The 71,413-nt window shown below is 45.6% G+C and overlaps 1 protein-coding gene across 4 annotated transcripts; it reads right to left on the minus strand.

The window, feature by feature from the left end:
• Positions 1-3,335: 3,335 nt before the first annotated feature.
• Positions 3,336-22,598, minus strand: FAM174B (family with sequence similarity 174 member B). 4 transcript variants are annotated; one of them, XR_004780005.2, is made up of 4 exons: positions 22,202-22,598; positions 13,838-13,969; positions 4,646-4,751; positions 3,336-4,071 (listed from the first exon to the last, which is right to left on the minus strand). XR_004780005.2 is itself a non-coding variant. In XM_035554761.2 (3 exons), the coding sequence occupies exons 1-3, from the start codon at positions 22,504-22,506 to the stop codon at positions 4,697-4,699; spliced, it is 492 nt and encodes a 163-aa protein (XP_035410654.1). In that variant the 5' UTR covers positions 22,507-22,598; the 3' UTR covers positions 3,336-4,696. The 4 variants fall into 4 exon arrangements, 3 of the variants coding, with proteins under 3 accessions (XP_035410654.1, XP_035410655.1, XP_035410656.1); XM_035554761.2 differs by having other exon boundaries at positions 3,336-4,751; XM_035554762.2 differs by lacking the exon at positions 4,646-4,751 and having other exon boundaries at positions 22,202-22,597.
• Between the last annotated feature and the right edge of the window lie 48,815 nt (positions 22,599-71,413).

Genomic DNA, 71,413 nt, shown 5'->3' on the forward strand with positions numbered 1-71,413 from the left:
CTGGGTGATTTCAGACGCTGTCCAGAAGGCACTGCTGAGACAACTGCTGACAACCAAACAGAAATGAAGTGGGGAAATGTCAAATGTTCTTGACCTGAGCTAAACCTTTATGAATTGAGGGCAGGAGAAGAGAAAAGTGTCTGTAAAGAGCTTCTTTTCAGCTAAATATATTTGTACCAGGGCAGAGGTAGTCTGGAAACTGATGGCAGCAGGGGAGGGGAGCAGCTTGAGGGTGAAGGCTTTAGAAGTGATGCCTCAAGGAACTGAGGACGATTTGAAGCATTTCATTTATCTCAGCTTATCAGCAGCACTGTGATTATTCTGGGCTGGCATCAGGGCTGATGAGGAACAGCTACATCAATCCCAGGCCCCCTCGTATCTCTTCTAACAGACTCAGGGCAGCAAAAATACACATTACCTGGTGAGAAACGCAGCCCTGAAATTCCCAGCTGAAGACGTAATGTGAGCAGGGCCAGGGAGTCTGGAGGAGAGAGTCCCACTTCTGCCCTCTTATAGCCCACAGCGAGTTGCTCTCCCATCTGTATGTAAATGGAAATGCTGCCCCAGTTGTTTTACTGGTTTTCAGATGTGGTGGTGGAGTCCCCAGAGATGCTCTGTGCTGCCTAATGCAGGTCAGAGAAGACGGACGGACTGGCTCATTTGGCTTCTGGAATTTATAAAGGAGGAAATGGTGCTGAGCAGGTACCTGCTGAACTGTTGCTAGGCCAGAATAACAATATGTACCTTGCGTTGAATTATTTAGGAAGAGCCGGTGTAAGAAACCCAGAGGAGTCAGGATGAGCTTTAAGTAGATGATATGCATTACCCTTCATATAACAGCTTTAAAATGAATCGTACTGGCCGGACTGCTGCAGTAGGTTATCTAATCTTTATCCCTCTTCATCTTTCAAATCCACAGTCCCTCTTCTGCAGGCTGCAGAGCTCAAACCCCAGCCAGGGAAACCTTGTTCTTGCTTCACATGCACACCCACGGGTTCCCTCCATCACGGGGAAGGATGGAGTAAGTGGAAGTGAATACTCAGGGCAGCCTTTGAAGGCTGAGAGCTGTTCCAGACTAGAGGTTAAGCATGCTGGTAGAAGCTAGGGAGCAAAGGCTCCTGCTCCAGGGCTGGGAGACTGGGTGTTTGCTTTGTGAGCTGCCCATGCACCACCTCCAGCACCCTTGCCCAAGCCCCAGGACCTGCCTTCTCACAGCCAAAGCACATTTACCCCCAGGGTTGGCTGGAGGGTCTCTGCATCAAAGGCTGTGGGCACCCAGCAAGCAGGGGAACAGGTGAACACTATGGCTTATGCGAAAGGAGCAGGAGGGGAGCGAAAAGCCTCAAAACCAACTTTATGCCTCATAAGACATCAAGAAATACATCTGGATTTTTAAGGCTGTTTGCTTTTTAGCTATAAAAGCAATGGTCACTCCTTCCATACTGTTTTCTTAATTGGAAGAGTTGTTTTTCATGAGATGGAAGTGCTTCTTTGAATTAAACTCAGCTCATTGAACATGCCCTGAGCAAACAGTCGCTAGAAAAGCAACCCAAGTAGGAACTTGGTTGGTTGAGCTCAGAGGAGCGAATGTCTGCTGGAAACCAGAGCTAGTTTCTGGTCTCTTAGAAATTGGTAATTGCCAGCTGATAGGGAGATGAACTGTCTTCAGCGATGTTTTTGTGCAGCCTAGTTACAGACTACTTGGTCTTAAGCAATTAGAGCTATTCCTGTTTCCTTCTCTAATAGAGCTCATTGTCAGGCATAATTCAGCTCATCTCAGAGCTAAGCTAATGCCTCTTTGATAGCACTTGCCAAACATCACTGACAATTTTGTAGTTATCGGTATCAAGGCATCCAAAGATCACTGCCACTAACAGACACGAGAGAGGCAACCCCTCCCTTTTCCAGAGTTAAAGTGTGTATTTGACAGATTTGTTCAGTTAACCTCACACTGCTCTTACTAGCAACCCCTGTCTGTGCAGCAACAGCTTGTATGAAGGTGGCAACAGCCATGTACGTGAGAGGGAAGGTCATGTTATACCCTGGCCCATGCAGACTCTTGTAGAAATCAAAGAAATAACTCTGCAATATGATCCATTTAAAAAAAAGTATCTGAGGACTTGTCTGAGATAATCTTTTTTGTGCAAGGAATTAAGTTATAGCTCCCAGTTTCCCCTGCCTCAGAATTCAGAGGGGGTTAAAATCAGTCCTCCCTCTCTTCCCAGAGCCCCTGCTGCAATCGTCTTCATCAAGCTCCAGCTTTTCAGCTCTTATCTAATAAATTATACCAGAATTTTGGTCATTTGCTCATCTTCCACTTGAGTTCTCATCAGAAAGGCAAGCACACACAGACTGCAGCTGCTGCTTTTCAGTCTGTGGTATCTTCACTGCTGCAGCCTCCTAAGGAAGGGCTCTGGTCCTATCCAGCCACAGCTGGGTTAGGTTGGTGCTATCTTGGTGGGTCTTGAACTTCCTACAAAGACCAGCTTTGCACAGCAGCTGGCTGAGGCCCAATTGCATTTTGAGATATTCGATTTAGCTTTGCTTTGGCAGGATGTAACTGAAAAGGCACTGGCTGGACAGCAGCTGCCCTTTGCTGAAAAAACGCTGCCTTACTCTGACTCGTCAAACGAGACACGAAGACACCACGGCAAGAGCAATCACGTGGAACAGGGGAGAGGAGAGAGGCAGAGCTGACTGATGCAAGGGGCACTGGATCAGTCTGTCCTTCCTCATGTCACATAAAAATAGGGCAGGAGAAAAATGGTCTTCAGAGGACTTGGGCATAGTGCTATGAGTGTAACAACCCCCCCGTGCCTCACTTTGCCCTAATCGTTCCCTAGCTCTTCAGCTTACCATGCCCTAAGAGCCCCGAGCAGGACTGTTTCAGAGCCTGGGAGCTTGGGCACATGATGGAGCTGGAGGAACTCTGCTCACCGCTGCCCTGCGGTCTGGCCACCCCGGGGAAGGGACACTCGGTTCGCTCTGCCTGGCTCGTGGTCTGGGACAGCAGGGCTGCAGTTTGTGGGCTCAACAGTACTTAATGTGGCTGTAACTGGCAGTACAGATAGGCTTCCTAGTGCAGAGGTTTTGTCTTTTGAATTTGTGTGTCAGCGTAGCTTATTGATGGGGACTTTGCAGGACCGAACACAGTTCTCTTCCATGCTGCCAAAACCAGTTTCTCTTGTCATGGCCTGGTTCGGGCTCACTGGACAAAGGGACTCTCAGCTCTTTGCAATGAGGCATCATGCAAGGCACTCTTAAAATCACCAAACTCCATCAAACAGCAAGCCCTTTCCCGTTCCCTCTCTACAAGCAACACACAGCACAAGGAGGGCTTTCAAGAACATGTTTAATGATGGCAGTTTCTACTGAAACATGAGATGTCCATTCAAACTTGTCCGACCATTTTTTCTTAAAAAAAAAAAAAGGAGGAAAAAAAAGCTTTGGTCACAATGACAAATTATCCTATACATATTTTAAAACAAAGTTCAAGCAATTACACAAACAAAACACATGGTCCTGATAACTCCTCACACAAAACCTGCAGCAGCAGAAACTCATCTAACAAAAGAAATAAAACCTTAACAACTATAACATGCCACCCTGCAGAGATTATACCATGTACAGTGATTTAGAGGGAACAGTTTGGAACAAAACATTCAAATGCATTAGCTCTTGTGTGTTCATTAGACTTCCACAAGTCATTTTGGGCTTATGATAAGCATTGACCTGTGTACAAGTTAGTGTGCTGAACAAGTGCTTGCAGTCATCTCTACACCATCAAGGGGGGAAAAAAAAAAAGCACAAAGCTACATGTGCACTTCTGCCTTAATTCTGCAGGCAAGCACGGCACGCTAACTTCTGGCTTCTCAAATGTAACCTCCACTGCCAGGGCTGTTGGAGTAAAGAAGCTGCGATTCTGCGCAGGGCTTTTCTCCACAGCACAGCATGCACAAAGAGGAAAGCTTCTAATTTGCTTGCTCTGTTTGCCTCTGCTACTAGTCAGTGGATTTTGTAAGCGAGCGAGCTGCAGGCGGACATCTATAATAACGGTTCTCTTTTCATTTTCTGTAACAAAAAAAATGCCTTTAAAAATGCACTTGAACAAAGAAAGCTTGGCTAAGCAACACAAAATAGCAGCAAATACTAAGACATTACAATCACAATCAGATTAAATCTGCAGTGTAAAATACACAAACGTTAAGGTAAAACATTCATGTAGTGGTTAATGGCTATTTCTTCTCTGAACTCCTAGACCTATCTGAACAAAACAGTCCAAATTATTAAAATTATGTTTTAAACTAATTCCTACCATTAAAAAAATATTCATTATATATACTATTAGATGAGTCACATCAAGTGCTCTTAAAATCTTAACTAAATATAACTATAGAATATTTAACTAGACACTTTAAATCACATACAGCAACTTTTGTAGAGGTAAACATTGCCTCACATTTGCAACAGCAATTGAGTATCAAACAAAGCATTCAGGTTATGTTCATGACCATGAGCAACTGGTGAGGTTTTACTTCCACCAGGCAGCTGCTGCTTCCTCCCAAGCACTCGATAGCTTATGGCACAGGGGTTGGGACCCCCGAGGAGCCAGCTGGGCAGCTCCATCCTCCAACAGCTTACGTACTTGATCCCCATCCACCAGTGAGACTCGGCCACGTTACAGAATCAGGGATTTTCAGCCACAAGCAAGCAGAGCAGATGTTCTTTGCCCGTGTAACTCAGCAGGTAACCTGAAGTTGGTGGAAAATCTAATTTTAAAACTTGCTTACCCTTGGAAAGAAGTACCCTTCTATGCGTCTTTGCCTCTCAGTTCTCTCCTACATAACTTGGTCTTGCCTGTCACGCAAAGAGGCTTTATTCCCTCTCCCCCCATCTCTTCTGGAATGCCTGGTGCTCAGCTGAATGCCTTTGGCAGAAGTGTGGGCATGAACATGTTGCTGTGGTGTCTGCTCAGACAGCACAGCCACCTCACTCCATCACCTGCAAATGCAAACAGGAGCTTCTAACCCAGCCTCCCTCTCAGCATCGCCACTTCTTTGACTTCAAAAGGACTGTCTTCAGATCAGTTCCTGATCTTCAAAGTACTTCGGTCCTGAAGGAATGCAGTATTTCCTACAGAATCATCCAGCCTAAATCTGAAACCTGTTTTACCAAGGTGGGGAAAAGATCCCCAGCTTTCATCTCAACCTGCAGCATCGTTCAACCTACTGGTCCCTGCAACTTCTACCAGCCAGGAGACAACCTGCTCGGCCCCAACATCAGTTCTTCCACTCTCACCGTAATAGTTGACATGTTAAATATTGCTTAGAAACAGTAATGTGGAATGACTCAAATTCATTCCATGAATGAAAATAACAAAGCATTTTTACATTGTCTTGATGACTAACATTAACACAACAGTCTGCTGTGGGATTTTTCCATCCTGGCTGAGAGAGCTGTTTGCAAAGCCTTTGCTGAGTCACAGTTAGGGAAAGCAAGTGACGTTTTGGGAGCTGCTCTGAGGAAAGCACAAGGTTGCTGGGGAAAAAAAAAAATCCCTTCACCTCCTTTTACTGACTGCAGGGCCCAAGGGAACCATGCAGAACTAGCGTAGGTTGTGGTATCATGACGAAGCAATTTAGTGTTCTCAGCAATACTCAGATTGCAAAAAGGGGAAAAAAAAAAAAAGCAACTCACTGCAGTCTCCCTGAAGGGTTGTAACTGTAGGAGGTCAAGCAAACAGTGGGACAATCCTAAAACAGTTAGAAAATGCACAGTCCCGACAAAAAGTTTCAGCCAGCTTCAAACCCAAAGTAAAAAGGTGTTAAGGGGGGCAGCAAATGGAGAGTAAACATGCCAAAGAGGAGTCTGAGCTGCATCTGTGGTTACTTTAAGGGAAAACCGCAAAGTAAAGAAACTAAACCAGTTAGGTCTGCCCTTTCTAATGACAGCCTGGAAAGTATACATGCTTGCGGTTTCCTAAACCCAATCCATCCAGATGCAGCCATCTAATTCTCGTAATGCCATCCCACAGCTCTGACCTCTGCAGCATGAAGCATAGCAGGGAGTAATGGTTAAAAATGCATCCTTGAGCTTAATGGGATTTGTCAAGCAGGTGGTAGGGGAAAACTTCCAGTTTGATACAGATTAAGATCACTTACACAAAGCTTCCATGAAGAGTAAGTAGTGTTCTTTCTGCAATCTAATCATTTCACACAAGGACTTACTTTGCTTAGAAAAAAAGTAATATAGATGATGGGTAGACAAGTTACGGTAAGCACAGGACACAGAGCAGTACAAAACGCCTTTAGTCCCTGTGGAAGGGCAGAAAATTACAAAAATATATCTTCTTTAATCCAAGACTGTTGTGGTTTAGGGCATGCCTGATTCTTCCTATTTCCATGTGGTCTCATTTATTGGAGTTGGTCTGGTCAGAGCTCCTTGGGACAATGAGAATGTCATTATGAAAGCTTAGTGCAATAGTTTTTTTTTTGTTTTTTTTTTTAAAAAATCAGTAGCAAGTCAAGAAAATGTTCTGCATAAGTCAACCTTTCACCCCCTTCCCCCAAAAATCCTACACTAAACATGGTGTGGTATTTCACCATGGCTTACTCACATTTTTGTCACCTCAAGCCATAAGACATTTCTGTAAGGCCCAGAAAAAAATATATCCTTCCTAATTTTTAAACACATGACCTGTTTTACAGCGACCAAAGTTTAACAGTGACTGAAGTACTGAACTGGGGTTTTAGAACATAAGTCCTTGGGGCAGCTTGATTCAATCTTCCTTTTCTTTCTTCTGCAAAATTTATTTAGACCATAATGAGCTGCAAGTCAGTACACGGGGCTGCACCTTGTCATGCCTTAGTGACACAGCAGTCCTCTTAAGCAAGAGACAGATGAGTTTGCAAGGAGGAACTCCAGTCATTCCGACACAGTAGCTGAGAAACCAGGAAACCAAATGGCAATGTTTTGGTCAGAAGATCCATAGCCTGCTGTACGAACAGCACCTCGAGGAGGTGAGGCTTGGTTTGGTTTTAACGCTGCAGAGATGAAAGCCTCCCCTTTCACAGTTATGGCTTCAGCAGGTCCCTCGAGAGCAGAATGACATCTGGCAGGGCACCAGTGCTCCACACAACTGCTCTACCTGGAAAGCAGGAAGAATTAGTACGGTTGCAGAAGACTGGCAATTAAATAGCTGACAGACAGAGATGAGAACTGATGTGCACAGTGGGGAAAAAAAACAAAGTCACAAAGGCAGTGTTATTTGCTCCGATTGCTATCAGTTCCCTCCAGCAGCTGATTTCCATGGTGACACTGGACACAGAGATGAGGTTATTGCTATGCCAGGAGAAGCTAGACCAAGCAAAGAAAAAAGTAGTTAAATCAGACAAAGCCCAGACGCTGAGAGGTCCTGTGGCCAGCCACTGTACAGGCTAGAGAAGGGAGTGTGCACACAGGAGGGGGGCACTGCAGGGACATCGCATCTCAGATGCCACAACAATTCAGCCCCTTACTAAGCAAGGCATGTGGACTGTCTTCCTTGCAATGGCTTCTCTTCCTGACACACTATTGCTTTGATTGCTTCAGAGTTAAAAAAAAAAAAAAAAAAAAAGTCTTAATAGGAACTTCTTATACACTTGTGAATGTGGCAAACATCCTTGCGTCGGACCGCACTGCCTGTGTATAGTGTGAACTAGCCACCAGGACGTGGTGTGCTCTGTAACAACCGGTATGGCAGAATGAAGAAAGAAACTGCCCTTCAAAAAACGACACAAACTACTTTTTGACCACGTCTTTTCTCCCCTGCTGCAGATCCCTCGGAAATCATAAACAGCAACACCAAAGCTTTGGCAATTTGCTGTATTTATAGCGAGCGGCTGACTGAGTTAGTGATTTGCACCCCCTTCAGATGAGGATAAATGATACCCCTCCATTTATACACAACCTGTCACTGCTGGCGGCTGGGAGAAAAAAAAATTAAGCTGCTACAAACCCCAGCACAATTCACCTAGCATCATCCAGAAAGGCCTGCGGCTTCCACTTGCCAAAAATCCATTACGGCTGCTCCCTCGGGAGTATACACCTTGCTTTAACAAGCAGACAATGCCCTGCTCCATTCAGAGCTGCACATGCAGTTAGGATCTGGAAAGCACGTATTCAAAGAGAAGACGCCAATATTGTAACTCGTATTTCACAGAGTCTCCCAAAAGACTCCTGCACATGAAAGGCTGAGCCCTGCAACTGTGATGAAGATGTAGTCACAGGGTTCAGTGCTATCGGTGCCTGAAAAGGGGGGAATCCAAAATGCATTGCACCAGCCCTTAGATGTGGTACTACTTTACAATGTTCTGCAAGCTCTCAAAAGCCCTTTATTCCAATGATGGCTGAGTAAATGCTATTGTCCTCTTCCCTCTGCCTGCCACCACTCCTTCCCCATAAATCTCTTGGCTTTTAAGAGGTCTTTGGAAGATACATTCCTAAAATGCTTCTGTGTTTTGCTGGTGGTGCTGCTGCTGGAAGGCAACATGACAATCCATATGGAAAACAAGCTGAGGAATTTCACTTAGCTGACAGGAAGGACAGAGGCCTCAATCCGCCCCAAGAAAAACTTGTGGCTTTCTTTCAGTTCTTATTTAGGAGTCTGACATCTGGGTTGGGAAAATTCCAGCTCTGGTATTTAAATTCCGAGCTCTTCCTCAACTCACGTGGCGCAGCTCACCCTGGACTCAATGCTCTGCCGGGACAGTTGTGAAATTGGCCCAACGAGCGTAGTGAGAGCAGAATGCACTGCCCCAACCAGCCGTGCTTCAGCAGGGACAGGAGACACCGGGAGCCCAGATAACTGAAGTGCTTTCAAAGCCTCTCATGTACAAGGCACCACAGAATTTATTCAGGGCTTGTTTTTCATTTTCTATTGAAGCTGACAAGAAATCCCCCAATGAGCTACAGTAGAGTTAATAAGCTTAATAACCTAACAATTGTAGTCACCTTTTCAGAAACTGCTTATTTCTGCAACTGTTTTAATTTCTTTTTCTCGTATTACGTGGACTCTGCTTATATTGTGATGGGGGATGGATGCTAGCACCAGTTTGCTGGGGGTGTTTGCCTTCACTTCACTTCCTGAGTACCATGCGGTGCCAGCTATCTGATCAATCACTGGTTTAGCACCAGCAGGTAGCAGACCATGAAACCTGTGCAACCTTCTTTCAGGAAGGTGAGGGAGAAGTGCTAAAGTAGAAAACGGGAGAGGGGAGTTTTAAAATCAAGATCTATTGGTGGGATGACAGCGAGCACACTTGGAGGATGGGATTTAGCTTTCCATCTAACTCATTTTCCAAGATGCACAGCAAGTGTAATCCCATCATAAAACATGAAAAACTACCCGACAGCTGGAGAGTGGTGGCTAGTTCACATTGTCCAAAATCAATCAGACAGGGATATTGTCCAAAATCAGTCGGACAGGGATACCTTTTGTCCTTCAGCACAGACTGAATTGGTGATCGAGAAACAAACAATCCGTATTCAATTTGCTTTCTTAGTATAGCTCTATAATAACTTTAGAATAATTCCTCAACTTTTTATCCTAATGCCTCTTCCGAAACCAGAGCAAATACGTAGAAAACCAACCTCCATATTGAGAAACTATTCCCATGAAGCTTTTCAAGGAGGTGTTAATATCAAAGTGATTTGGCACCTTTGCTCTGTGACAATCTCTGATTTACACTTTCAGCCTCTTGTCACACAGAAATTGTGCTCTCGGGATTAGAAAAGCCATTGACAGAACCGTTTCCCTGCGACTGCAGTGAGATTGCAAAAGGGGCATCTAACCCGGCACACGCAAGCTCCTCTGTTCGTCAGAGACAGGCAGAGGGTGTCTTTTGCATCCCCAGAAAGGACTGTGTTTGGTTAAGATCTTGAAGTGACTCGTTAGCCAGCTTTATGGAGGGAAGTGGTTATTCCTCGTTGCTCCACAAACCGAGGGGGGTGGGATCTAGTAGGAGCCCAAAACCTTAAAGTCTCCTGAATTAAATGTGACAACCCCCATCCAGCAGCCCACTTTACACTGCCTGCTGTTCTCTGATGCCTCACGTAAGGCTGGAAACAAATACATGCAAGGAAACAAAATTAACTGCACGAGAACAATTGGAGAGGTATATGTGCGGCTTCTCCCCTGGTGCTGCTAGACGCCAACTGCCTTTTAATTAGTGCTGTTTGCATCGTGTGGGGGAGATGGCACAGAATCTTAATTACTCCCCCAAACACAAATGCTAGCATCAGTGCAGACCTTTCAACAAGGCGGGGGACCCCAGAAAAACCAGCCCGGCGTCCACCCACGTAATCCTCAGCAAAGACTGGTGCTACAAACTCAAAGACTCTCTCCGAGCTGTGTATCAGTCAGAGCACTGTGCTAATACTGGGGTAACATACGTAGTATTTGTACAGAAGGCACCTAATGGCATGGTACTCTGAGGTCAGCTCTTCAGATTGCCAGCTCTTTCAGATATATTATTTTTCTTGCCCTGCTGGTGGCAATCCTGTGGATCTGAAAGCACGTAGCTGTCTTACAGCCCACGTGAGTAACACTTAAGCTGAATAATGCTCGTAGTGTCACAGCCAATGTGGCCCTACTGCATCAGGTTTTGGCAAATTCATTCCCTTTCCACTGAACTCTCAAGTTTTCTCAGAAGTGTGTATTTCAAAAATACTTTTGGTGCTTTCTTAGTGGAAAGCACTGTGCAAAGACAATTGCAAGTCACAGCTTTCTGGAGAATGGATGCTTTTTCCCATAGTTTCACAGCCTTAAATCAACAATGAACAGCTCAAAAAGACTACAGCTAATTTCATATGATATTCTGGAGCCAGGGAGACTGAAAATTATAGGTCTCAGTCTACAGAAAGTTGGCTTCTGCTGTAGGTATGACAGCACGTATGTTACAGGATTGAATGAAGCGTACTCCAGCCAATAGGCTTCTCTCTCACTACCAGTGTGTCACAAAGAAATAATTAAAAAAAAAATCAGAATGACAACTCCTGGTCAGCCACGGCACTGCACCAGTGGATCCTTACCTTAGCACAGGGCTGCATGAGGTCTGGCCTCTCTGAAAGCAACCCCAGTAACAGTACAGTCACCGAAGCACTGTATATGAAGCAGCACCTTGCCAAAATCCCCATGCCAAGAGTTAGTAACACAGACAGGGGCCAGAAGTCTGTCGTACCGCAGACGAAGTGAGCACTGCTGCTAGGAGGCTGATCGAATAAACCCAAACAGCCGCTGACACTGACTGCTGGCAGGGAGGCACCTTCATCTGAATACAAAACTGAACACAAAAAAAAAAAGACACCACGGTATTTTCTAGCCTGTGGGTACCTTCCAGGAGGCACTTGTCACTCCTCTGTCCCCTTCACAACTGCTTCCAGGTTGCTGCAGCTCATTACACGCCGCTTTAGTTTAGCTAACAAGCTGAAACAGCAGTATCATCCTATTCCTTATGCATCAGCCCTAGTGACACCTCTGCAAGCTCACCTGATGCGTCTGCATTTTTTTTCTTTGAGATAATAGAGAGGAAGCAGTTTTCCTGATGCAGCAATTAGCAAAGGCTCCCTTAAAACTGTAGGCTCTTGCTGAACATCCAAAACAGCCCTATCACTCTAGTCGTGTGGCTGCCTGCATGCATTTACAACTCGTATTAACAACAGAGAAATAAAGATACCTCTCCTTACGCTGTCTTGCTGGAATCCGCCTCCAGCTGCAAAAAACAACGGAAGCCTTAGGTGGCACAGGGTAGCTATTTTTCTTCGAGGGGGTGAGGGGATCCCACTTTCTACTATGTCTTCTGTTAATTCACCAACATACTGAGGGCACATGCGAGATGCTTGCTTCCCATCTCAACACAAGTGCCTACGAAGAACCTCTTGACTGGTTTACTGGGGATGTCAGTGGTCAAACTCAGCAATTCAAATTTGCAAAGAAGAGCCTTTACTGGTGACAGGAGCCATTTAGTGATGCACCCTCTGAGAGGCACAGAGGGAGCAGGTAGCTTGGTACCTTTTACGGCAAACATATCCTCAAAGAAGCTTTCCCATGCTCAGTTCTGCAAAGGGGATGTCTGTAAAATAATATTCCCCTCTACACTGAGGTAGCTCTGTTTGAGCTAAGAACTCTACGCCTATTACAGCAAGGACTTCAGAAAACGTGGAATTTAATAGCTGTCGTACGGTGGTGGAAAGGAGGAACTCCCACAGATGAAGAGAGGACAGGCTGGCTAAAAATCAAAACCCCCTATTGTTTCTGAACAGAGCATCACATGAGGTGAAGAGCCATTTGTACAGCTAAGGAACCCACGAAGACTGAATAGCTTTTTGGGAGAGCATCAGCACAGCACGTGCTCCAGGGGAGCAGGCAGATAATATGACTTCAGCTCTCATGAGTCAGACGGTTTCCAGCAAGCTCTCCTTTGTTCATCCACTATTTTACTATTGGACATCTTATCCTGAAGCAGTGCCATGACTGATAGCCTTCTGTTCTCTGTCTTTGGAAATCCCTCTGATCTCGCTACCAGAAGTTCATAGAGAAAGTACTGAGTTATTTCCACTTAGCTAAGAGAAAGAGGGGCTGGAGAAACAGGCTGGTAAAGTAGGTCATGGTGAGACAGATCTATTCAGGTTTAACGAAGCCCAGGCCCAACAAGCTGCCTTGAAATGGCACAACCTGAAATTATTAGTGTAAATACAGGACAGCTACAGAGAATGGCAACAGGTAGGCAAGGACTGACAGGCGCCTTCTAATTCAGGAATTAATTATTTACACATAATGGCACAACTCACACCCTTCTTTGTTTCACAGCTTCCAACTTTTTTATAGAAATAATGCAGTTATTTTGAAGATGACCAGCAGAGCATGTGCCAGTATGTGTTTTAGATGCTGGCATGTAAGGGTTTAGAACACATTATGTCGTTCCCCCTTTCCAAAGTTGAGATGGGCAACATGAGTAAAGCCTGTAAACTCTTCAGTTAGGACTTGTCAAGATCTGCATTTTTATAATTAGAAGAGCTTATTTCAGCCAAAGAGAGACAGATTTTTAGAGTAGGCCATATTTGGATGAGAATGCAACTCGAGTGCTGTAGATGGTTTGATGCAAATAAAAGTAAGAGGTGCAGATACCCTCGTGCCATAAATCAACATGCAGCATCTCCATGTGCTGAATGGTTGCTATAAATCTCCGGCCCAGAATAGGCACCCAAAAGTTTGGGTTGTCACACCACTTCTGTCTTAAAAGAGCAAACACATTTAGTGAAAGTTCGTTACTAAGGGATAACAGCTAATATTAGCGAGGGCCTATAATCCTTTCTTTGTTACAGAACACGACAGCACATCCAAACCCAGAGGTCAGTGCAGATTTACCACTACTTCCCTCTCCAGCTCACTGCAATGGCAGCACCTGGCAAAGCAGCCCCTGACACAGAGTTCTCCGTCTAGAGCATGTGTAGGCACTGAGGAATGATTGCCAACAACTGCCTGAGAGGGGAAGTTCAGTCTGTTAAACCCTGTTAGCTATCTGGGGCACGTGTATCCTATTGTGCTGCTCCGCAAAGCAGAGGGCACGGTGAGCCTAGGGGGAGTGATATGGTTATTATAAGAGCAGGAGAGTACAGAGCAGATGTGTGCTGAGAAACCAGGCACAGGAGCTGTAAAGGAGAGTGATGAGGCTTGGGCAAAGTGAAAGGGAGACCGTGACTGCCTCATCTCTGTCAAGTAGGCCCAGCAGAGAAGAAAGCTGTCTTTCCTAATAAGAGCTCAGTGAGCAAGCCTAACTGGACAGGCTCGCAGCAGTACCTGTATTTCACATCAAAGACTGTTGAGTCTTCGTCCTCATCGTCTTCTTCGTTCAGAGGAGCCATTTCTACCCGCTCAGCTGGAGTGGTGATAATGTCATACTTCCTGGTCTTCTTAATCCTCTTGCCAGACCTGAAACACAAAGACGGGGAGGGAAGGATCATGTTTATACTGTATTCCTTAAAGAAGCTAAAGCTGTCCCCTACAGACGCGACCCACTGACAACGAATCACTGGCCTGTTTAAGACCTCCCCAGACACGAAGGCTGTGGAACCAGCCTGCGTCCCCTCCCGCTGCCTTTCCAGGGCCCCAATTTGTGCCTGTCAGCGTACAGAACAGTTTCTTGTCAAGTGCAATCCAGATCAACGTCAGTCTTTTAGCTGCTGACAATTCAGAGATCCTTTGGCATCCAGGGCCAGCACAGAGCAGCAGCCCACCACGTCCTCCTGCTGCCATGCTCAGGAAGCGAGAGACGGGCTTAATCAGCAGCCAATGGTTTAGTGAGCACGTTTAAATGAGAATGCTCAGGTTAAACCCTACTGAGATGAGGGAATGTTCTAGGCAGGATTATAAGGAGCAAAGGGGTGGTGATATCTGGGTACAGACAGCCTGCTCTTTTCCTTTCTTGGTATCAAGCCAAGCTCAAGGCTCCCACAGCAAAAACCTTTAGCCTTGTCTGAGAAGTTTCGTGCTCAGTGCTGTGCAAGCGCTATGAAAAATAATCAGCTATGATCTGAAGCTAACTGTACCTATCACCTCGCCTCCTGTACACAACAGCCTTGCGTTCCTTTGGAAATGGAGATACTCAAGTGCCTGCATGTCTCAGGGTTTTGTGAGATCTATTTTCTAATACTTGCTTTAAATTAACAAACACTCGGTGCGTGCCTTTTCCACTAATTCTCCGCCTCTGACTTGAATTGTGCGAGTCCTTTCTACTTCACCTCCTCCTTTAATGCATATTAGGAGGGTCACACTGCTTACGCAGGAATCCAGTTTCATGATTATACGTTAAAGAAGGTGTTGATGTGTACAGCTAGCCTTTGGGGAGGAAAGAGGATGTTTTTGGTTCACAAGCTGCAGAATTCCCCTTTAACCTTTCATAAAACAGAACTGGCAACTGCCAAGCATGGAAAGGGAGCTGTTGCAGGTACAAGCAAGCAACCCCTAATTTCTGGTAATCACAACTACCGCTCAGAGCAGACAGCACGTCATGAGTGCACTTTCACTGTCAAAAAGTCTTGCCCTGGCATGTCACGCGAGGCACGTTGGATTCAGCGCTGCCACTTCTGCACCAAGAACAGATGCCTTGTAACGAGTTAGCAGCAAGAACCAAGATGTAGGAATTACAAAGAGACTGGAACTCAAGACCTGTGTTTGCACCTGGTCCTACATCCACCAGAGCTGACCACAATGTCCTCTTCTGGGCTTATGGTAAAGGAGGTTTAAATCTGTGAATGCCAAGAGCTCTGATATGAGTCTCACTGCCTCTGATTTTGGCTGCCAGTCCAAGGCTGAACAAACTGGTCCCAGCCCTTCGGAAGGAGCAGTTTGCATTTTCTCCCTGTTCTGAAGATGATAGTTGCTTTAAAAGCATGAAGACAGACGTCCCCTGTCACCTAATCTTTACAACAATCTGTGCTGCTGTATCACATAGAGCACAGGGTGGTTTGTGCCATTACTGCTGTTGTTGAAACAAGCAATTTTATATCCAATACAGAAGGACTCTTAACCTAAACACTTGAAAATCCTTTTGAAAACACTTGTCTGTACTATTCTGCTTCTCAGCCAAGACCTAGCAGCAAAATGATGCAAGAAGGTCTCCATCTTACAGGTAATGCGTTGCTTTTACAAGAAACATTTACTCATGCTGCGAAGCATAAACATACGCTAAAACCAACCGGTGTCTACCTGTCAGAACAAACAAAGCACAGTTCTAGCGTTTTGCCTTGTATCTATGGTCTGCAGTGGGTTTCCATAGGTTCCCCTATTTAAGAGCCTACCTGCATCAGGCCGAGAGACATCCTCCCTCATTCCCTTCATTAATAAAAACAACTTTATTCTACAGAGTTCGTCTTACAACCTTTATACTGCAGTGTTTGAGGCGATTACTGCAGAATTGCTATCTTTAGAAATGGCAAGCTAGAGCCCTTCAGCCTCCAGCAATTAATTAGTCTATTTGGGCTACATTTTAAAGAGGACCTGGAGCAGAACTCGCTGCACAGTGATCTATTTATCCCCCACAGCCCTCACTTAACCGTAGCACTCACTTAGAAAAGGCAAGGAGCTTGTTTGGCTGTTTTTTGGCTAAGCTGCTACAATTGCTTCCTTGCGATAGGCAGGGCAAAAGGGTTTTTCCTTGCCTTTTCTTCCTCCATTAGCCCTACACCATTTTACCTAGCTAATTTATCATTAATCTGCACTTTTTAGCGGTCAGTTTTCTCTCACTTGCTCACTCGAACGACTCCCCTAGGCTTCATAAATCCTCGAATCATTACCCAAGCTTACTTTAAAGGAAGGCCTCGGGAGCCTCCCCGTCCGCACGCAAAATAAGCCTGTCTGCCACGAACCCGTCGCGCGTTAAAGCTGCCGACCCTCCGCAGGAGCCCTTTAATCATCGGCGACGGCAAGGCAAGAGGACCAGCACTTCGTCCAGCGGCTGGGAGCAGACGGTGGCTTTATTTGCAGCAGACAGCAGGGTCGGCAGAGCGCAGGAACCCCGGCATACAAATGGCTGGTGAACCGCCAGACCTCTCGGGCAGGAGCAGGCCGCGTTAGGCCTCGCGGGTATCGCGAGGATCTACGTCCCGGCCACGTCTGTTTGGTGGGGTCAGGGTTTTTTTAGGCAAACAAGAAGTGCTGGAAGCCGTGGTCAGAGGATGCCCCTTGCATAATGACCAGCTGAAACGCCCTGACTGATTTAGCTTGGGTAGGAACGACAGTGGGTGCTGCAGCACGAAAGCTGTCTTCCACTTAAAAATGGGGGGAGAAGTTAGCTGTAGCCAGCAATGTCAGCCTTTTACCTCAGGTAAGATACTGCTCCCACCAAGACCAACAGACCGCAGACTTACTGAGCACAAAGCTTAACGGGGAGGGAATGACAGGTAACTGGTCGGACTCGAGGCGGGGGCCTGCTTCCAGGTGTCCCCAAGCTGCTGTCCCTGTGCATTCGCACTGCCCCTGGGCCTGACCGCCTCCGGCACTGCGCACCATGCCAGCATCTGCCCTGTAAGAGCTGTATTCCCTCTCCGTGCAGCGAGGGGAAGGCTGGCAGGCAAGGATGGGCTGGGGCAGAACGCTGACTTTGTGCCTCTATTTTGTCTTGGGGCTGTTTTGGTCAAGCACCAGTCACATGCAGACCTCCAGCCTCCTTTCCGAGGCATCATGTGCTAGGGTAAGCGCCCAAGCCAATTCACTAGTTCGTTGTGTTATTTACGCCTCTGGTCTATTTTAGTCGACGACCCCGATTTTCAAAGATAATGCTTTTCTTGACACAGAGAGAGGTCTCTGTGCTCTTCATCTGGCCTTACGCTTCCTGCCAACAGCTGCAGAGGTACGGGACTGTTCCTGGGGAAAACACAGCTATCCCTTCTTATAAGATGTTTATTGGAAGTCTAATTAAGCCAGCTCCAACCTTCCTCCTAGAATTGCAGCAATGCTGTATTGGGAATGGAATTGGGGACAGTTTATTTGCTGTAAATGGGCTCCCTTAGCAGTTTAAAAAATATATATATATATATATATGTATGGAAATACAAACCTGGGGAAACTCCAGGCTTATTACTGGCTGATGAATGAGATCGGTGGTATTTCATTACTTTGATCTGTCTGGGTACCTCTGCTCTCTGGGTGGTGCTGCACTTATTGAAGTTAAACCACGAAGGTAAGTCCTCACATGCCTTCAGGATACACGTTTTTGCTGTAGCAAACTGAAGACAATTTTTTCTAGCAAAGTCCTTGAGATGGAATATACGTGGCCGCAAAAGCAGAGGAACCCACTTGCTTAACTGCATGGCCCATAAGAGGAATCAGATAGCTGCTGGGAATAACTTCAGGAACATCTAAATGAGATATTGTTGTGGTTCGATGAAGCACCGATGCCTGAAAGTGCTTAAAATACAGCCACTCCCATCAGCTGGTCAGTGCTCGTGTCCGTGTGCACTTGCAAACACTACAGTACAGCCTGCTGAGATATGCTCGAGAACTAGCCTTGTTTTACAGGACAGAGCTACAGAAACTGTACGATCCACCTAAACTCTTTAAGCCAGTGAATCCTCGAACAAGAAACAGAACTCATTCTGTTGCAACTGCACACATCAGAGCTGTGAAGAGCCCAAGACAGTGTTAAGTAGAACCCCCTCTTCCTTCCTTCTGCCAGTTTGCTGTCACGCTTAGATCAAGTCTTGCCAGAGACAGGACCCCTGACACCCAGGACAAGTGTCCCATTTGTCATTCTTCTCCCTGTGGCCCTCACTAAACTCCACGCAGCTTAAACAAAGCTTTCAGTGTGGGGTCACAAGTCTGTGTTTGGGGTTTTCCTTTTTCCTCCATTTACAGTCATTTTAATGGTGTACATTTCTTTCCTGTCCCTGACAGAGGTCTCTTCCTTGCTGGAGTACTCTAACTGGTTATAATACAATTAGTTTTATATCAGTCAAACTCATTGGGGTTAAGCCTTGGACAGCCCAGAGCAATTGCCCAGCTTTTAGAACAATGGGTCTTGTATCCTGCGATCATATGCCTGAACCTCTCTCCTCAATCTCCGTAATTTATACCAGTTTTCCAATTACTGGAAAACCAAGCTCAAAGTGGTATGTGCGGAAGGAATCCAAATGAAACAAGGAGCAATGTAACAAAGCAGCGAGTAACAAAACGTACAGGTAGCTTTTCTCTAAAATTACAGGTAAGTAGCACTCATTTCAAACACAGGTTTTGTTCATTCAAGGGCAGGTCAAGACACATAGCAAACACTATCACAGACAGTTTTCTGCAATAAAGCTTTGGGTTGCTTTCAGCTGGCACATTTGAGTAGACCTAACTTCTCCAGTTTCCCAGAAGGCATATGGTCGACAGCACATATAGCCACATCTGAAAAATTATGTTTTCTGGGAGCTGATCCCAAGAATTGTATTACAATGAAATGAACTGAGCTGCACCACGATAGAAAAATATGGCAGAATATGGGGTTGGAAAGCCAAGAATCAAAAACACACATCAAAGAGTCCAATTTAACCACAGGAACTACTCATAAGCTGTTTCAATAAACTGTGTTTCTTGGTAATGCAACTTACTCAACTCTATTTGATTGAGGATAACATGAAATTTGGTCTGTTGTTGAAAGGGTTTTGGCTGGAGAGCATGCAGTACCAAGGGATATAGGAAGAATGTCCTGAACTGATTTTGCAAGAAAAAAAGTAATGTATAATTACTGTAGCTAATCAGGCCTTGCCACATACAGACAAGTAGCTGGCCTTTCTGGTCCCTCGTAGCCACAGACAGAAAGGAAATTCAGATCATTTTGGGTAATACCACATTCTGAGTCACAGGACCATCGGCTGGATTCAGGGCATAACGCTCCCAAATGGAGCAACCCGGAATCCCTGAAACATTGTCTTACCAACAGAGCTGGAAAGCTAGAGAAATAAACCTGTCCCTGCGCTAACAACAACAAAAAGTAATATACACATATAAATATATAAAAATTAAATGTATAAAAAGCAAATCCAATACCAGTGACAAATATCTGGCCACTCAATAGTTCATTTCATCTCTACAATCCATATCTAAAAGGATAATTCACTTCCAGCAATCAAAAGCAATTTCACAGTGAAGGTTTCATCAAAGATTGGATTCTAGCATAATCTCTTTAATAGGAATCCATGACACTTCAAAAAAAAAAAAAAAGAAAAAAGCAATGTTTTTCACTAAATATGAACAAAGCTCTGATTCTGATGGAGAAAAGCTTTACATGTACCGAGGGTAAATCCTTTATCTCTTCTGCAACAGAATCTCCTCCAATCTGTTTTGTCAGCTACAAGTGTGACATGGTACAAACATACCTGTTGGTATTTTTGTCTCATTTCCCAATTGGGATAATTGTTTATAAACAAATGCTCTGACAGATAAAGAAATGTTCTCTGAAGCCAAAGCTTCATTTCTTGCAGGTTGTACTAAAGATATAGGAGAGATCTCAGAGGGATTTTTTTTAAACGTATCTAAAATGCTGCATTAATTCTGACTAGTTGTATAACAACAACTTTGGCATAGGATAATTCATCTATCATTCCCAAGGTGACTTTAACATGGACCTATTTTTGCTGATTAGGGTATATGAAAGGTCTTTAAAGGCTATCAGTTTGCATTCTTTGGCTAGAAATAATCAGGTTTATGCCAGGTCCTTGATACAAGGTCTTGCTTTACATCCAGAAGAAACTGAGGCAGAGGGTATAGTTTCCAAGATCAGAAAGAACTGGGGCTAGAAACTTATGCCTTTCTTTCTGCACTTACCTATAGACTTGCTAATTCTAATGTTTGTCTGTGACAACTGGATGAGTCTGGAAAGTGGTTGATACCGATTAAAATAATTCTCTTCAATATTTTACTTGCTACTCCTGAACCGCCTTGCTTTAATGAGCAAATTTACTTGCATAGTCTTTTGCCAGCTACTGAAATACATAAAAGGAATTTAGTTAAATGTCAATTTCTTTAGAAAAAATATCTGTTCTCATCATTTCAGTCTCTAAGTCTGCATTTTATAATACTACTGTTACGAACACTGCCATTCCTAACACGGAATTAATTCAGGAACAGAAGAAGCAGAGAATTCAGCTGCAGCCACCAGGTAAATACAAAGGAGGTGCTGGAAAACAGAACAAGGAAGAATTTGCAAACTCCACTTGTTCAACCACTTCTGTCACCTGCAACGTGGCGCACACCTCCTCCCAGCCCTGCTTCCTGGAGAGCAAGCTGCTCCAGCTTTCCAGGCTCTTTCCTGCTGCCCATACCTAGAAGTCAGATCGCTGTTAACTTCTGAAAGTGTGTAATCTTCCACGGCAAAGTTAGGCACAAACAGGCAACAACTTTGTTTGTAAACTGCAAAACGGGAACAGCTTTTAGCACAGCATGGGAACTCTCACCACTACCCTGAGATAAATAATAATTAACACTAACAGTGCCAAATGGAGCTTTAATACACATTTTTCTTCTGCTTCAGCAACAAGCCAACAGGAAGACTGTTTTTTTGAAGTAAATGAGTTTAATTTGTTCATGTTCCTCGCAGCGGGAGGTGTTCCACGAGTTTCAAGGGCTGCCAGCATAACTCAGGCGCACACCAGGACCAACCCACTTGAGCAGCGCGGCTGAACTGGACTGCTCTGGTTACGCCACGCTAAGAGGACAAGATACGAGCACCAAGCAGATGCAAAGCTCTGCCAAGCTTCCTGCTGCTCACCCGCACTTCTCTCAGCTCTGCGAGCTGCTCGAATTTTCTCCCCTTTTGCAATGGGAGTGGGAGCTGGCCTCCATCAGCGACCTAACCAAAGACCAACGAGTTTGGTTACAGAACGCTGAGCATCATTCCAGTCAAAGCGCTTTTATCTTCTGAATCATCTACTTTTGGTTATGTTGGTCCTCCACAAACCAAGTCTATCTGCTTAAGCTTAACTTAAAGGGAAAAAAAAGGCTGTCTTCTATACCCAGCATGGGTTCAAGACCAGCAACACCTGCATTACCCCATCTGTGTGCACAAGACGCAGTAGTTGAGGCTGGAAGCCACCCTCCAGGTCACCTTGTGCCACCCCTGCCCAAGCAGGGTCACCACGACCACCTCCAGGGACGGGGACTCCGCAGCCTCCCTGGTCGCTCCTCCAGCGAGCGACCACTTTCACAACCGGGGAAAATGTTTCCTTACGTTCGGGTGGAATTTCCTGTGTTTATGCTTGCGCTCGGTCTGTGTCCTGTCCGATCTGCGGGCACCGCTGGGATGAGCCTGGTTATTTCTCCTCTGTTCCAGGTATCTAAATGCTAAAAAACCCCAACCTCTGCTTGTTCAGGCTACACAACCCCAGCGCTTGGGCTCTCCTCCTGCCATCCCTCACCCACCGTGGGGGACCTAGCCTGAAAAACCCTCATTCCTGCCACAGTATTTCACTTATTCTACAGCAGAGCGGTGGAAATCGCAGGGAAATTCGTAACTTTGAGGACCGGGGAGGCATTTTGAGGACCGCAGCTCCTCGGAAGATGCGTAAGCCTCATCTTTTAGCTAAGACCAGCCTTTAGCGAGCTTCTTAATCACCGAGCAGCCCCGCGAAAAGCCTGGGGGTGGGCAGCGGGAGCCCAGGGGCCCCGGGAGGCACCTGCCGGCCCTACCTGAAGACGCGGAGCAGGAGGCAGGCGATGAGGGCGGCGGTGAGGCCGCAGGCCCCGATGACGGCGGCTTTCAGCGCCGAGAGGTCTCGGAGCAGCGCGGGCACGGGGCTGAGCAGGGCCCCGCTGTGGTTACCGGCGGCAACGGGGGGGGGCTCGGCGGGCACACGGCTGCCGTTCACCGGCCCTGCCGCTTCTGCTGCTGCTGCTGCTGGAGGCTCCTGGCTGCCTCGGGAGGCCGGAGGCAGGAGCAGGAGGAGGAGAGGGAGGGAGGCCGAGAGCAGCAGCGGCAGCCCCGGGGAGCGCATCCCGCCCGGCTCCGACCGCCACAGCGCCGAGCCCCGGAAGGTTTCGGCGGCCCCGGCCCCGGTCCCGGCCCTGCCTCCCCGAGAGGCGCCGCCTCCAGTGCGGGGAGGCGCCGGGTCCTGCCCGGCCTCCCCCGGCCTCAGGTGGCCGCAGCCTCCCGTTGCCGGCCTGCCCCGGCTGCTTCTGTTCCCCACATCCTCCCCCGGCTGCCCGTGTCCCCCCCCAAACCCACGCGAGGAGCCCGCACACGTTGTGTCCCCCCACCCCAACCGCAGGGGGTCCTGTGCAGGAGGAGGGCGTCCAAAGCACCCCCTGCCCAAGTGTGTGCGGTTGGAGGCAGCTGTAGGTGGGGATCCCCTGCTTCCAGGGTTTGGGGTGGCTGTAGGAGGGGCTCTGACCCCTTTGGTGGTGCTGGGTTGGGCTGTGGGGCCCGTGGGCATCCAGCGGTGCTCTGGGCAGAACGGTCAGCCCCGCAGTAGCCCACTTGCCTCGCTTTTCAGTCACCACAGTTGTGGGTGAACACACCATTTTTTCCCCAGTATCGCCTTCCTAAGCTGCCCTAAATTGACAGCTCTCTTTTATGCTCCAAACTGAACAAGTCGCAAGCAAGGACTCATATGGGCTTTTCTCTCTTAATGTAGGGAAAAGCAGCAGGAAGTGGAAAGGAGGGACGCTGAGAAGAAAGGCTGACAGCCTTCCTCCCGCAGCTGTGGAGGGGAGGATGAGGCAGGAACGGGAAGGATAAAAGCAATGACCGCCAGCTGGGAGCTAAGCAGAAGGGCTGAGTTTTGTGAGCAGTGTTACACTGACTGATGGACATCGCTCCTAGCCTGGCATGCTTTGTGTAAGTCAAACTGCTCCTGCGCCCAGTTCTTTAAAGGGTACCAGGTGTGCTTGCCAGCCGGTAAGGATCTATCTGGTTAAAGTGTGTGCTAATCTATGCTGACTGCTTTATAAATACAGACTTGGGTCTTGTTACTTGTCCAGCAAGGAGGTCGCAGTGTTCATGTTTCCTCAGCAGTCACTGTAGTTGTTGACTTAAGCCAGCAGCGGAGATGTGATGTTAAATACCCATCCCTTGGTGTACAATGGTGTTTTGAGAGTCCACGCATGGCTGCTCCCCGAGAATCAAGCCTGCGACAGTCCCCTTGGTGTGTGGGGCTGCTGTCCAGGAAGTTTGCAAGTGGGACTTGTCCCTGCAACTGCTCTTACTCTCTCAAATGTGTAGTAATTCACAGCAGCTGGGAAGCCTTCACAAAAGCTAGAGTAAACTTGAAAAACATTTTGTTTGAAAACCCGCCTGTTTTCTATACATGCTGCCAGTGTTTAGGGAAAGGGGTTCAATTATCTTGTTTCACTGTCTTTTCCCCTAGAGATATCCATCTAAGAAACAGATTGGATTCATTTTATTTTTGAATGCCTATTAAATCAGTGGGGTAACACCAGGGCTGAATGTGGCCCAATGGGTTTCTTAAGAACTCATCTGCTCCTTATTCCAATACTATTTCCTTGCCAATAACAACTGTTTTTAATTACAACATACAACATCTGTCCAAATATAAAATGAAATGATCACAGAGTTCAAGCTGCGATCCATTTAAATGGGCATTCTCATGGAATCAACCTCCTTGTGCTGCTGATTCAGCATTTTATATGTGTTTAACTAGAAGAATTACTAGAACAGATTTACATTTTTATTTTTTTTTCCTTCAGCAACAAAAATACACTAGTCACCTAGACTTTGGTTCTGGGTTAATTTATGTAGCAATACTTGACATCTTTAAAATTACAGTAGTCCTTTTGTAAAGATTTATGGAAATCATGGTCATGGTTGTGCAAATCATTCCAGGTGTGCTGAGCATGTGAACGGTGCCAATAAGCAAGATAGCAAGAATCAGCAGGGGAGTTCATGCTAGCATACTTGTAAGATATAACTTAGTTTTGCTCTCCATGTTTTGTATTAAAGTAACATGGGTTTCACCACTGCAAAATAATTGTATCTGGGGAGAAAGGCATGTTGCCACTGAAATGAAGTGAAACAGGTAAAGGAGAGAAGAAAAAGATAATTTCTGTCCTATTAAATTCTGCCCATACTTCAGGGTTAACATGGCTGGGTATAATCTATATGAATGCGTTACTAAACTTTGACAAAGATTACAAAGAAGTGGTTCTGCTGGCAATATCCCACAGGAAAGGTAGCAGTAAAATAATGCATGGTTCATAGAATTTCCCAGCCAGCTGGGGTCCTGTATCAAATGCCACCCACTCTGTGATAAAGGCATCCTGTGTTTTTTGCAGGAAATTCTTTGGGATGAGGAAATTTTGACATGTACAATGTGGAGGCTTTGCCTCTACACTGTCTGAATTGGTCATTGTTCCAGCTTTATTTCATTGCCTACTTTTGTGTAGTTTCCCAGTTTCCAACATGGGGCCCCAGTTTATTTCTGTTCAGTTAAAAAAAAAAAAAAAAAAAAAAGTCCAGCTGGGCAGGAGGTCAAATTGGTGATGCAGACTCTTTCCCAAACATTGGTGTGAGTGCTGCTCACATGATTTATTATTTGTAAACACTGACCCTGATGTTGGCCCTGCCTGTTCTGAGATGTTTGCCAGCTGCTGCCTTGCCTCTATCAGATTTCACTTTGTCTTGCACTGCCATTCCTCTTACATCTCGGTGCTTTGCCATAGGATAAAGAAAAAGGTGTAGGGGCTTCCAAAGTGAGAATCTCCCCTAGCTGGTCACAGAGCTTCAAATATGCCGTATATGCATCTACCATGCTATTCCTTGGGTATGTGAAATCACAGCTTTGCATTGCCATGTACCAGGTACCTATCTAGTAAAAAACACTCTTTATCCTTACAAATTAATATCTATAATCGCAGGGTGTGAATTCGCACTCAAGGTTCTGCCTTAAGTGCCCAACCGTAAAAAAACAGATGATGAACTGCGTTGATCCTTAGGTCCTTTCCTTTTGTGTTTCTTGGGCAAGGAGAGATGAACCACAAGGATTCCTACTAAGCTTGCGCAGAGGTGACTACTGCCAGCTTTGTGGTGAGGTGAGGCAGGATGGGTGGTGAGCGGTGCAAAATCCTTTTTGAGTGTAAAAAATTGGCATTTGTGGACCTACATTTTTCCTGTGATCATCTTTTATCTTCTCTTAGCATTGCTGCTCTGGTGCAGGACTGGCAAAGGAGCTCTGCAAGCTGTGTAACCCAAGTCAGTTTGTTTTAGATCCATTTTCTAATAGAACCAGGCTTACTCCTGAAATATTCTGTAAATTTGCAACAGGATTTGCTGTATTGTATGAGTGCATCGGACTAATTTCCTCTAAAATGCTCAGCCTGAAATATCTGTTACTTGACTAGCATAAACCAGGCAGTGGTGGTTGCTAGATCTGGCACTCTTGTTTGACTTTTATTGCTACTTTGGCTTTTTTTGATGTTCCTGTGGCAGATATTTCAATCTACTAAGATTTAGGCTGAAAGCCAGCACAGAGAATTAATATTTATTGTCACTACAGAGTTCCTCTATTTGACAAGGTGCAATTGTATCAGTATGCGTGGTGTCAAAGATATTCCAAACAGTCTAGAAATGATAAAGCTCAGGATTCTTCAGGCTTGTTTCTGATCCCACTAAGAAGTAGGTTTATGCTGTTGGATTTATTTTTTTTTTTGGTGCTCAGAAGAGAAGCAGCACAGCAGGAGGAAGCAAAGAAAGGTGTTACCCATGTACAAAGTGCAATTACTTCCATTTGTATCTTTGTCATCTGCCTTCTAAGGATCTTCTTTCTGCCCACTTCTGCCCTCAGTAATTTGGTTCTGAAGATAATTGGGTTTAACAATATACTCTGTGACGGCGATTAATGATTTGGATACTTTTTATTGCACTCCTTGCATCCGGTTAAATTCTGATCAGCAATGTCTAGACGTATGTGGGGGTAGAGGCATGACTGCGTTTAGAAATGGGACCTACCGAGCGGGAGCCCCATAACAAGTTACCTTTCTGTACCTCCTGCATGAATCCCGCATGTCTCTTCCCCTGGAAGGAGTGGAGCAGTGTCAGAGAAAACACAGATGTGACCAAACTTAGAGCGTTTCATGAAGCTGGTGCTGAGATCATACTTCAGTGGTGCCTGGAGCCATGTCAGAAGCTCTCTGAATGAGACAGAAATCTTTCTCTTGACTAAGTGTTTGACACAAGGCTCACCTGAATTGCTTTGAGGGGCTCAGCAGGTGTCTGGAAGTGTCTGTGACTTGCTGTGAGGAGGTGCTCAGGTGGAGCAGAGCTTCTGGATAGTGCTCTGCAGCATTAGTCGTGTGGCTCTCCAGATAAACTGTAGAGAATGTCCCCTGCACAGCATGGGTAGGTGTGAAGTACCCAGTAATTCTGCTGCTCCATTTGGCAAAAGGAGGCAAAGGACAGCCTTCTTCCACAGCTGCCTTTAAGCGTTGTACTTGGAGCCCGGAGGCCCTACATTTCTTCCCGTGAATCTCCTTCCTGCAATGCGATGGGACATTCTATTCTGCCACATTGTATGTGATGCTGAGGTACTGTTCAATTACAATTTAATTTCATTTTGTTCTTTAATTAGGACAGATTGGGATTTGTTCCCAGCTGTTCAACAGAAATCTCAAACGACTGATTCTTAGGAAAATAATATCACCATTTCTTTATGAGCTATACAAGGTATCTCGTGTAGTCTCTTCCCCTTCAGATGTTAAAAGGCCAAACCGGTGGAAAATAGCTTGACTTGCTTGAGAATGAGGCAGAAAGCCCCAGGAGGAAGTGTATCTCCTGAGGACTTCCCAGCATCTCAGCTAACTTTAGACAACATAAACTGATCCAGCTGTCCTTGCTGCCTTAACTTCTCAGGCAATTTATTTTTTTTTGGAGCCAGAAGAGGGAAAGTTTACCCCAAAAGTGATAATACTAAACCAGTGTGAAGAAACAGTATCTTGGAAATGAATCACAAAACTGTGACACAGGGGGCAAAGGACCCTCATTTCAACAAAGGTAATATAGTAGGATCTTGCTTTTTTTTTTTTTTTTTTTTTAACTTTGCGATAACTGCAGCCATTCAAAAGACTCGACTTTCAGAATAACATTATACTTGCTCTTCAGATTATCATTGAAACAACTAAATAGGATGCTAGAGCAGAGGAAGCTTGGAAGCTTTTTTTACAGGCCTATCCCTAAAAATGCCAGTGGGAAGTAGGAAGCAAGACATCCAAAATCCCTTTCAAATGGCAGTATCCAGAGGAAATATTTGCGGATTGTTGCCATATAAATAATCCATAAATATTGCTCATGAATAGTAAATTAACTTTGCAATTCTAGCTCCATATTCTCAAGATAATGAAGACTTTTTGAGTAAATGTATTTGTAGTGAAGAGTCATTAACATGACAGCTTTGGAAAACGTCATTTGTTTCATGTGGCTTCAGGGTTTTTTTACGGTTTAGTCTTTTTTTTTTTTTTTTTTTGGCCTCATGGATGCTTTACTGATATTTTTTCTTGTCATTTGCCTAATTTGGGAATCATTCCTGGTTTCTAGTCTGGAATGTGGGATTTCACAACTCTGTTCTTCAATGACATCATGTGGTTTGTTCTGAACAGAGCAGTAATAAATATGAGCAGGGGGAGTTTACCAGCCCTCCTGCAATACACATTCTAGTGGAACAGGCATCTTTCCAAGGTTTGAACTAATTTGTGGGTTTTAGATTTTGCCTAGTACGTCATGTTTTCCATGTAAATAGGACAGAGGGTCCCACCTGGATAACAAGAAAACTTTATCTTTCTTTCATCTCCCCCTTAGCAGTGGTTAACGCGAAGGCCTGCGCTCCCGAGAGCTTTGGTAGAAGAGCAAGACTTGGAGAAGTAGAGAGGAAATTCAGACAGTGAAAAATGCAGAAAGCATTTGGTTTCCTTTCTGATGAGAGCTTGCTTTTCTATCCTGTTACAAACGTGAACCTCGAGGAGAAGGCTTTGCTGATTGCAGGGGTGGGAGCTGCTTTAGCTTTTCCCCCCGCTGAGCTTTCTTCCAGTTCACACCTGTTCAGTATCATTAGAAATTTGAGCTCTCACTAGCAATTGCGCTTTTGGTAGAAGAGCCTGGTGCTGGCTAAATAGAGCTACTAAGAGCGTTTCTATATACGACTGCTGCTGGGAATGACAGATTTCTATATTTATGGATTCCTATTACAAGAACATCCCCGTTTGTGGGGAATGCTCTTTATGCATTGCTTAGCAGTGCATATGAAACTCAGGCTGCCCTTTTCTTTGTGCTTTCGGATGGCCTCCAGGCAGCACCCAGATGTATTTTTAGTATGCAGAATAGGGGAGAAATTGCAAGAAATTGTGCAGAAAAGAAATAAGCAAAGTTGAATCTGGCTAAATCGTTGGATTTAGGCGAGTTGGATTTGCGGGAATGAATACATGTTTCTGTGCAAGAAATGAAATGTATCCAAAATGAGGCAAACTACCTTCCCAAAGATTTTCTGAAGAAGTAATATGCATTCTGAACAAAGACCAGAGTTCCAGTAAGGAAGGAAATAGAGTGTAATTTCTAAAGGATCAGTGCTGTATGAGCACACCTTTTCTCATCCCTCAAAACTAAAAACCCAGGCTACTAGCAGAGGTATAAATTCAAGGAGTGACCAGGTCAAATATGATCAGAGAGTCTTTCAGCTTGTATGTCAGAAAAGAGAGCACATGGTAATTGTAAAGGTTAAATCCTTTTTCCGGTGACTATCGATAGATAACCTCAGCCAGCAGAGCAGGAAAACTGCAGTGCCTCATCTATCAATGGCGATCTGAGGGCTACTGTGAAGTCCTATTGCTAATTAAAGACCGGTGATCTAGAGCGAGCAGTGTCTTCAGATATGCTTGGACAAGTCTGACTCCTTTGCACATTCCTAGTTAGCACATCATATTACTGTTATTTCTATAGCCCTGTAAAACATTTACGGCTTTTTACAGACACTTAAAAGCCAATGTTACTGCTGCAAAAGGCTTGCAATTTCAGTCTAGGATAAGCAGCAGATTTCTTTTAAATAAAGGTTGGTGCAATCATTAAGCTGGGGTACAGAGATTATCTCCTGAACAAGTTCCTACAACATCGGTAATATACGCAATATCAGTGTCACAGTTAATCTGAAAAAAACAGGGAAAGGAAGGACACCAGTAAACCACAAGTCTTTGTTTAGTTTGGATAACAATAATCAAAGAACACAAAAGCCGATTATGACTTTGCCTCCCACTGCTTCGCTGGCTATTCATGCAGTAAGTCCTGGCTGGCCTGCTAAAGTGCAGTCTGAAGGAAACCAGCAAATTATTCAAGTCATTTTGTAGATAATTTGCAGATCGCGTCGTTAGAGTGTTTTTCTTCATCTTAGCCACATAAAATAAACTCATTGGGGTGGTAGCTGTTAATCTTGCAGCCTCAGATGGCCTTGGAGGTTTATTGATGTTGTTATAGTGACTGCCAAGTAGCAGGGTGCCATACAGAATTACAAGTGACCTGGACAGGAAACACAGAAAAAAACAGCCCTATCTGTACCATCTCTTGGTCCAGCTGAACTGGTGTCACCCTTGGACATGGCATTTACTTTTTCATTGCAGAAGATAAGACAGATCAGGTCAAAGTGGTATTTCTATGAGGGATTTCTATATGTATACTGTAATAGTGTTTCTCACTCTTCAGTACCTGCTTACATATATACATCTTAAGTCCTGCACAGCTATAAGAAGCAGAGAATCCATCTGAGCCTACGTAAGATGCTGCGCTAACACATTTTCATCATTACCACCGTGAAAGCAGCTCAGGGACATCTGCACGCCATTTGTCACATAGACATCCTCCTGGAGTGTGTAGTTGATCTCCAGAAAGCCTGATGCTCGTGGAATTGCTCTGTGATTTGCCTGTCCCGTGGTGGAGCATCTCACCCTGACAAGCACCTTTGGACGTGTTACACACTTCACCAGCTCACCCGTTTGTGAAATGGAGTGACCCCACAGATCCTGGGTGCTCTTCTGTAAAAGCGCTAGGGAAGAGCTAGTTGTTGATACAAACATCTTGCCAAAACATCTGCTTGCAGGAATGGCAAGGAATCCTAACACCCGATTAAGCAGGTATGGGGTGAGACAAACTGCTTCCTGGCTGTACTGAAACACTCCCTTTAAACAACAGCAGGTTTAATTCTGGTTTAGCAGAGCCATGCTTATGACTGTAAAGCACCGGCCTTTCCCTGCCGTGCTTGTGTTCCCCTGGAGCGACAGCAGTCTTGTGCTGCCTAGAATAACTCTGGGTGGAGCAGCTTCCCTGGCTGGGATCTGGAAGCTGTTAGATTAAACCCTCTGATATCTAGTTACAGACCCAGGAATCGGTGGACAGCACCCTATAGACGTGCAAGTGGCATCCACTCTCTGGGGAAGGTAGGGAAACATCTGTTAACATCTGGAGCTGGACTGCAAAATCCCCAGTGTGAACCAGACCTAATATTTTATGGCAAGACACATACCAGAAGGGGGACGTCCTGAAAGGTGTACTGACAGAGGAAAATGAACGAGCTCTTGCTTCAGTTTGTTTTTTTTGTTTTTTTTTTTTTTTTTTCCAAAAAGGCCTCAACGCTGTGGTTTGTTAGTGCAGCTTTTGTTTGGCTGGTTTTGCTATAATTTACAGGAAGGGATTTCTCTGTTTTCACTTTAGAAATTGGAAAACTTATCTTTGTTTGGCTGGAGGGTCTCTAAGGATGAGTGGAGACATAGCAGGATTATGACCTTGGTAGATCAAAAGATAAGTGATCAGGAAAGGAAGGATTAATTCTTAAATTGCTAGAAACTCACTGTTGCTTCTTATCTCTTTAATTCAAATATTGGAAAGATACCTGGGGTGAGAATCTAGATGTTTGTAAGATTCATGTATCTCATCACTTAAAAAAGAAAAAAACTCATACCTACTTTTCTCTCTGAAAAAGTGAAGACCAAAGAAGAAAGGCAAAATGCCTTGATAGTTCTCAAATCACAAACACATTTTTCCAACTAATTTTTAAGCCTCCATTACACACGAAGAGTAGGTGTAAAATATATGTTTCCATTACAGAGCACATTTAAATCAACTAAATAAATGTAGCTTTTCGCCACACAAATTGTCACTTAAGTTAGCCTTTGTGAGCTGTAGTTTCTTCCCTTGTTTTTGCTGTCTGAAACACCATTTAAAATATTTTCAGCATCAGCCCAAATACAGCTGACGATTTTTGGAAGTAAGCACTTCAAATAAGGTTGCTCCTAAAGAATTTGCCTGGCATCGACATCTGCTGTTATCAGCACCGTGCCACAAACCCTTCCTCACCTGCGCGATACTAATGGGTTTATTGCGGTGGAGATGAAAGATGTCTGCACCGTAAGCCTGGTCTGTGTCTCTCCCTTTTCTTCCCCCAGTCCAAACACCCAAGAAGGAGTGTAGTGTTTATGAAGTAGGAGTCTAATAGCACTGCTTGGAGCCAGGCGTAACCCACAGTCCTCTCTAGGGAGGCTAATCCTCCATGGTCCCAGCTATGAGGACTGACTGATCCAGCCTCTGCTCCAGCTCCTGTGCCATGCCAAATCTGCTGTGCCTCTAAATGCTGAGCACCAAGACTTCCACAGGCACGTGTCCTGAGCCAGATGTCATCTGCCAGTGAACATTAGACTTCATCTAAATCAAGCCCCGTAAAATCTCGGTCTTAAGCTTTGCACATAGCTCTACTCTGTGAATCCAGACTGGTTATTAGAGCATTAACCCCTCACACAGCCCAGGGAGTGGCATGGCCATTCTCTAGAAGAAAGTCTGATTAAAAAAATCAGCTCATCTGAATTCAGCTTGGAAAAATTTCCACCTTACACGTAGTGCTTCCTGCAAGCAGAATGCAAAGCCTTTTATTGGAGGAAACCTCCAAATCCCTGGGCTGGGGGTAATAATGTCTACTTGTGTAGTGTATTTGAAAGTGTTTCTTCAAAGCTGTCGTTACCTGAATAACACCGTAATGACCTTTATTTTACAGAGCGATAAAGCCGTGCTAGGAAGCAGCGTAGGCCAGCTCAGTAAGGCTCAGCACCACAGTATGTTCTGCATGCAGATCTGTATATATCACTTCAGCTGAGCGATGTGAGTGGTAAATTGGAAAGTACTTCTAGGTCACAGAGAAATGAAATCATGCCCTGCTTCTCAGACAAACAGGCTAGAGGGCATTAGCTAATGCCAGACAGGGTGCGGGGGGACCTACAGAAAATATCATTCCTCTATTCCCATGTAGTACAAATCCTTTAGCATTGGGTGTTCTGGGGCTACCTGCAGCAATCTGGCACTGAGTTGTCTTGTCCCGGTTCCCCAGCTGCAATGCTCTGTCCCACTCTCTCTGGAATATCCTTCTCTTGTTGCTGGCGTGTACCCTCAAAGGGACAGGTACCACAGCCGGGCAGGGAAGCACGTACAGAAGAGTTGCTCTAGATTGGCTATATTTGCCCCATTTCTCTAAGGCTTACAGATAAATGACCACGTGCAGATGAGTGTCCCTAAAAGTCACCTGCTCCTAGTCCCATTCTTCTCCAGCCAGGAGGTGCTGGGTCCAGGGGGTTAAGGGAACTGCGGGCTACCTGCAGGCCACAGCAGATCCTGGTTCCTAAACCGTATCTGGGAGAGATGCTGACCTCTAGAATCCTTCCTTAAACAGAGGTTGTAGGTTTAAATCCAGCCCCAAACACTTAAAAGAAAGACAGTAGACGTTTTCTCTTGTGAATTTTCATCTGCCAGCAGAGGAGCGAGTGTAGATTTCAGAGAAGTAAGAGAGATTTAGTTATGCTTCCCTGAATAATCTACTCGTGTCAACAGAGGTTGCTAATAGAGGCTCTGCCTGGGCATTTGGATGGAAATTAATGCATCGAGGAGACAAAGCCTTGTGCAGTTTGCAGACATGACACTAGCTCAGTGAACGGAAATGATACATCGGGTTTTATTATAGAAGCTTCTTGGTAGACATGTTTATTAAATGTCTTGCCTGCCAAAAGCACTAAAGGACTTCTCTGTTATTTTCTTTGTGGCTTGCTGTAACACGTATCTCTAGGGCTTTAGATGGAGTGTGTCCCCATACGCTGCACCTTTTTATGTTTTTTTTTTTTTTTTTTTTTTTCCCCCTTGGCACGATCTTAATGAGCATCGCCTTTAAAGCCTATAGGCATCAAGAGATACAAGACTTCCAATCTGCCTGGCTCTGAGATTCATTGCACTGAGATATTTTCAGTCTGAGCTTCCAGTCTATCCAGATTCCTTTGCATTATCTTTCTGGTTTCCCTAGTGTTTGTGATCCCTTTCAACTTTGTGTCACTTCTGTGAATGCCTGTCATCCTTTTGTTCAATCCTTCTTTAAAGTCATCAATAAAACCAAAGACCTGATCTCCCTGATGCCCTAATAAACATAATTCTATAACACAATAACTCCCTGTTTAGTATTCTTTTTTGTCTGCAGCTACTCAGCTGTGATTCAGTCCATGGACTATTGCATTCAGATCATCCAAAGAGCTAAATTTTATGATCTGGTATCAAATGCTTTACCAAATCCAAACATGCTCACAGATTTTTAAGATCAGAAAAAAGCATGAGAGCATCAAATCTGCTCTTTTCAATCCTTGGTTGAGCGTGCTAATGTGTATCACTTCTAGTGTGACTTGAGTTGAAGACCTCATGAGATGGGAAATCAAATACTTTGCTTCATTAATCACACATTGCTTTTTTGTTTCAAAAACTTATTGTTAAATTTAATCAGGCTTTACCTTCCAGACATTGTTTTTGTCTTTTTTTTTCTAGGTTAAAGATCGTCTAGTATCCAACTGTTCCTAGCTATGCTATTGATATTCCATGCAGTGATCTTCTGGTTTTGTTTTTTCTTTTCCTCACTAACATTGCTCTTGATTCTGCAAACCCTTCTTTTCATACACACCTGGAGAAATCAATCAGTCTCTGTGATGAGGAGGATCTGCTTTCATAGGGCAATTTGCAGACTTTGAACTAAAGTTTCTAATTCTTCCTATAAACAGATAAATCAACTCTGTCAAGAGTCCTTTTTCTGCAATTCTTACTATTGCCTGTGTGTTCCCCGGTTCATTTTAATATTTTTCTCTACATGCAGAACCCATTTTTGATCATCTAGGAGCTCAGGTAACATTCAAGACAATGAAACACATAAACAATGGTCCCGATTTCCTACTCACTCAAATGTGGTCAAATGCAGAGTAATACCTTTGAAGTCAGCGATGGAAAACAGATATAAATGTCAGGGGAGACAGACACCGCTTTTAATATCTCTGGAGCAGGCCATGCAGAAATAGCATCCCAAACAATATCTATGCTCAGCTGTTCATCCCATGCCTCCAGTCATTCTCCGCATACCTCAGAACCCATCTCCCAGCTGACAAGAAACCCAACTAATCCAAAAATGGAATTACCTAATTTTCTTCTCCATTATCTGAGGCTCATAATAGAAATGTGAAATGACCTGCTGTATTTCAACAGTGAAACCAAAGATGCTAGTTGACTCTCAGGTCTCAATTCTCACTACATCATATTTCCATTTGCAAAGGTCAGGGTCAAACCTGGTGGTGTATTTTTTATTTATTTATTTTTTTATGTTCAGGAAAAGCTCTGTAGATATTAAATGGAATTCTTTTGGAGTTAGAGATGATGGGGGACGGGGGAGGAAAGAAAGAGCTGCAGGATTTATTTAGTGGGAAAGCTTGTATTTCAGGTGGTATAATCAGCACCGTTCAGGGTAGCTCTGCTGAATTACACCATTTGAAGACTGGGAGCATTCTGTGTCTGTGCTCTGTTGCCTCACTCCATAAATTGTGGCCAGGATGACTAAGTCTTCACTTTTTCCCTTCCTTCCAGCCAACGAGGGCTGTGTCGTGCCCTTCTCGGTGAGGAGGTCAGTGACTCACCTGCCACGATGAGGGCTCAAGGATTCCCCAGAGCCATCGTGGAGGACAGGCAGGCAGCTCCCTCATTGTTCTTACACTTGTGACGGATGGTAATCCCACAGGCAAGAACTGAGAGGAGGTAGAGATATATAAACATTTTCTTCATCAACATACCTCTAAGCCCAAATATATGGGTCTCTGGGTCTGGGCTTAAGCCTGAGAGCTGTAAGGATGGACCTGTAAGCTTTCTTAAGCTTGTAAATCTACCCATCATCCTGAGAAATCAACTGACGCCGTAACACAGTCCTGTGAGGACACACTTCATTACTCAGGGTCCAAATACACTGATTGCTCAGGGTCCAAAGTGAACTCCAGCACAGTCCACAGAGGTTGGCCCTCTGTGAGCAGACAAAGCAGGGAGCAAGCGGCACCAGCAAGGAGCTGGCAGCACCGGTGCCACCGCTGGGGCAGCCAGCGGAGCTGGGATAATTCCTCTCCTGGACTGGAGCAGCGGCTGCACGTGCCAGGGAGCTGCCTGCGAGCCGTGCGTTCGGTTTCCTGGCATCCAGGTTGCCAAGGAAGCAAAGTCACGGGCTCTCCTCCACCACCATCTGCGTTGTTTCGTAACGCACCCGATGTGCCAGGGAGGTTTCTCCCCCAGGCCTTGATTTAGACACTTGCCGGTGTGTTTGACTTGTGTGGTAGTGAAATGCCACAAAGTTTAATAATTACAAAACGGAGAAGGTTGAAAGCTCTTAGCTGTGAGCCCAGTGCCAGGAAATCATTTTGCTTTTGGTTTTGAACACGACAGTGTCAGAAAGGCTTCTGTTTGATATTTGAACACCAACGCTAGGCCCTGCATCCTTGTCTGTGGGCCTAACTGAGGGTCAGGCCATGAGCTCAGGCCACGGTGTGTTTGCCAGGGCTCATGTTGACCTGCAGCAGCTTTTTGTAAAGCTTCCCAACTGAGTGCTTCCCATGCATGACACTGCTTTGTAGGCGTTTAGGTGCTGGAGGGCAGCGGGCCTGCCTGAAGCGTGGTGAGGAGAGCATTAAAGACGTCGTTTCTTCCCTGGACGTCCTTCCCAGTGGAGGCTGCAGTGGGACACAGGCTTCTCCAGGGGAAACGAAGCCAGAGAGATGAAAGGAAGCAGCTTCTGTGGAGTGATGGAGGTCAGCGAGCCAGGCAGGAGCACCGGTCCATGTTCCGCATCGTAAAGATGCTATATAGCATGGTGGGGTGTTCTGGAAAGAGAGGCCAGGCCCTGGCTGGCAGAGTTACATCCAGAGAGCTGCAGTGATGAATGGGAAGTGATTCCTGTAGCAAACCTGCTACAGTGATGGAAAAAATAGGGGATAAAAAAGTCTTTTCAAACTTCTTTTTTCCTCTGCATCATGGTGCAGTAAAGAAACAGTATGTGAACGGAGATATGACCTGAGGACAGGCTCCAGTTCTAAGTGAAGAAGAGGTTAAATTCAGGCAATTTGGTATCTTTCTTTTCCCAGACATACAAAGAGGGACTCCAAGTTCAGGGACATTTTGCGGACCTTTTCGGGGTAAGAGAAAAGAAATTTTCGTCCTCGTTGAAAGTATCATTGCAGTGCATTGCAGGTGGACTAGAAAGAACCCTAGGGCTGAGAGAACAATGCCGGTCTGCCTCGGAGATTGGTGTTGCTGCAGCTTTCTCTCCTGCTGTATTTCAAGAGGTTTTTACTAACTCTTGGGTCCTCTTAAAACAGATTGTCTGATTCTTGGCAGTATATTTTGAGCGCCCAATTTGTTTCATGGCACAGAAGCATTTGCGGACCATGATGTTTCTATGTCAACACGTGCTTGAGGAGGCAATTTTGTCAGCAGAAGTGGCAGGTGTTAGAATCCAGACCAGAGCTCTCTCCACATCATTATTTTTAGTAAAGGACTTTTTTTAATAAGACACGTTGATATGGTTTCTCTATGTGGGATTAAAAACACTTTAGGCTCATGCACAGAATTTCACTTTATAAATCTGTGGGAGTGCAGATTTTCTCCACTCTTGTCCACTCTGGTTATATTGCCTTTGTGAAATGGGAATAATAAACCTTGTCTGCTCCTGAAGGGGCAGGGAATTAACTCTTTGAAGTTTGTAAGACCATATAAATGCCTTGCTATTATTAAAGTTACTGCTACTCAGGGCTGTTACACAGCTGCCACATTTCACTTCAGGAGAGTTTGCCTTGAACTGGTAGGTAAAGCAAACACAGTATATCAGGGTGTTATGTTGAAAAAAAGCTTTGGGATCTGTTAGGTTGAAAGGCACTATATAAATATGAGTTATTTGTAAAATTGGATTTTATAACCCTATCATTCTCCTCTGGTGTACCTCTTAATCTAAGGGCTTCGGTATTCTTTATGAACATTTAACAAGACCTATATTAAGCCTCAAGTCTCTTCAGTGCACATATTTTACATTTATATCATTTTACGGCTTGAATCAGTGCAGCGGGGACGGATTCATTTTTTTGCCCAGCTCACACAGTAGGCCAGCAATGGACCTGACCAACCTGCTTTGTTAATTAGTAATTCACAGTGACCCGCTGCACAGAAAATAGTGCGAGAACTGCCGCAGCTTTAGGAAGAGGTGGCCTCTCCAAGCTGTAATGGTCTTGGAACATGCACTGCCTCTTCCTGTCCTTGCAGCTTTTCTAGGAATAATTGAAGCCTGACGGTCTCATTTAGCAGATGTAGGCTCCCGCTAAGTGGTTTTGGGTTACAGGTGCACGGGCCAGTCTCTCTGCCTGGTTTCTCTGTGTTTGATCCATGTACTGTTCCCATACATTTCATAAATACAGGGATAAAAATAAAAAATGAAAGCCTATGAGTATCTGTTAATGCAGATACGGAGACACAGTGAGTAAATTACACAGACTGGGGAACTGAGGTGATAAGCTGGTGTTTCAGACGATTCTCTGTTCAGCCTGCTGGACTCTCTTGATTGCCAGAAGATGTAGGATTTAGGCCCAGATAAACATTTCTTGAAGGAAGATTCCGAGAACTTCATTGCTCCTAGTCCTTACATTTCTAACCTGGGAACCTTTTGAATCTGCCTTGAATCTCAATCAGTGGAGCAAAAATATTTTTCACAACCTTTGCTTCAGTATTTCTGCGTGGGGGAAATGCGAGTCAAGAACCAAACCTTGATCTGTGATACCCCCCCCGGTGGAGAATGGCATGCCTGAAAAGCAGCTGTTTCAGGTTGGGTCTGGTAACTTGTTCTGAGCTTCCAAAGCTGCAGAGCCGCACCAGGGCACTGCCGCTCGCTGGCTTCTTCTCAGGCAAAGGCTCTTCTCATGGTGTGCTCGAGACAGTGCCCATGGGAAGTCAGCAGTTTGAGAATGTGCCTTACCGATCGAGCTGTGCTTGGATCCCTCAGCCTTGGCCTGAAGGGACCTTATCCATGGCCAAAGAGCTTCTGGGCATGAACAGGCCGATGGGCTTCTTCCCTTCTCTGTGAGAACTGGTGGTGCTTTTGAATTCATGAACTGTGTAGCAGAAGACTGAAGGCACAGCATTTCACCCTGCTGTAGGGAGCAGTGGGCACATTCGCACAGGGGTGTGTGTGGACACGTGTGCTCTGCCCTGTGGGTTGGGACCGGGACAGCTAGCGTGGGTATCCAAGGCCCTCTGTGCCCCCACATGGTCTGGGTCCCTTCATTAGTTCCTTCGCCAAGTATATATTGATTCCAGGCACACTGAGCACAGCCCCTAAAATGCTTTTGTTCCTTTATGTCTTCAGAGTACTCAACAAGCATTAGCTAATTAATCTTTCTAGCGTGGCCTGTAGAATAGGTAAATATTATTCTTGCTCTGTAGCCAGAGAAGTGAAAACAAGAAGATACAGCGGCTCCATCAAGGCTGGAAAATTCTGCTAAGGCCAGAAGTAGTGAAGAATTCCGACTGTTGATGGCAGTCATCATCTGTGCTGCCACAGGCATATGTACGTGCGGTGTCCTTTTCTAGAAGAATTAGCGGTAGAGACCTCATTTGTCATCGTGGTGATATGCTGAGATGCAGCATGAATTCTAATTTCTAGCCCTGCAATCCACATGGACTTCGCCAAGCATGGAGCTGCCAGAAGGGACAACGTGGAATGTGATCCCCGTGCTCAGCATCACTTTATGTTAGATGCTCAGCTGCGTTTACAGGTGCCACAAGAGTTGGAAAATGAAATACTGTGAGACAGCCTCTTCTTTTACAGCCACTTCATTTACAGCTGCCGAGTAAATTGGATTTTGAAGAGGCATCTGAATTTAGGATGTTTCTTTCCATCAAACCACCAAACTTCCCAGAACCAGCGAGCCTAATAAGCAGCCTTCCCACTGGTACCCTGGGCGGGTTTGTATGTTATCATCTGAAATCTGGTTGGAGGGAAGGTGAACTGTGGAGGCATGAGGGTACCCTGGAACTGGAAGACAAAGAAGCTTGAGAAGGTTCCTATTGCTGTTCTCAGTCTGAGCTAAAATTTCTCTATAGAAAATATGTAGCTGCCAGCACTGTGGGTGGAAATTATTTGCCTTTCTTTTGCATGCTTGCATTTTGAATAACATGTCCTAATAAGAAAAAAAAATACAGCCTAAGAGCTTGACATCATTTTGCCCAGTTTGATGATCAAAAGTTCTTTTATTCTTTCCACTGCTCCTGTTGTTTTACATGGAGAAGACTTCAGTAAACAGAGAGTGGGGCTGCTCAGGCAGCTGCAGAGAAGAGGATTAAGCTCCAGGAGTGAGGCACAGATGATACCTGGAGGTGATGCGTTTTGTACTGAACATTTCATTAGCTCCCACAAAGCTGTCTGGCTGACGCCTGTTCATTAGCCACATACATCCCAAACCAATTGCCCATGTAGCTCTGCAAGAGATCCCATTGCTTCATCCCAACAGTGCCGCACACAAAGCAGGAGAGCTCTGGATTTCAAGCTAGCCCCTCAGTAGGAGACACAATTAGGGAGGCTGGTCCATCAATATTTCACCACATCTCTACTCCACGAGGGAAGTGGCTGTGGGATGTTTCTCTGTAGCTCTTGTGCTGCTCAAACTTACCTCCTTGACAGCTCTTCGGTTTAAACAAAGGTTATTTTGGAACAGGAGCTGTCAAAAGACAGCAACTCCAAGGAAGTTTTCTTGCTAAAATATGTTGGCTCAGCAGCACCATCTTCTGTTCTGCCCTTTAAACAGCCTTAGATGTCACACTTTAAAAATGAGCGTGTGTGTCTTGGCTTGCTCAGGGCAAAAAAAGAGTTTGAATAAGATTGAGTCAATGTTTTCCACGCTGGGAGCCTGAGCCATAAAGCAGACACGAGAGGAGCAGATGCGGCTCTGCAGAGCGGGGCTGGCAGCAGGGAGCTGCACCGTGCAAAAGCACTGGGGCAAAGCACTGGCAGCAGAGCGGTTCCCCAGCCCTTCACTTGGGTGGTGGCACTCCTGCTTGCAGGAGCCCCCATTTCTCAAGTTCTGTCCCCTCCTCGTTCCTGCGGTGACTTTGGGGGAGCAGGAGCTTGGTGCTTGCTCTGGAAAAGCTGTTGTGAAAGTTGTGAGCCCCGCTCTTCCCAGATGCCCAGGGGGGATAATTTGCTAGGTTAAAGGGGAATATGATTCTTCTTGCCAGAAAAGTTGCTGGACACGTTGCTCTGTGGTGGTGCATAAATGCCAGGTGCCACCACGGCCCAGCAAACCAGGAGAGACCCCAGGAAATGAGAGGAGGAAGGGAGATGGCGGAGGGGAGGTTGGGCTGTACCAGCGGCCTTGGAGGAGCCACACCGGGCTGGTGAGGCCTCACACAACAGCCAGCAGTCAGGAACGAGGTGAGGAGCTGCTGCTTGTCCCAGCTCTTCACAGCACATCGGGATCCAGGCAGAGATTCATGGCACAGAGGTTAGATTTGGAGGACAGCTTCAGGTGTTTCTTGTGTCTCCTTCTGGCTGACTGCTGCCTCCTCTCGATGTCCCTCTGTCTGAGGTAGCAGCTCACCTCTTCCACCTCCAAATGGAGCCCTGCCCTTCCTTCTTCAGCCAAATACCCCGTTTCTGTCCAAAATCTAACTGTGACTGGGGCTCAGGCAGCGATGAACATTTCCTTCATTGCTTCAGCCAACCTCTCTGGCAGTCTTAGGCTCAAAATGTCTCTCCCCCTAAATTTAGAACAGCCTTTTATGTGGGCCCCCAGCGCTCACCCAGGGGAGGCACACTGGAGTGCTTGAGGAAGCTTTGAAATGGAAGATACTTTGTGCAGACCCAGACCTGTTTTGTAGGAGGACTCCAGGGTAGTGTGTGGTCCATCAGTGTGGTCCAGGAATTTAAAAGCTCTGTTGGGTTTGCCTTTGCAATATCAAGCTTGATATTGCACCATATTCGTGTGTAAGTATACAGCTGCCTACATGTGTCACTACAGCATGTGTGTTTGTGAGAGAGAGAATATCCATATTTTACTTCTACTTTAGAGTATTGTTGCAGGCCATAAGTAATTAATATCTGAGCAACTCAGATCCTTGCATGGCAATCATCACACGAGAGAAAACTGTTCTTATGAAAAATACAACAAAGCCCTTAAATCTAAAACACAACAGCTTTCTTGTAAGAGACACTCCATGGCAGGAATCTGCAACGCAGCAATCAGGCTCTTTTTAATATACAAACCAGAGTAACGTAAGAAATACTTGGAAAGCAGCCACAGCTTTCACAGCAGCTGCTGCTACGTTTTTGTCAGGATTAAGTTCATTTCAATTATAGAAAGGCTTGTGATCACCTGCTAGGAGATTTTCGGCAGTTCAGGAGGCCGAGGGAGTGTATACAGCTATATTTAAATACCAAATGTGTGGTGTGCTCCAGCACCGTACCCTTTGCAGAGCACTCTTCAGACATTCCCTAATTAAGTGTTTAAGTATAGTTTCCTTTTTGCTTTATGGCTTGATACGAGTGGATTTTTGTTTAAGGTTCACATAAATCCTAATTTAATTTTGGAGAAAATGAAAGGAACTGAGGAGACTGAATGAAACAGATACCATGGCATGCATCCCTTTGTTACCGCTGCATTGCTCAGACTATGCCAGAAGAGGGCTAACCACTGTAGCTTTTGGCGCTGCTTCAACCCCTTGCTTCCTACAGCGAAGCACGTGAAGTGCGGAAAACTCCAAGGGAGAAGAAGAAGGCTGGGACCTGTTTTAAAAGAAGTGGTCTATGGTGGGAGGATGCATGGTTTCACATGGCCCTTCTGCCAGCCACTGACCCCAGCGGGCTCTTCCCAGATGTAACTGAGCCCAAGCAGCCAGGGCATGTAGGTCACCGCTAGTGCTCCCACCCTGCCATACCCCTCTGGTTGTCACCAGAGCCCACAATCACTGAGAAGGTGACAGAGCTGCTGGTGAGACGTGGCCTCCACGTGTGTCTGCCCACAGCTTGCGCTCACACTTCCCTGCCCCCGGGTGCTTTGACTCGTGTGTCTCCTTTCTCTCCATCCGTGTTTGAATCGGACGTGGGGGGATCGCCCACATTCAAATGCCACAGATCGACTGATGCCGCTCTGCACAGCAGAGACATTTGCTTGTCGCCTCCGATCAGCACCATGACACCTTTGTGGAGAAGGTGCTGCAGCAAAAAGGGACGGAGAGTGACGTGGCCAGAGGACAGCAGCAGCTCGAGCAGAAGGGAAGCCTTTCAGGGTGACAACGGTGAGTAAAGGGCTTGGCAGCTGTGGGAAGTGGCTTCTAAGGAGGAGGTCTGGCACCTCATCTTCTGATTGCGTGTCTGGCAGGCAAGACGCAGCTATTGTTTGACCTGGGGGATGATGTGATTTGATCGTCCTTTTAGAAATAAATTAGGAAGCGGCTAATGCCAATTTTTAAGTGTCAGAACAACACAAGCTTCCTAGCACTCTCCAAAGTGCTGCCAGAAGGTTGTTCTCAAAGGAATTAATTTTGTCTAATTAAATATCTCCATAGAGCTCTCCAAATATCAAACCAAAACATCAACACGCAGCACTTTGCAGACTAATAGGAATCACACTGGAGCCTGACATTGTGAGCTGATGGGTTGACAGATGGAGCTGATGGTCGTGATGGAGGAGTGAGAAGACACACCTCCCTTTCCACCTCTGCCCCAAACAACTCGCTTCATCCCTTCTCAGTTCACCCAACTGTAAAATGCCTAGAAAATACTTCCTATGGCATGGATTTCCCCAGAGGGAAGCTGGTTGTGGTCACGGAGCAGTAAGGAAAAGGCTTTGAGTGAGTCAAGAGCTTTGTGGTTTTGGATGAGGTTCAGATGAGCAGGAGCAGGAACCCTGCTGGGAAGTGGAGGATTATGTCTCTCTCTGTACTACAGCAAGGTGTTACTCATTGCTTGTAAACCCGGAGCATTCGGGTCTGCCAGTGAGCTCCCAAGGCTGACTCCCAAATCTCTCGGTTTCACTGCACGTTGCAGACCAGAGCACTGAGCTGCAGCCTGGAGCCCAGAGGCATCCAGAGAGTCCTGCCCTGGAGCATCCTCCCCTCAGAATGAAAGGAAGTGAAAAATAGCAAAGTCCTCAAAAAGTATAAATAGCCAGCTGAAATTTCGGGTGCAGCCAATCTCTGCTGCATGCTACTTGTTATGATACAGCTGTTAGGTGTAGGCTCAATTATTTCTCAAACTGTTTTGAGAAGTCCACTGGCTTTACCTGTAATGAGCATTTACCTTATTTATAAGAGACACTCCTACATAGTGCAAGTGCTGGGTGAGATTCAGCGTGGCAGCCTCCTGCACACCTAATGCTTTTGGAAAGTCCTCCCTGGGCCAGCTGCTGCAGTTTGCAGTGCAAACATGGTGCTGTAGCACAGCACTGGAGCATCTGCCTGCCAGACGGGAGGATCTCACCCTGCTAAAAGCTGTCAGAATACCGATTACCTTGCAGCAGACAATAAAATGATTCTAGGGCTTCGGAGGGGCTTTTTTAGTGAAGTGACAGATGCTCAGATGAATTGTTTGTATGCCAGATGATTTCTATTGACAGGGATAATCCTGCTGTGATAAAAAAAAAATCAAAAAATGAGCTTTTGTTTTGTAAAGCCACTGCGAATAATATGATGAGAACAAAATATCGATGCTCCATATCTATATCCATTTATAATTTTGAATGTATAACGTCTCATGCTAATCAATGCATGCTAATCAATGATCTCAAACGTCTCATGCTAATCAAATGATGGCTTTTAGCAACAAGTCTCTCAGGGGTGGATAGGGGCTAAAGACAATTTTTAACAGGAGGGGGAGCTCTCTCTGCACCAACTGTTGGGGAAACACTGCTTGCTTCAGGCACAACGTCGGGGAAAAAGCGATGCTCACCATTTTGTTCCTTTGTCTGTGTTGTCACGTGTTTGCAAGAATTTCACGGGCTATTTAACTGCAGTGATTTAGCTTTATATATATATATATATTATATAAATATATCAGTGCTATATGAATCTAATGAGAAGAGAAGCTGTATGATTTGTTTCTTTGACTTAGGTTTGTATACATACAAATTAAGGCCTTCTTTTTCTGAACACAAGGACTCAGAAATTCGGGGCAATTTCCTTGCTCGGAGCAAGGGCCTTGCTGAGTTTCTCAGCACTGCGCCCCATAACTTGTTCAGGCTGCGCTGGAGCACCCTGATTTCTCACTTGAAGCAGTATTGCTTCTTACTTTCACTCCCTTTTGACCTAAAACAAAACACCATCCGCCCAGACACACACACCAGCGCCCCAGCAAAGCCCCCACCGCTCGAGGGGCATGAATCAAAGGAGAAGCAAAGGGATTCCTTCCTTCTCTGGCAACTTCTATTGAATTTCTAGATTATTGTTATTATTACTGTCGTTGTTATTACTCCCTGATGCCCAGGGTTTTGCAGTGAGCCCCGAGCAGGGCCGGGGCCGTGCGGCCGGCAGGTGGCAGCCGCTCGTTGCCAGCGGCGCCGGGGCCGGGGCTCGGGGCCCGGGGCCGGGGCAGGGCTCGGGGCAAGGCCGGGGCTCGGGGCGGCCTCCGCGGGGTGCTGGGGCCTGCCCCAGGCCTGCGGCCTCCCCGCCGCTGCCCGGCCAAGGCAGATTTTTCGTTTTATTTGCTGGGAAATTTTGCGCTGTTTTCACGCTGTCTGCTTGGATAACAGGCGTGGTTTAATTCTCCTGGCTGGTAAAGCACCGAGCAAGTGCTGTGTGGGGTTCTGGGCCCCTCAGTACAAGAAGGGCATGGAGGCCCTGGAGCGTGTCCAGAGAAAGCCTACGAAGCTGGTGAAGGGCCTGGAGCACAAGTCCTGTGAGGAGCGGCTGAGGGAACTGGGGGTGTTTGGTCTGGAGAAGAGAAGGCTCAGGGCGGACCTCGTTGCTCTCTGCAACTCCCTGAAAGGAAGGTGTGGGGAGCTGGGGTCAGCCTCTTCTCGCAGGTAACCAGTGATAGGACTGAGGGAATGGCCTCAAGTTGCACCAGGGGAGGTTCAGGTTAGAAATGAGGAGACATTTCTTCTCAGAAAGAGCGGTCAGGCATTGGGACAGGATGCCCAGGGAGGTGGTGGAGTCACCGTCCCTGGGGGTGTTCAAGGAAGGGTTGGACGTGGTGCTTGGGGACATGGCTTAGTGACAGTGGTGGTAGGGGGATGGTTGGACCAGATGACCTTGGGGGTCTTTTCCAACCTCAATGACTCTGTGATTAGCAGCCCTTTCATTTGACTTCCCAATCACTTTTTTTTTTTTCTTCCCCTCTCTGCAAAAGTCCTCTCTTAACTCATACCGGAGAATTACTTTCCAATTTCCTGCAGTGGACAAAGCAGTGCTGGCACAGACGTGTTTCCTCTTTGCACGCTGTGTTGGGTTTGGTCGGGTTACAGCTGTGACCTGTAGCTCTATATACACCGTCCCTGGGGGTGTTCAAGGAAAGGTTGGACATGGTGCTTAGGGAAATGGTTTAGTGGGTAATGTTGGTGGTAGGGGGACGGTTATACCAGCTGATCTTGGAGGTCTTTTCCAACCCTAATGATTCTATGATTCTAGATATTAGATATTTTGCCCTATTGTGGTAGGCGCTAGACAGGAATCGCAGCCAGAGAAGCAGTTCTTTTTTTCTCTTCTGCAAGGGCTAGATCTTTGGATCAGAACAGGAGGGATTTAGGTCTGTTGGTATCAATCTGATTAAGAATACAAAACAGTTTTCATTATTTCATTTTTTGTTACTGTTGTTTCTTCTCTCTGTTGGGATATTCTCAGGCATTAGGAAATTGTGCAACCCAGATGACTTTAACACATAATTAAACAACTCATGATTGCAACAACCTTTGGAGTCGTCTTGTGACTGCCTGCTAAAATACTTTTACTCACTGATGATAGAATATTTCTGTATTTAAACAAGAAATACTGTGATAGAAAGCTAAGATGTATGCTTAGTGTGATGAACAGATAAAGGAAACCACAAGGTTTGTTTCGTTTCTTAGCCTAGGAGAGCCATGTTCAGCTCTCAGCTTTGACCACACAAATTCCTACTGGAGTAGTGACATTTTAAGACTAATTTAATCTCTGTGTATTTCAGTTACTTCCATGAGGCACCCAGAGGATCTCAGTATTTCACCCTGACAACAGGACTGAGATGTGGACCCACTTGTGCAAACCTCCCTGGGCCGATGAGGGATCTAGGGATGGCACAGAGCGGCCCCAGACCCACCGTGAAGAAGGAAATGGTGCCAGGACCACATATTCACCAGTTCTTGGCAAACCCCTCCCAGGAGAGGTCAGTACAACCACTTCAGATCCAGTTTCTAAACATGCATGTGCAAAACCGGTGTTTACATACAAAGGTGGGATGGTCAGGAGACACCAAAAGTGTTCTCATGGACCAGGCCCCAAACATATGTCGGGTATCACTGCACCAAGTGACTGCCTTTCTCTTTAATGGTAGCTTTAACAGAAGCTAGAACAGCAGGGATTACAGTTGATTCAACTCTCACAGCTGGTGAGTGGGCTCATCAGGTACATATTTAACAGGAATAAATTCTAGTGCTGAGCCGCTCCATAGCATTAAAGTCCCCCAGAAACCCAGTGTTCTCAGAGCAGTGTTTTAATCTTTAGCCTACCCTTGGTATTTACATTCATTTCTTCATGAAAGATTTTGCATTTACCCAGTGTAATGTGTCGGTGCAATGTGCCCAGGGTGGAAGGGCTGTGCCAAGCAGAGGCAGCCCCGGTGCCACCGCTGCTGGCATTTATCGGCACAGCTGTGCCAACAGAAGGACACAGGGCGAAGGCTGCGGTGGCAACGTCTGAGCCGGCCTGCTGAGGGACCTCCCCAGCTTCTAATGCCCATGGGATGAAGAGCAACAGCCAAAATACCAGTTACCCCCTTCCAAGTGCTCTCAGGGCTGCTAGATTGGCATTACACGTGCTCTGGAAGGCAACATGCATATTCTAGCACATTCCCCCACATTTACACATAAAGCAGACAACCGGGACGTTGTTTTCTCCACGAGCAGGAAGTAAAGCCCAGTTTCCTGCAAATCTGTATCCTATGTCACTGGACTCCACCGCAATAATCCCAGCTCCCTCCCCACGCCTCACACCCACGCTAGGCAGGCGGTACGTGCCGCGATTAAGCGCGCACTAATTGGCGATGAAAGCGCATGTGCATGCTGGGCGGGCAGCGGGACGGCAGATGGCACGCTCGCAGCCTCCCCACCCACAGCTCGAGTGCATGGAGGTCGGGGGGAAGGGGTTTGGGGGAGACGGGCAGAAACTTCTGTTGGGTTCACGCACCCTTCGCATGGGGTTGGGGTCGGAACTCAAAGCGTTGCAGGGAGGCACTGCCAGATGGTGCGGCACAGCGTCTCCATGGGAAAGCAGGACGGCAGGGCTGAGCTGAGCCGAGCCGCTTGCTGTCTCATGTGATTTCATAAAATCTCCACCTTCTGCATCTCCCAAACATCCTCCCCAAGTCTGCAGCTGCAGGTGTCGGCACAGCAAACAAGCTCCTGGTGACTGCAGGCTGCAGCACTCTCCATTTTTGGCCTTTTCTGGGCTAACACAGAAATACAGGCTGGAGATAGAAAACGTATAAATACGGAAGCCAGAAATGGGGAAATCTCTTTGAGCGAAAGAGCTGTGAGGATCCCTCCTGAAGTTCCTCTTGCAGTTTCTGTATGTCTTTGTGCCCTCCTAGGTGGTCAAAGTTTACTCTGGCATTAAGGAAATACAGAACGGGCTGTGGGCACTTTCTCCTCCCCTGCTGATTTTGCAGGCTTAGGAGAGAGCTGGAACAGGAGCCGTGGCACCGCAGGGCTGCCTGGCAGCATATTACAAAGAGCCAGCCTGAAGCTGCAGCCAGACAAACATCTCACATGGGTGCTGGCGCCAGGAGCAGCCCTGCCATCCTCCAGCACCCTGCCTGCCTGCCTGGGGCCAGCGCCTGACCTGGCTGAAAACCCTTGGTGTCATTGCCACCCAGATCTGTCCCCTGGCCCAGCACCCCACGTGGCCACACAAACACCAGTGCCAGCTCCCTCTCAGCAGCCTCACGGGTCTGTACCCAATTAAAGTGACTATTAACTATGGCTCTTATTAGTAAGATTGACAACAGCAACTTTTAATCACGCGCTTGGCTTGCGGAAGAGGTGGAGGAGGGAAAGGCTCACTTCTCCATTTACCACGGATATGCATTTGAAAAAGCAACTAAAAAAATTCCCTGTGAGTAATTTGAGTTGAGTGCAGTGCAGCTGGATTTTAAAATTCAAGATTTAAGCATGGGAGAGACAAAATATATTTTAGCTCCCCGCTTTCTCTCCCCAGCCAGATGAATTTTAGCGAGGATCAGGTTTAGTTGGGATAGTTTTCCATACTGGTTCTTGTATTCCTGCCAGAACTGAATTTTTACATCCCATTTACAATGGCGGGGGGGAAGTGGAAGCGCTGACATGGCTTCACCCCCACAGCATCGCTGCTGCAGACGAACAGGGATCTGGCCTTGGCGGCTTACCCAGGGGCTTCTTACTGACCAGGGCTTCTCCAGCATCGCTGCCGTGGGACAGGGTTAATGGCTCGAGGTGTGGTGGGAATTGCTGGGTGTGATTTAGTAACGCCTTTATCTGATACATGAGGCACATGGAAGAGAAAGGAAAAACCAGCTAAGCCCGAATAGCGCAGCTTGGCCAAGGGTGGAGTGGATCAGAGCGCAAAGACCAAATCCGTCTGATCTGCGCCGTGTCCTTCTGTCCCTGTGCTGATCCCCGGGAGTCTCTGGCTGTGCTCTCCGAGGGCGCTGCCCTTCCCTCGCCTCCCGTTGAGCTGCTCGTTGTGCCACAAACCGCACGGCGAGCTGTTGGCGGAGCAAACCCGCTGCAGGTGTGGGCTGCAACCGTTCTGCTCGGCAAAGGGCACCCGGGGTGCCCGGATCCAGGACGGGTGGCACTGCAGAAAATAAGCCTGCATTTAACAACAAGTGAAAAGCCCTCCTTCAGCTGGGGGCAACAGCATTATCTTGATTTTTGAAGAAACCGAGTCCAAACCTGACCTTTGAGCAAAGCTGAACCTGGTTGTTTGCGGCTGGGAAAATTGCAGAAATCAGGAAGTGCTGAGGCTTGCTGAAGCAGAAGCTCTTGTTCAAACCGCAACACCTAAAGGGGAATTTAAGGGAGCCTGGGGCTTTTTACAAGAATTTGATCTTTTACATAATGAGGGAGGTGTGAGAGGGCCCCAGAACACTGGAAACGCAAGGGATGGCATTCTCCATGTGGGAGGCAGAGCCTCATGGGAGAGCATTGTGGGCTTCCCAAGAGCTGGGAAAATGAATTCAAAATACATATTTAAATGGCTTTCTACAGTTTGGAAGAGTGCAGGGGTTACTTGAAAAGCAGTCCATGACCATGAGATGCTTTAAACTCAAAACACAATAAGGTGAAAGCCCGCAGGTAGCGGTGCCCGCAGGTAGCACCAAGGCCCTGGCACGTGCGGCCCATCCCCTGGAGCGACGCGCAGCCTGGCTGCAGGAGATGTGGTTATCTAGGGGAGGTCACTGCCTGCACTTACCCTTTCCCCTGTGACAAGCGTCCACTATGTGGAAACCCAAATTGATCAGCAAAGTTAAAAAAGAAAATAATAAAGCTGTGACACATCTGCATTCAGCTCCATCATGCGTGGTTACTGGACTCACACCCTTTGGCTTTTTTTCCCTCAGACAACAGCTTCAGGAGCCCAGCAGAAAGCGCCAGCAGCTCCCTCCAGCCAGTTTCTCCCAAGCAGAGGCTGCTACGGAGACTGGTTCACATGGCTACCGGCTTGCTCCAGCCTCGGATGCCTGCATGTAGGTCCCTTCTGAACCCAAAATGAGCTTTCGCCTGCAGTGCGAATTTGTGGTTCTTCCAGGAGGACTTTGCAGTAGCATTATACACTGCTGAAGGGTTTCATTTCATTTCTCTGTACAGCTTGTAAAAGGCTTCTTGGAAACCAGAGATCTTTGCATTTTACTTGAGTTCGCTTGTCTGCCAGAGGCTGTTTCAAGTTACTCTTTCCAAGCCATATTAAATGAATCCTGAGGTAAGAAGGAGGCAGCAACAACTACTCTCTATCCTTGTTTAGAAGTCACTGCTTCTAATTATGTTCTCTCCTTATAAGCATTAATATCAAGGACTACAAAATGAGGTCAACCTCTATTAAATGTAATGACTTTCCCTGTGGAGTTTGCGATGAAAGCAGCTTCACAGCGAAGGTTTCCATTTGGGGGGGGGAAGTTTCTGTTACAAGAGTCCCCTAACTCTGTGCAGCGGCTTCATTTTTCACGTGTTGGTTGCAACAAAATGCAAAGATTTAGACAGACTTTAGTCAGAGAAAAACAGATAGGAGAAAACAAATTAAAACATGAAGACTAGGAACAGCAGAAGACCAAAATACAGGGTGCTGCAGGTCTGGCACACAACACCTTAAACTGCAGGCAGCTCCAGAGGAGCAGAAAGACCACCTGCATCTTTGAACAAAACCAGGGCCCTCGTGAGCTGCAGCTGCATGCAGTGAGGAAAAAAAAATAAAAAATAAAAAAAATAATAAAAAAGGTTATAGCACGAGAAGCAGGTTTGCTTCGTTTCCCTATAGATAACAGGGAATTCCCTGTGGTTGGTTCCCTGTAGGTGCCCCCAGCAAGCAGGCAGTGTGCTCTGTTCCTTGTGAAATGAAACTTGTCATGGATACAGGAGCTAATTTTGAAATGCGGAAAGAGTACTGGCTGCCTGACAGCACCGTGACCCTCCTGGTAGGCAAGTGCTGCCCTGTTCCAGTGGTAAGTCAGACGTTGGAAGTCTGCAGATACTCGTGCAGCAACAGTGCGCTAGCTGAAATGGGGCGTGCAGTGCTGTTACAGCTATTTGCATGGCTCTTGGGTTTGGCGTTTTAAGGTAGGCAGACATGTTGCTGTCTTAAGGAATCAGCTCTTTTTCACTTGAAACTGGAGGTAAAGGCGGCCGTGATTTTTAAAACTAGCTGTTGCCCCTGATAAAAGCCTCACGACTGGTGAAGTAAGCCTGCTCTTTCTGTAAAGGCATCTTTTCTTCCTGCAGCCTTGCAGGCAGGTTTCCCAGGCGGGCAGTTGTTAAAACACTCTGCCTGCCAAGAACGAAGGGGGTTATTTTGGCTTCAGCTCCTGACCACTGTTAAATGCACCGTGCTCAGGTCGCCGTCTCTAAGGCTGTGCTGAAAGCAGCTTTACAGCGTCCACTCCCTGCCTCTGGCTGCTCGGCCCCCCTGCTGCTGTTCAGCTCTCTGCTTTACATTTCTACCACCGCGGCTTGTAGAAATATCATGCGAGCGCCATCCGCCTTTATTAACACCCCAGCGTGCCGCTGACGCACTGCAGAGCAGCCTTCCCTGCGAAAGGAGATTCTCGCCCTTTAAGAAAAAGCCCGCAGTAATTTTCCATCGCCCTGCTCGCTCTTGCCTACGTGGCAAGAATTGTTTGCGGAGGCCGGAGCGTCGCGGGCGAGGCGCAAGCACCGATCCTGCTGCCGTTGCCTGGGTGCCGGCAGCCTCCCGGGAGCACCTTTGTTCCCCGGACGGGATTGGGATTCTGTCCTCGTGCTGTGGGCAGGCAACAAACGCTGCCTTCCTGAAGCAGCCTTGCAGAATTGGGATTTCAAAACGTCATGAGCCTCCCCAAAACTTAATATGTTTGTAGTTATCACCTGCGATGACTTCTCTGACTTTGCAGAAGGAAATGTTTTATTAAAATGAGGTCCTATTGTTTGTTTGCCATTGCAATAGTTCCTTCTTCAAGGCAGCACGTTGAATCATGGAGAAATAGTGCCAGCAAAACCTTCTAACCCCCCTCCCTCCCCCCCGTGCACTTCTGTTGTTTCCATTTAATAAATGAAATGGATATTTGCTGTTTTGCAGCCTGCTAAACAGATTTGGTGGGCAGCCTCTGGAGTGCTGCTAGGCGAGTCCCTGCTGCAGTCTGTGGAGGGTTGTGGGAAATGCTTGAAATATTTGAAATGCTGCTGGCAAAATCTGCAGCAGCATGGAGGATGGGGTTTGCATGCTTTCTCTGCTTGCTGACGTGAGGCTCCAAGTACAGCACACAGTGTTAGTGCGACAGGCATTGTCATGATGGCTTAGGGATAATTTGGTGTGAGCACTGATCCTTCCATTAATAGCACAGCTCTGTTCCTCCATTAGCTGCCTGTGTTGCCAAGGTCTCTCCCTACACCAGCAGCCAAACCCGCACTGTTGAGCAAGCAAGCCTTCCCCATTAGTTAACGCTGCCATTTTCTTTCTGCAGCACCTCCAGCTGCGCTTGGGAGGTGGCCCCTGGAATATTTCCCTACTTTCAGCCTGTCTTCTTCCTCCTCTTCATCCCTGCAGCCACCCAGAAGCACGGCCAACTAACCTTGCCATTTGGGTACCTCCATAGCCCTCCCTGCATCCCCAGGGGGAAGGAAGATTGGAGCGGGGCATGTTTATCAGCATGCTATCTCCAACCTGGAACATGCTTGTCTTTCATCAGTGATGTCTGCCTTGTATGTGGGGAATGACCGAGCAGATAGATGGTCAGGACAGTGAGTTTCCATATCCCTAGGTCAATCTTTCCCCTATGGGTAACGTGATGGCTAGAAACAGCACCTTATCCTTCTGTGCTGCTTGGCTCCCTTTGCTCAGTTAACTTTTTGACACGTCTCATCTGTCTTTAGATTATGAAAAGCATTAACTACTGCCTTTTAGCACTTTTATAAAACCTTGGTATCTAACAAAAGACGTGTTTGGCTTTTGTAAAGTAATTGTTAATGGCAGCTCTTTTCCTTTTCATTGTATTTTCAGACATGAAAAGCAGGAGGTCTGAACTCTTGAATTTTCCAAGAAGGCGAACTAATGCAGGAGGGCCCCTTTCTGAAGCAGGTTTGGCCCTGTTCTCTCTGCTCCAGTGCACCGCCAACCTCTGCTGGACTTTGCTCTGGATTTGCTCGGCACAATAAAATGTGGAGGATCAGGTCTGCCAGGAGCAGGGTTCGCCTCTGTTGTTGGAGCAGTTAGGAATGTGGGTGAGTCACTGCGTTGCCTGAGGAATGAAACCTTAGATCCTGGTTTCTTAAGACTTTGTTTGCTTTCAGAACTGTAGTGATTTTCAGAGTAGCTCACGCTCCTGGGGCTTCTCTGCATCTTAGTCGTAACATCAGCCTTCATATTTTGTATTTCCTTACCTTACATAGATGGGAATACCCATTTCTTCATGTGCTCAGAAATCCAGAGGATCCAGTAAGCTGACAAGGTCAGAGCATACAAAACCACTCAGCTCTGCCCACCCTTCTCTGAAGCAGAGCCTGGGTGCTGTCAGTCCTGCTAACTTCTGTCCCCAGCAGTCAAGGCTCGTTTTCTGTACAGCTACTGCAGCAAAAACTGTTCAGGATTCTTCTACAGCAATGTCACTAATTCAAATAGTGGCAATTTCCACATACAAAATTAGAATGGTATTTGAGGGTGATTTGTTTCAGGAAGGCAAGCAAAGCAAAGGAGGAGAAAATGTGTAGGAAAGAGGCACAACTAAACAGCAGTTTTCCAACTTTTCTAGCTTTCAACTGTTTAATTAAGCTTAGGGACCTATGGCCATCTTGTAAATGAACTATCTGATTTCAAAGGTTTTTAATACCTCAAAAGATACTATTGCCTTTGAAATTAAGGCTCTTACTTTATGTGGATGGTTCAGTATGAATTTAGGCTCTTATTCTTTGTTTGCAAATTGAAAAATGGCGATATTAAAAAAAATTCTTCATACATAACTTGTGTCATTTTCCTTTGTGGGAATTTGATATCTAAAACTGACCATTCCTATTTATATAATAGGTACTTAACCTATTTTTTGTTGTTGTTGATTTGTTATTTATACTTTATGATTCTAGTCTACCAGTTATTTCCAAATACTCAGTATTTACATTTATTCAACAGCAAGCATGGACGCATGTGACTGTAATTATATCAAAATGAATTTGTGTCCTTTTGTTGCAAAATGTTGTAGGGCTACAGTTACGGTTTGAATGCATGACAAGCTCTGAGCATTGAGATTACAAGAAAAACTATCTGCAAAATCCTACAGATTAAGGTCATGCATGAGATATTTAATTCTCCCTCCTGTGAGGTTTGTTTGCAAGATATAGTCAGCTCCCACTGACTTCTTGAAATGAGATAGCTTGAAAAATTGACCAGATTCTGTCAAATTTGCTTTGCTGCTAGAAGGGCTGGAGGTGTTGAAGAAATAAGAAACTGTGAGGAAAGGAAGAAGCAGGGACCAGGAGGGTCAAAATCCCTGCTGGCTAGCAGCTTGACAGTGAGGGAAATCACCAAGATGCCTCTTTTTTTTTTTTTTTTCTCCTGTTCCTCCCCCCTGAAGAATTTGATCCACTGTAGAATTAACTATATCAGAAGGTGTAGCTCTTCTTCGTCTTTGTTACTGAGCTTGTGGCAGTGTTTTTGGGGCCAGGACTGAGGCTCCATAGTGCCAGAATCTGCATCCTTGCAAGTAAGAGGTGCGATGTGAGAACAGGAAATGTGAAGAGCCAAATGTGGGTGATGGGGGAAGCACCTTGGTCCTGTGGAAATTCAGTTGTAGTCTTCTCCACCAGAGGCAGAGATACTATCGGTCCACAGCTGCATGGAGGAAGGTGGCAGCAGCTGTGTAATAGTGCAGCATGTGCTTTTCTCCCCCAGTTTGCTTTTATCTACATTTGGCCAACATTTGGATGTTTCCCTCCAGTCCATGCAGCAGAGGGTAGCACTGGGCTCATAAACTTAGAGAAAGTATTTTTCCTTTTGGCATGTAAACGTAACACCTTTGAAAGGTGCCAAATTAATATCCCTCTAGCTTGTAGATTTTGCGTGGTGGCCCAAAGAGGCGATTTGCAGTGCACCATGTGCTGCTGTGCTTGCTTGCCTCCTCTTACATCTTGAGACAAGATGCCGCAAAGCCCTGGCTTGTTGTAAGGTAAAATTGGGATTCCTCTCTGTGGGCCAGCCAGTGCCCAAGGCACTGAACACTCCTGCTCATCTCTGAATCTGCCAGGAGCTGAATTTCTCTCTCTTTTTTTTTTTTTTTTTAAAGAGGTGACCATGTATTTTCTGCTTGAAGCTGCTCTAAGATCACCAGTTCTTGTTCTGATAAGCCATAGAAGTCATTCCCACTGGGTGACTTTCAAGTAACTGATTTTGGCATACAAATGGGGCATATCCTTTTGGAGAGCAAGCCACCATGTCTTTATTAGTTAAATATCAATCAGCTGCACACATTCCCCCTTGGAAATAACCTGTGGCCGTAACAGTTTCATCCTGCTGGAGACATTATTAGTCTCTCCCATTCTTCATGATGCCTGTAACTAGGGCATCACTGCTGCCTGACTGCATGTCCCGGGGGAGCCTGGTGGTGTTTGTGCAAATGTGATTGGGCTGCAAAAGGGGTGGAGAAATGCAGTTCTCTGAACAGGATATATTTAGTGAATGCAGCTGTAGGAGGCAACAGGAACAAGAGAGCTCTTGTACTGCCAGGGCTCTGACAGCTCACAAGCCTAAATCTGCTATTTGCTTTGCAATACATCCCCCCCCCCCCCCCCCCCCCCCCGGTGTTTATTTGAATGTAGATTTGCACTTTAACGTAGCCAGAAATCTTCCCAGAGCTTAGAAATGAGATATCACGGTGCCAACCCTGCAAGCTCCTTCCCCATGCACTTGTACCCTTTCCTGGGAGGGGCAAGGAGGGAGATTTGACCTCATTTTCTCCATGAGAGAGGCTGGTGTTGTAGGAATAGGTCTGTACGCTGTACCTCTTGCTTGGGCTGGAAGCAGCCCTGCAGCACTAAGATGGCCTCTCCAGGAGCCTGCTTTCCATACCTTAGAGCACTTCAGCATGCCGTATAAACACTGCTGGTCTTCCTGGCTTCCCTGACAGTCTGATCCGATATTCTTTTGTACATCATGGAATACAAAGAGAGCACAAAAATAGGTCTGCCGACCCGGCGGGTCAAGTGGGAGCCTGCTGCTGTTGCTCTGAGTTGTGTTCAAGCTTGCCCCTGGAAGAAAGGGCTGAGGCTGGGAATTCCCCCTGCATCCTATTTCCCCACCTCATGCAGCAGCTCGCAGCAAGCCATGAGCCACTTTGCCTCAGGCGTTAAATTTATGACAGTCTGCAGAATAGAGAAATAACTTTTTTTTTTTTTCTCTAATGCAGTTAAGGGGTGAGAAAATAAGATGGTTGCAGGGAGGTCTCAAGCATGTCTCTGTGTCTGGGCACAGCCTGGGGATTATGAAAACACTTATGTTTAGGGGGGAACGGGTTGTGCTATCGCTCTCCTAGTTTTTTGAGTGTACAGAGGTGTTTTTCTGCCTGGGGAGGCTGCATAGGAAAAGCACTGCTTCCACCATGGGACGGCACAGATCTGAAAATGCACCCAGCCTTTACCAGAACTGGGCCGCACACAAGCTGTGGATGCTGCTGTCCCACCTCTGTACTCTCTGCCCTACTCTGATACATCCCGAGGGAGTTTCAGCGGTCAGTCTGTACCCTGGAGGTATTTAACAAAGCGCAGAAAAATCCGTCCGTGAAGAGCTGAGCGGGACGCTGGGGGTCTCTCACCTCACCGAGCCCGCGCCTGAGAGGCTCGAGTTTCGCAGCAGCGAAGCAGTTAACCCCAGGACTAATTGGCTCCGAGAGCTCCAGTTTTTTTTACAACAGATTACTGTCAGGCCGGGGGGAGCAGCTCCCTTCCCCCATCATCGCAAAAACACGCACTACAGCGAGAAACCCAACACCGCACGGCGGTGCCGCGGCGCGGGGCTTGCCGGCCGAGCGCCTGCCTTCGCCTTCTGTGCCGGGGAGGAGGGGAGGGCGCTGGGCATGGGCCGCGGATTTATCGGCTCTGCAGCCCCGGCATCGCGCCGTGGTTGGAAATGCTGGGGCGACGGAGGATTTGGGGTGTCCCCCGACAGCCTGAGCCGCTGCAGGAGGGTGTGGAAGGCTGCCCCCTCCACCAGAAGCAAAGCGGCTGTGTGGGTCGCATGAGAGATTTGTGGAGCGTTCTGACAGCATCTGCAGCCCCTGAGAGACTGAGTGTAAAGAGAGAAAAATGATAGAAAAACGAAGAAAAAAAAAATGGGGTGTGTGTGGCTTCCTGGGGGGGATGCTGAGCGCCTTTCTAGGCGTCTATCAGCAGAGCCGCCGCCATTTTGTGAAGCGGCAGTGGTGCGGCAGGAGGAGCCATGTTGTGGCTGCGGGAGCTGGTTGTCGTCTTGGCTTTAAACAAGAGATTCACTCCTCCTTCACCCTCCCTCAGTCTAGAGGCTTTCAGTTTTAAACTTCAGATAATTAAAAAGAAGAAGAAAAAAAAAAAAGCGGTTAGAGTGCAGAGTACTCCCCGGGGGGAATCAGTGTGCAACTGAAACCAAGTCTCTCGAGGAGGCTGCAAAACCTGTAATGTTCTGAAAATGTCACCAAGTTCATAGTTACAACAACGAGAGTGACGGGGCATCTGTGCACCCAGTATGGTGGGGCCATAGCAGACGTGTCCAGGGAAAATGAAGTATTTCAGTTGAAACCGAGGTGTGTTTTTAAGCAGAGTATTGGGCTGTGGTAGGAGAGGATAGCTGATGCATACAAAATGTTGGTGCTTTTTGTCATGGCTTCCAGGTATTAAGTTTTGATCTAAAAGACTAGCTCTAGTGCTGCAGAACTGCTCATTTGATCAAGAGAATAAATATACTGATTTTGCGAGGAATGCAGCCAGACTGAATCTCTCTCAGTATACAATCCTTAGAGCAAAAACAGCATTTCTGTCATGAGTCCTCAGTGTTGGAGTTTACTTTCTCCACTCCTGGATCTTTCCCTTTCAAAGTGCATTATATGGCTTGTTTGTTTAATGAGGCTCTGGGAGAGAGAGCATTAATGCTGGCATTTGGGAATACAGGAGAGATTGTTGCATTTGATTTTTGGTTTTGTGTCATTGTTTTCTGGTTTCAGAGTCAGGAAAAGCTGCTCATTTATTTTTCATGCAGCTGTATTTTTATCTTGGCTTCCTAAGGAGGCAGGGCTCATGAAACTGCTGTTGGAGGCCTTCAGCTTTTGATCTGATGCTCGGTTTCCAACAAATTTCAGTTCAGTTTGGGGGAAGCTGTGGGTTATAGAGACAAACAAGTGCTTCCAATGAAGAAGTACAAAATGAGTGCAAGGGCTCACTTGTGTGCCGTTCTTGCTGACCAGGCTGTCAGTATCGATGTGCCGGTTGTCGGGTCAGTGATCCATAGCCCAGAAATACCCCAGCCCATGGCACATTTCACCCAGCCCTGCTCAGGAGATGGGGTGGAGAGCTGGGGCTGCCAGGGAGGGGAAAGGACCCAAATACAGTGCCAGGATTTCAGAAAGCTTTAGTCACAAAGAAAAGCAGGATTCAGTCAGATTTCTCCATGTTAACTGCAGTTTATTTTTTCAAGGTGTCCGATCCCCTCTCTGGCTCTAAAGGAGTGTCTCCTTTCAAGCCAGTCATCCGTGAAGAATTCTCTGAGGCAGTGGTTCCTTCATATCAGAAGAACAATGGAAAGAGGCCTTTTTGCCACCTCAAGATCATTATTTTCTTGATTACACTTTTATACTCTGCTGGGTATACATTAAATCCACAGGTCAAGCATACCCTGAATGCAGTGTGCACTGATCGCCAGGAGTGAATACAGTATGGAGCTCTAGTACAAAGTTCATGTACATCTTTGGTTTGTTTTTGTAAGACTCTGCATTTTAATAATAATATAAAGCATAAAATAGTATTCATCTATAAAAATGACTTTTCCAGCACATAGTAATATGCCTTTCTGAACCTCTCAGTTAGGTTGCATTTTTTCCTGATCTTAATTACATTTTAACATCAATTGAGTAGACTTTCTGCATATAAATAATTGATCTTCAACTTCATTTTTGGTTCCAATTCTCATTATCTTTGTGTGTATATAGAAAAATAAAGACAATCCTTTATTAATCTTTTAAACAGAACAGATTTCATTCATGCAGCAAAAGTACCGTCTCTGAATATTCCTTATCAGCACCTGATATGCTAGCTAGCAGTGAAATATTTTAATAATTGAGTTTAAGAAAAAAGTCAGTTATTAAACTCAGTATTTCAGTTTTGCTTGTGTTATGATTCTAAATTTTTCAAGCATTTTACTTTATTTCCTACACATATGGACTCATGTTCCCCATACATTTTCTCCCCAAAGTGTTGTGGAGACTTGTTTATCTTATGTACTAGGTCAGAGTGTTCAAATGTACTGTTTAATACCAGTAACGTGAATGGCTTGTGTTACAAGAAAACTGTAGATAGTTTTCCTAATTAAACGCATTTTATTTGGACCAATTCATTTCTACTTAACAGTCTGACGTTTGGTCTCTGGATAATCAATATTCGGTTTCATGAGAAGGTTTTAGAAGTATGCTAAAGGAGATGAATAAAAGGTGAAACAGCTAGCATAATTTAGTTTTTAGTATTCCTTTTTCCATTATTAATAAAAATAGGTAAGAAAAATAAACGCTGAGGAGAACACAAAGAATAATGATGCAGTTGTACGTACATGTGTGAAAGGATATGCTCACTCTTACGCAAAATTCACAGATTTCATTCCTAAATTCACTTCATATGCTTCCAGATCCTTAGGACAACATTCCATTTAGACACACCAAGAAAAACCTGGAGTGATTTTACTGACCTTAATGACTTAGAGCTGAATTAAAGGCACAGATGCATAACTTAAGGCCTGTATATTTGGAGTATCTTAGCTTTTATTATTAAATTAAGTGTTTCTAAAATGAGACATGCTTGTAGAGAGACTTAATAACTTCTTGTTGAATCTACAATTAAATCTTGAAGAAAATAAGTGATCTTTTGGGCATGTAAAGCCTGATCCAGGTCTTCTGCTGGGTGAAATCACAATGAAAGTTGTGATCAGGTTTTTCAGACAGTGACCAAGCACTGTGGATGTCTGACCCAAGATATTTGTGTTCACGCTTCTGCCCTAATTATTCAAAAAGGCACTGGCCCCATTCTGCAGCAGTATTGTACTGACAGTGTTTTCTTGGGCTGATCATGTTCTATCACCAATCATGTTTTTGGGCTGATCATGTTCTATCACCAGTTAGCCTTCTAATACTCATCTTTGAGTAAATATTAAAAAACAACAACAACAACAACAAAAAACTGTGAATGAATGTGAATGAAAGCTGAGACAAGATTATCACCATTGATGGCTCGGTCAGAGAGAGTATTTGTTTCAGCATGCAAATCTGTTGCCTGCAATAATTAAAGCTGCTAATTCTCAATGGACGACATGCCTGACATGCAAAAAACTTCTCGAGTCCCCAGCCTGATGAGTGCTCCTGGCTGGATAAAGCGCTGGCAGGAGCCAGTGTATAGTGAATCGACTTTAGGAAGAAAATAAACCTCATTGGTAACATCAGTCTGACACAGAAGCTATTTCTGGGAAGGTGACATTCTAATCCAAGCATGTCTCTGCTATAGTATCGCTACATCAAAAATTGATTTGATTCCACATCTAACAAGTGTTGACAGATATAAAGAAGTTTGTTTGGAGCTACAAATATAAGAGTTCTTCTCTTTTATGTATACAGTCCATTACAGAAGGGTGATTCAGTACTTTGTCACGCTGGCTGTCTATACAATTAAAAAAGTATATGCTTGTTGTAAGCTTTCAGCGAAAAGCACAGTTCTTTTTCACTGCATGTGGCAATTTTCTGAATAATGCATCATTTTGTCAACTATTATACAGCAATCAATGAAGTGCCCTATGGAGCTACCTGTACACAACAGAAGAGAATGAAGATTGTTATGGAAACAGGCCATTACTAAATTGTTCAACTTGCTTGAAATAAAAATTCCAGTTCTGTATTTCATTTTCAGAGGCCTGGGTTGTTTCTCTCTTCATTCTAGTGTAGTTGTAATTCATCTTGTTCAATTTGAGTGAAATTTATCACGTTTGCAAGGCTAGCATGAAGCCCCAATGCCTCCAAAGCTCCAAAGAGATTTACTAAGAAGGAATGCTTGCTTTTTCATTATGTTTGTCATCTAAACTTTCCTAAGTCTCGCTTCACTAGAATCCAAATTGAGATTTAATGGAAGATAAAAATTACAGTTTATAATTGTTTTTCCCCTTGACTTTGACATGTAAACACATATTTGTGCTAAGTCTATTTTCCCTTTTCTCATCATATTTCTTAAACACTTAAGCAATCAAGCATTACTGGCTCACATTTGAAGAAAATAAATTTGAAGGACGGACAGATGAATGATTTTGGAAAGTGAGCTTTAAATCTGCACAGGGAATGAATCATCCTAGAGTTTCATTTTTTTTGAGTTTTAAAATACATTTCTACTTTTACTGTCTAGAATTTCTGAAATGTATTTTTCCCAGCAACATTTAAATTCCAAATTTTCTGAAGAGTTCGCTTAAAAACTATAAAATGTTTTCTTCTCATACCAATTGTATAATATCTTGAAAAATAGAGAATGATATCTTTATTTTGAAGTGTGAGGTTGGGCATGGCTCTCTTAATCTTGCCAATGTTTTTTTTTCAGACTCTAGATAAAATGATGACCATTTCCCAGCTCAGCAGAACACTTCTATCACTCCACAGACCATACACACAGCCAGAATGGTAAGAAAAAGAACACTGCTTGTAGTTTCTAACTTTTAAACGTATTTTAAACCCTATCAATATGTCTAATCTTTGCATGTTTCCAGTCCTGCAAGTTTCCAAACCCACAAACTGCATTAGTACAGAGAAGTTAGAGTACGTAACTCAAATTATACAACTTGCCTTCCTTGTGGTAGCTATTGGTATTAAAGTTCCTGGGAAGGTCCATGTTGTTTTCTTGTTTGCTTTCAAAGATGATGTCACTAATAAGCAAAGTTGCATCAGTTTTTTTCATGTAAAGACTATTGTTAGCACTTCTATAAATTCTAGTGTCTGACTAGGTACAGGCAAAATGGCCAATCAGTTTTTCTTTTTTCTAACATGTCCCAGTCTTCTTCTAAAACTTTCCCAAGCCAAGAAGAATAGTTTAGTAGTTACCCTAGGAACTGAACTTGACAAACTAGATCATTCTATGTAGGTAGCCAAGGTTAAAAAAGGTGTAAAGAAGTAGATTTGTTGTTCCAAGCTCCAGTGTCTTATTTTAAGAGGCAGTTAAACATACTACACAGTTACCCAAATTCTCTGTTTTAATCAGTCTAGAGGTTTAAAATATCAAAATCAAAATAAGGGCTGATGTATCATTCACACTTTTCTTATACCTCTACAACTGCCATTTAAAGCAATAGTTAAATGTTAGATGTTGACAAAATACAGCAAAAGTACCTTGACTGAGGTGGTTACTATTTCTTATGGTTAAGATGGCAACAGGGGCTAACTTGAAGATGATCTGTAATAAAAGCAACAAACTTGAAATTTCAGAGCTCCTTAAAAAAGTGGTCCTTAAAAAAGTGGTCTTGATTTCTCAAGAAAAATATATGTATATTCCTTTGTTAGTATAAAGCATAATGATGAGTCCTCTCCTTTTTTTTTTTTTTTTTTTTGCCTTATTGTATACACGAATTCATGCAAAACTGAAGTAATGAGCTGGGTAGGTTGTTCAGGAGGTCCTGGATCTAAAATCTGAGCCCAGGCCACTAGATCATGTGTGCAGAAACAATACCATTTGTTTGAGGCATTATGACCAACAAGTTAAAAATTTGCTTAGGAAAGAAGACTAAATCCCTCAAAATATATTGGTTCCATTTCTTACTTCCCTTATGACTTATACTTTTATTGATAACTTGCTTTTCTTTGAAAACATGAGTAAGAAAAGCTGGATCTTGGTTAAAATAGCTTGGATTTGGGATAAACTGCAAAAACACTGGAGTTTGGCTTAGCAGACTGAAAGATTTTTTTCTTTACCATATGCTTATGACACTGATGAGAATTTGTTTCTAATTATTCCTGGTAATAAGTCTTTTTCTTGCTGCTCACAGGGTTCATCATTCTAAATATGTGCACCATAAAAGTGCTGGCAAAACGGCCATATTAACATAATCTTGGTTTTCAGTGTTAAATCATAGAAACAAAAAGGGCGTATGCAAAAGTTCTCTGTGTGTAGATGTGTTTGCAATTATTCATTACAGGCTGGAACAAAAGTCTGGGCTTGAATTCCAGTTCCAGACCCAGAGAAAATGAATAGCATGAGCTGATTTCTAGAATTGTTACCATTCTTGGTGCTGTTGTTACTGATTGCCTTGTGACAGTAGCAAAAATCTTTAGCTAGGATCAATGTAACATAATAATCTTTACAGTCACATAGAGAAGTTGGTTCCATGCCTGGAAGAACTTTGTCTTTATTTACATTTCTGTCTGTTGACATCACTCTGTGTCAAAGTTTAGTCAAATCAATATTAGCCGCTATGGAAAGTCCACAAAAGAAAGCAGCAGGGGCATAGCTATAGTTGCACAGCCTCTTTGTGCACGCTGCTCCGAAATCACAGGTTTTCAGAAGTGTGATAGAGGGTAATTTGTATCTCCTCGGACAATTACTGTGATTTTAGTAGTGAATTATTGAGGAAGGAAACAGAAGAAAAAAAAAGCAGATTGTTTATTTGTTTGCTTTAGTACATATTTCATGTTACGTACAAAAATACAAAAATAATACATAGCAATAGACTTAATTTGGGACAAAGCAACAATTTCTGTGAACGCCCTGCCTGGAAGAATTGAAATGCCTACCACAAAATATCTTGCTGTATTCAAAGGACATTTGTTATCCTGTTTGCATATTCTCTGTTAAAATAATCCAAACTATTCTGTTTGGTTTGGGGCCTAGAAAATTGTTACCGATTTCTCCTGGAAAATGTTAATTTTGGTTGAAGGAAAGTTTTGTGAAACGGCGCATCTCCCAGTCTTGTTCAGACTCCTGTTCTCCACTTCAAAAGGCAGATACAACGCTTAATCTTTTAGTTGAATATTGCTGTCAAATCTCTGGCCTTTCCATTATGTTTGTGGCTCCAAAGAACACGTAACGTATCTTAAAGAACCAGCTTTCTCACCGACCTCTTGGTATCCTCTGTTTCAGAGGGCATGTTGGGGCAGGCAGGGACACTGCCCTGAGAAATTACAGTGTGTATTTGCATATTGTCCCAAAGGGATAATAACAGTCCTCGTGGAAGCTGGGGAGGAGGAAGAAAGGTTGTAGAAGAAAACAGTTTGGGTGGGTACTAGAAAGTGAAGTTGTGTGCCTATATTGGGAATTCTAGCAGTCCTGATGCAGTCTCAGAGAACATTTCCCGAATTAGTAATGGAAACATTAAGTTGTCTCATTATCTGACAAGTGGTTCATAAAACATGGCTGAAGTATTTAGGTTTAATGATACGCAAAGCAAGAAAAAAAAAGAAAGCGTTGTTTAAAACAGAAAGAATACTCTGTATGGAGGAAATTGCATTTGCACAGAAATTCTGGATTTGGAGGGAAAAAACTGGTGTAACCACAAAGGCCGTAGGAGCAAGATTCGGTGTTTATACATAGCTGACCATGGGAGATAAAAGTGTGAAAAAGGAGACTAGCACTCTCCTATTTCATTAGGAAAAAAAGAATGCAAACAGATAGACTATCACTGGTGTGTGAATGGCAAATTTGTCTGATGAGTGTTGTGACTGGTGAGAGTGACCATACTCGCATTCACGTACATGTAACTCACTTGAAGCCAAGAAATAGAAGAGGTGATGGACAGCTCTTTTGAAAGCTCCTTTGAAACTTAGGCCTCGGTGGCCAGGAAGCAAAAGAGCAGCATGGACTATATTTAATTAGGATATTAGACTTCCAGTAATTTTTTTGTTACATGTAATAGCAATGCAGTAAGTCACTTTAAAAACACTTCTATCGGTAAAGGTACATGAAGTATAAGTAGGAATGATCTATTAGTCCGGTGGTGTTAGAGAAGATCAGATAAGGGTTTGAGCCTACAGGTTAGGTCTTGTTCAGTTATAACCTTAAACTATTCTGGCTAGAACCATGCTATTCTTACAAAGCGCAATTATGTCTTGAGTGTTTGATCTCTCTTATCCTTTCATGTGCCTATCGCAAGTGATCAAACTTTATGTTTTTCTAGAAATGTATTCTGGGGAAGAAACAACAGAAAGACTGAGAGTAGTGCATTGAACTTCAAGTCTTTATCTTTGCTGTGAAGTCATATCTTCAATGTTGGGTGAAAATGCCTGCATAAGTAGCAGTGCTTTTGCTGTGCCCTACTTTTATCTAGCCTCATCTTGGTTGCCCTTCCCCTCTCTTCATTGTTAGCGTTTTTCTAAGGAGCACAAGCAGCACCTGTGTTTTGTGTGTGCCAACACCTTTGCATACAGTTACACATGGGTAGTTCCACTGAGAGCAAGAGGATTAGCTTTTAGTTTGCAAGAGTCTGAATAGAGATGAAGTTGCAGAACAGGCTCCCTGCGCTTAGTATTCTCCATAGACCAGAACTTCAGTTCTTCTTGTTGTGGAAAAAATGTAAAAGGCCTTTTGCTCTCTTCCAATGAGAGGCATATCTGCTGGTTTGCCCCACCATTACCTCCTTGGCTGGAGGCTTCCAGACTGTGGTACCCATATCACTGTGCAGGCCACCAACATCACTTCTTGAAGACTGCCACCGCTGTATCACCACTGTCTGTAAACCAGCAGCTTTGTGCATTCCTACCATACAGTGTGTCCCCAGCTATCCTACACTGAGAGGTCTGCTTTTCTCTGTATTTTGTGGAGAAATACGTCTCAGCTCAAAGTCATTTATCCTCAGGAACATTACTAAATGATTCTTTCCAGCTGACCAGATACTTCTGGCTTTTCCAGGACCCTGTTTCAGGAGATTGCTGCTGAAGTCCAGTTGCACGATTTCAAGTGCCCAGACTAGCTCCTGAGACTTCTCCCAATCTTTTTAAAGGCTGTTGATTGAATTGCTGCCGTACCAACCCACATTATTAGATAAAAAAGGAAGAATGGGCCATCGTCCTCTCTGCTTTTAATGGAGTAAGCTGTGCAAATGAGAGGAGAAATGCATGCTTATCACTCAAAGTGACTGCTGAAGCATGTAAATACTAATTATGTCATCCAGTCATGTTAGCTGGGTGTGCCTCTTGCAGACGAACATCCTCACAGAGCCACTGTGGATGGGCATCTGTCACTAGCCCAGAACACGGGGAATGCCCCCATCGTGCAGCTATCTGGTTTCCATGGCAGTAGTCAAAATAGGAGCGCGTGTCCTGGCGAGGTTGGCATCGGAGCCAGTTTCTATGGCATTGGCTAAAAAAAGCGCGATAACCGTGTTGTGTCTGGTGTCTGAGGCGTTTGGCGGAGGTGCTGACGAGGTGGTGGCTGGTGGCAAGCAGGTGATGGGGCTGGGCCTGGCCGGCGCCTGGTGTGTGTGTCATGTCGTGTGTATATATGTCACGTCACATATTTAATATATAGTATATATATGTACATATATTTGTGTATATATGTACATATATGTGTGTATATGTGTGTATATATGTATATAACATGTATATATATGTGTATACATGTATATAACACGTATAAATATGTGTATATAAGACGTATAACGCCCTGTCAGGGCTGAGAGAGAACAGAGGGGGCTTTGTGAGGGACGGCGGCGGGGCTGTGACAGGACCGGGCCGCTGACGCCGGGCCCGATCTCGGAGCGGGGTTCGCGGAGCCCCGCCGGGGGCGGGGCGGGGCTGGGGATGCCCCGGCCAGGTGGGGCCCGGGGCGGGCGCTCGGAGCCAGCTCGGAGCCAGCTCCCGCCGCCCCCTGAGGGGCGGCCTGGGCGGGAGCGGGGAGGCGGGCGGGAGCCAATGGGGAGCGGCCTGCGCTGCTCACGGCTCGCTCGGATTCGTCGGCGGCCGCTGAGAGGCAGGGCGGGCGGCCAATGGCAGGCGGCGGCCACCGCGCGCGCGAGGGGGGCCCCGGGCCGTGTGTGTGCCGGGAGGGGGAGGTCTGAGGAGGGCGCGGCGCGGCCAATGGGAGCGCTGCGCGCCCTCGGGCCTGGCGGGGAGGGCGCGGCGCGGCCAATGGGGAGCGGGGAGCGGCGCGCGCGCAGCCGAGGGCGGGGCGTGAAGGAGGGGGGGGCGCGAGGGGAGGGGGGAGCCGCCGCGCGGCGCGGGTAGGGGGCAGGGGCCCGGTCCCGCCCCTTCCTCGCCGCAGTGAGTAGCGAGCGGGCCGCCATGTTGTGCGGGGGGAGGGGAGCGAGGCGCTGAGAGGAGACGGGCGAGAGCCGCTCGCACACACGGCACAAGATGGCCGGGGGAGCAGCCGCCGCCGCCGCCCGGCTCCCGGCCGCTTCGCTCCCGCCGCTCCGAGCCGCCCGGGCCGGCCGCCGGCCTCCGCCGCCGCTCTCCGGGGCTCGCTCCGGGCCCGGCGCTGCGGGGCTGGAGGGGAGACGGAGCGCGGGCGGGCGGGCAGCGGGCTGCCTCGCAGCGGAGCGCCATGGCGGCGGGGCCGCCTCGCTCTGCCCGCGCCTCGCCCCGAGCGGCCGGGCGGGCGGGCGCCGAGCCGGGGCCCCGCCGCGGGCAGGGCGAGGAGGGCAGCGGCGCCCCGGGCCCCCGTTGGCAGGCAGCGGGCTGCGCGGAGCCGGTAAGTGCGCGGGGCCCCTCGCTCCTCATTGTCCTTTGTCCTTGAGAGGAAAAACAAAATGTCCTTGGAGCCCGCGGGGGGAGGGGGCCGCCGCCGCTCCCGCCGCCGCCGCTCCCCGGGGTCCCTCGTTCGGCTCCGCCACCCCTCTGAGGGGCTCTGGAGGGGGTCGGGGCTGGGGGTGCCGTGAGGGGAGCCCCGCTCCGAGACCTCCCCGCTGCCGCCGAGGGGCTCCCGCGCCGCAGGGCGCTCTCCGAGCCCCCCCCACCCCCCCGTGTAGCACCGAGGGGCTCCGGGCAGCCCGGTGCGGCGAGGGGATGGGGGCGGCTGCACCCCGAGGGGACGGGGACGGGGACACGGGCAGGGGGGGCTGCGGACCTGAGCCCCTCGGGGGCAGCTGCACAGCAGCTTCCAACTCCAATGCAGCAGCGGCGAGGGGGGTGGGGGGGCCGAGGGCTGGACTGCATCACCGGGGAAATGTTTAGCCCCGGAGGTCTTTAAAGAGCGCTCGGTGCCCGGTGCTGCACGAACCGGGCTCTGTCGGCGGAGTTTGTAGGAACAAAGACGCCATGTCCTTTTCTCTTAAAAATAAAACTTGGTGTTTTTTTTTTGTGGGGTGTTGGCTTTTAACTCCTTATAAGCCAGTAAGAAAAAAACAGGCTGCGGATGAGACAGCTTATTACTTACTGAAACAATAGATAGAAATTTACTTCACTTGAAAAACAGTAGTTCAGGTGCTAAACTTTAAAGAAAACTCCTAAGAATTGAATCCAATATAATTTCGCAGTTAAAGTGGCAATGCAAAAACTTAGCAGCATAAGAAAAAAAGCAAAAGTCATGCCAAGTCTACAGTTTAAAGTTGGCAAAATACTACAGTTGTGATTTAGACTATAGCAGGAGAAGCAAAGGTAGTTGGTTAAATATGAATTACACGATAGGGGTTTGTCTGTGACAGTGAAAGCTTTTAAAAAGCGTTTATTAGGTGACAGTTTTGTTTTTAGTATTCAGTTTATGTGTTTTTCAGAGATCTTGCAGTCGTTTCTGTTTATATAGCATTTTTATCGTTGTTTAGTCGGTTAATAATTTAGAAGTTGTACAACACCTATTGCGAGACTTTCTAAAAATGCGAGTTTAAATGGAATGTTTTGTTTTGCATTGGCTCGCATTCAACAATTACCTATTTAGGGGCAAAATTGTAATTCGAAATGTATAGAAAGTCGCTCCAGTAAAGCAGGAGGTAAATATTAAATAGGGAACTTCAATTTTAATTGGTGATTGTGTATAGCCGTATTTAAAGGACTTATTTCTTGTATAGTTGTACAAGGTTATAAAACTCCGTGCAGGTTTTAAATACTGCGGTTTGAGGTAAATCTACATTTTCGGTTCTTCACTGAAAATACGAATCCATCATTTCAACAATTAAGTTCTCTTTTTTTGAGGTAGAAATAGAAGTTTGAGCAGCCATTGGAGTTCTGTCACCTTTATGCAAAGTGTTTGGTATCTTTATTTTAGATTCGGATTATAGTGGTTTTATAACCCCAGCAACAGTTCTGTAGTGTAGAACAGGTTCTGACATGCACACTTTGCTGAAAAGAAAGTTCTAGCTTTAGGTGGGGGGCTCCTGTATTTTTATTTTTTATTTTTCAATATATTAGGGGACTTTTTTGAGGTAGTTTTGAGTTGTTTTTTAGCTACTGAAATCAATATGGCAGTTGTCTTTGGAAAGAATTTGTTTTAATTTTTCGTATGTTTAGTGATTCTGCATTTTTATATATATAGGGTGCTGGAGTTTTAATTTGGATATTTTATCCTGTAACATTGACATAGTATTAAAATTACCTGCATATTAACAGAATGATTTTTGAACTTACTCTCGAGTATGAAGTAATGGTGGTAAATATAACCGCTGCAAAATTCAAGGTTAAGCCTTTTCACAAAAGCGAGAGAAGTTGACTAAAGGTAATGCAAATACGGTGTTCCTTGTCTTGAAGAGCATAGCTTGGGATCTCATTAAAGGTCAAAGGACCTGAAGGTTTTAAACTATTTGAAAGGGCAATAAAAGATACCTTATTTGGGGAGATCGAGTAACTTGTGACTTAAAATTCACAGAAGCTGATGACAGAAGCCATTTTAAAATCTCCAGCAATAGCAAAATAATTTCATTTAATTTTGCATAGGCTACTTCTTGAGACTTTAATGTGAAAGAAGTAGAGGGACTGAGAGGCATTGTGCAATAAATTCCTTCTAAGGAAAAATTAAATTGGCTAGGTATTTAATCGTGTGCCCAAAGTGATGGGAGACAGGAGAGCAGATCAGAGCTATTCATGCAAAAACACAGATCATGCATGTTGTGTGTCAGTCACTCTTCATCTCCAATGTTTTTCTTAGCCAAGTATGTACAGCCACCCGTACTTTTATTTTTAGAGTTGAGTTCTAAAGATACAGTTACTGCTATCGTAAGTATTTTTTTCTAACTTAATTATATAAAGATCAATACATTTCAAGCATCTTACTTGTTCTCCTTTTATGAAGCAAAATGCTGAAAATTCGCATACTTTCTTTTTTCTCTTAGGTAGAATTCCATGAACAATACCTTAGTTCCTGAGTGGCTTCCAGAAGAATCGTTCGTACCTTATTTTCTTAGGTAAGAGTGGCTACAACTTCTGTTTGTATGTTTATTTACTTATTTTTTTTATCTTGGGTTTTGCTTTTTCACTGATGTGCGGATGGGAGGGAAAAAATCTTATTTTTAAATTGGAAAGAGTACACTTTATAAATTACCTGGACTTCTAC

This window comes from Cygnus atratus, chromosome 11, assembly GCF_013377495.2.
Source record: "Cygnus atratus isolate AKBS03 ecotype Queensland, Australia chromosome 11, CAtr_DNAZoo_HiC_assembly, whole genome shotgun sequence".
In the NCBI taxonomy this organism is placed as follows: Eukaryota; Metazoa; Chordata; class Aves; order Anseriformes; family Anatidae; genus Cygnus; species Cygnus atratus.

Bases quoted from the DNA above. Each gene is read 5' to 3' on its own strand.
- FAM174B (XM_035554761.2), bottom strand. From the start codon at position 22,506: ATGCGCTCCCCGGGGCTGCCGCTGCTGCTCTCGGCCTCCCTCCCTCTC. The intron at 13,970-22,201 runs GTAGGGCCGGCA...TTTGTGTTTCAG, and splicing joins CTCCTGCTCCGCGTCTTCAG to GTCTGGCAAGAGGATTAAGA. The intron at 4,752-13,837 runs GTACTGCTGCGA...CACCAACTTCAG, and splicing joins GTCTTTGATGTGAAATACAG to GTTACCTGCTGAGTTACACG.